Source organism: Panthera uncia (genome assembly GCF_023721935.1).
Source record: "Panthera uncia isolate 11264 chromosome C1 unlocalized genomic scaffold, Puncia_PCG_1.0 HiC_scaffold_4, whole genome shotgun sequence".
In the NCBI taxonomy this organism is placed as follows: Eukaryota; Metazoa; Chordata; class Mammalia; order Carnivora; family Felidae; genus Panthera; species Panthera uncia.
Window position 1 is genome coordinate 2,688,854 of NW_026057585.1, and position 64,796 is coordinate 2,753,649.

General features: G+C 45.1%; 5 protein-coding genes across 8 annotated transcripts; 4 read left to right on the forward strand and 1 right to left on the reverse strand.

The window, feature by feature from the left end:
- The first annotated feature begins 4,762 nt into the window (after window positions 1-4,762).
- On the forward strand, window positions 4,763-8,987 carry TXNIP (thioredoxin interacting protein). Of its 2 annotated transcripts, XM_049616438.1 has the most exons (8): window positions 4,763-5,304; window positions 5,826-5,898; window positions 6,029-6,176; window positions 6,387-6,489; window positions 6,632-6,888; window positions 6,985-7,141; window positions 7,254-7,405; window positions 7,557-8,987. In XM_049616438.1, the coding sequence occupies exons 1-8, from the start codon at window positions 5,055-5,057 to the stop codon at window positions 7,590-7,592; spliced, it is 1,176 nt and encodes a 391-aa protein (XP_049472395.1). In that variant the 5' UTR covers window positions 4,763-5,054; the 3' UTR covers window positions 7,593-8,987. The 2 variants fall into 2 exon arrangements, with proteins under 2 accessions (XP_049472395.1, XP_049472394.1); XM_049616437.1 differs by lacking the exon at window positions 7,557-8,987 and having other exon boundaries at window positions 7,254-7,538.
- A 10,691-nt stretch (window positions 8,988-19,678) lies between these two features.
- POLR3GL (RNA polymerase III subunit GL) lies at window positions 19,679-31,732 on the reverse strand. 2 transcript variants are annotated; one of them, XM_049616440.1, is made up of 10 exons: window positions 31,652-31,732; window positions 29,500-29,717; window positions 28,477-28,601; window positions 22,665-22,832; window positions 22,211-22,340; window positions 21,435-21,503; window positions 21,035-21,091; window positions 20,724-20,797; window positions 20,479-20,592; window positions 19,679-20,175 (listed from the first exon to the last, which is right to left on the reverse strand). In XM_049616440.1, the coding sequence occupies exons 4-10, from the start codon at window positions 22,788-22,790 to the stop codon at window positions 20,089-20,091; spliced, it is 657 nt and encodes a 218-aa protein (XP_049472397.1). In that variant the 5' UTR covers window positions 22,791-22,832; window positions 28,477-28,601; window positions 29,500-29,717; window positions 31,652-31,732; the 3' UTR covers window positions 19,679-20,088. The 2 variants fall into 2 exon arrangements, with proteins under 2 accessions (XP_049472397.1, XP_049472399.1); XM_049616442.1 differs by lacking the exon at window positions 21,435-21,503.
- On the forward strand, window positions 31,271-33,121 carry ANKRD34A (ankyrin repeat domain 34A). The gene has a single exon (XM_049616439.1). The coding sequence runs from the start codon at window positions 31,466-31,468 to the stop codon at window positions 32,984-32,986; it is 1,521 nt and encodes a 506-aa protein (XP_049472396.1). The 5' UTR covers window positions 31,271-31,465; the 3' UTR covers window positions 32,987-33,121.
- A 2,183-nt stretch (window positions 33,122-35,304) lies between these two features.
- Window positions 35,305-53,158, forward strand: LIX1L (limb and CNS expressed 1 like). The gene is made up of 6 exons (XM_049616443.1): window positions 35,305-35,680; window positions 45,126-45,289; window positions 47,782-47,922; window positions 51,984-52,079; window positions 52,377-52,454; window positions 52,793-53,158. The coding sequence occupies exons 1-6, from the start codon at window positions 35,389-35,391 to the stop codon at window positions 53,033-53,035; spliced, it is 1,014 nt and encodes a 337-aa protein (XP_049472400.1). The 5' UTR covers window positions 35,305-35,388; the 3' UTR covers window positions 53,036-53,158.
- A 4,990-nt stretch (window positions 53,159-58,148) lies between these two features.
- On the forward strand, window positions 58,149-59,862 carry RBM8A (RNA binding motif protein 8A). 2 transcript variants are annotated; one of them, XM_049616446.1, is made up of 6 exons: window positions 58,149-58,258; window positions 58,532-58,591; window positions 58,717-58,794; window positions 58,979-59,115; window positions 59,406-59,542; window positions 59,644-59,862. In XM_049616446.1, the coding sequence occupies exons 1-6, from the start codon at window positions 58,192-58,194 to the stop codon at window positions 59,687-59,689; spliced, it is 525 nt and encodes a 174-aa protein (XP_049472403.1). In that variant the 5' UTR covers window positions 58,149-58,191; the 3' UTR covers window positions 59,690-59,862. The 2 variants fall into 2 exon arrangements, with proteins under 2 accessions (XP_049472403.1, XP_049472404.1); XM_049616447.1 differs by having other exon boundaries at window positions 58,720-58,794.
- The last annotated feature ends 4,934 nt before the right edge of the window (window positions 59,863-64,796 follow it).

The following is a 64,796-nucleotide window of genomic DNA, read 5'->3' on the forward strand; positions in this document are numbered from 1 at the left end:
GAAACCTTGTTCATTGGGAAATGAGTATATAATGGTTCCATTAAAAGTATTAAAGGGAAGAACTGAATTTGAGCACAGCGGGGCAAGATGATGAATTCTACACTGGACAAGGTGAATTTGAGATGCCAGCTGCAACTCTGGAGACAAGCTAAAGGCATAGTATAAATTTGACACAAGTGATATACAGATGGGCAAATTGAAGAGCAAAATGTAAAGGAAGAAAAGGAGAGGGCCAAGGACAAGTCCTCAAGAAAAGCTTTCAGGGGGCAGAGAAAAAAGAAATTGCCAGAGGGGCGCCTGGGTGGCTCAGTCAGTTAAGGGTTTGACTTCGGCTCAGGTCACCATCTTACGGTTCGTGGGTTTGAGCCCCGTGTCGGGCTCTGTGCTGGCAGCTCAGAGCCTGGAGCCTGCTTCACATTCTGTGTCTTCCTCTATCTCTCTCTGCCCCACCCTTGCTCACACTCTGTCTCTGTCTCTCTCAAAAATAAATGAACATTAAAAAGAAATTTAAAAAAAAAAGTTGCCAGAAAAGGAGAAAGTCTAAAAGTCAAGATGAACTCTTAAAGTTTTAAAAGATGGCAGTTTTCAAATTATATAGGAGTCAAGGACAATAAGGCCAAAAAAAAACCACTCTGGAAACCTTGAAGAAAACGTTTTGTATTTTATTTATTTTATTTTATTTTATTTTATTTTATTTTTATTGTGAGAGAGAAGGAGACAGCAAGCATGAACAAGAGACGGGCAGAGCGAGAGGGAGAGAGAGAGAATCCCAAGCAGGTTCCATACTGTCAGTGCCCAGCCCAGTATGGGGCTTGATCCCATGAACCATGAGATTATGACCTGAACCAAAATCAAGAGTTGGATGCTTAACCGACTGGGCCACCCAGGTGCCCCCAGATCAGGAATTTTTAATAATTAAATCTAAACTAAAAAAAACAAGAACCCTCACCAAGCGTCGTAGAGACAAGAGCTCTACATTAAGTGTTTAGAATCCAGGGTTTAGAGAATGGCTCCACCAGTTATTAGCTTTATGTCCTCAGTCTTGTTTTTTGTTTTGTCACTGTTGTTTGTTTTTTAAAGACTGCTAGAGTCCCCTTTAACTCTAAAACGTTATGAGTCTTGCCCTGAATCCTTTACAGTAGGATTAAACAAGATACAAGATACAATGGGTTAAAGCACTGGGGCACCTGGGTGACTCAGTACCAAGCTTCTGACTCTTGGTTTCAGCTAGGGTCATGATCTCATGGCTCTTGAGTTTGAGCCCCACACTGGGCTCTGCGCTGGCAGTGTGGAGCCTGCTTGGGATTCTCTCTCTCCTGCTCTCTCTCTGCCCCTCCTGCCCCCCCCCCCCCCCCCCCCGCTCTCTCTGTCTCTCAAAATAAATAAGCTTAAAAAACCAAAAGAAACTACAACCAATGTGTTAAGGTACTGAGAGGCAGGAAAATTGAAAGAGTTCAATACTTTAGACCAGACAAACTTGGGTTCAAGATGTGGCTCTATTTACAAAATTTGTGACCTCAAGGCAAGTTACTTAACCCTCTGAGCCTGACTTAATCAACCCTGAGTCACAGAGTTATTGTGAGAATTCAATGAAATAATCTAACCTTAAGTCCTTTCTGGAACAAGATGACAGATGCACTTACAAATAAAATGTCATTGAAATAACTATGTTAGGGACTTGGTCCATGACAGGTGCTTGATAAATGACAAAACAAGGCACTCTGAACTCAAGACGCTGTACAATTATTAATATATTCTTATTCCTGACCCAGAGGCATGCTCCACAGTTGAGCAGTCTGGAATCCCACACTTCCTTTGGGCCTTTATTTGCCTCTAAACTAACATTGCCGAGGGAAAAACGTAGGAAAGCCTGATGGACACGGGTAAAGGCAAGTTCACAGAGTGGAGGTGACAAAGGGATTTGTCCTCCATTAGGAACTTTAGGGTTCTAAGTGTCTATCAGGCCAGAAGTTAAGGAAGAGAGCAATGCAGCCAGCACTTTGACCCTGGCTGGAACAGAGTAGGAAGAGCACTTCCCTCCCTGAGAGCTCTGGCTTTACTCAACTAACTACAGTAAAACAAACAACAATCACCATTGGGCTTTTTATTGGCACAAAGATTAAGAGGGTGGGGAAGGTGCAGGTAAAGATGATCTAACTTGCAAAACTCCTGGACTTAGCCCTACTTTGCTGTTCCTCCTGGACCTGCCCTCCCCTCCCCCACTGCGCCACCGCACCCCACAACTGTATGTCCCCTGCTTTCGGGACAGGAACTTACAAGATTTTTCTTTCTTTGATGCAGGAACTGAGAAATAAGACTCAGGGAGCAGATTTTAATCAGAATACCGGGTTATAAGGTGAAAGGTCGTAAACAACTCTGTCCAAGAGGGCTTCGTTTCAGAACACGCCTTGGCCAGGGGCCTGGCCAGCAGCTGCTTACTGCCAAGGCTAAATAGTTTTTTGGCCCAGAAGGGAACCCAAGCACAGCACAGCGCAAACAAGTGGTCTGTACTGAGTTCTGCAAACTGGGAAAGAAAGAAAAAAAACTGAGCCCAAGAGAGAAACTTAGAGCAAGAGAGAATTGCTTGATGATTTTTAAAAGCTCAAAAAATTCAGCCCTTCATCGATGTGCCCAAATAAATACCAGCATTCCCTTTTCTCTAACACGCCCTGAATCAACAACATCCTGGTCTATTTCTACCCACCTCTCCTCCTTGCCCCTCAGAATTTATGTAGCTACATACCACGCACTTGGCTCATGTATTTCTTCCTAAACATTTTGATGTTTCATATCTATGTACACTTTCATACCCATCAAACTAAAAGTTCTCCCAGAAGACACAGTTTTGAATTTTTAAAATTATTTTGGTGAGAGTCCTACCCTGCCTACTCCTGATAATTCAATCAATATTGTTGACAGCCTGGAAAACAAGTCGCTTGTTGATTAACTTTCTAAACCAGGGTGCCGCCTCAAACCCACACACCCCAAGGATCAACATGTTCCCTTTTTTGTTCCTGAGGGTTGATGGGGTGTGTGTGTGATTTCCAACAGAGTTTTGATGCCTGGGTGTTGAGCTTGCTTAATAGTGGTGCTGAGTTGTAACTTGTTAGCCTTAGGGTGTCAACCCAGTTATGGTGTATGAGGAAGGAAAGAAGGATCCTTAACAGCGATGAATAGCCTTCTTTTTGCTGACAATAGGATTTCTGTATATCCTAATGTTTCTCATTTACTTCCCCATCTCAGTCTTGGAAGCACTATCTTCCTCTTTCTAGCATTAAAAAAAAAAAAAAAAAAAAAAAATGAGGTCATAATCTCCTGATACCTCAACACAGACATGAGGGAGGCCCAGGAATCGAAGCAAAGGTGTGGGGAGAAATCCCTGTATTGCTGCAAGTCTTTCTGATTGCATTTTCGAGTACTTTCTCAGGAGTCAGCTCCTAAGTCATCTCATGGCCCAGTGGTGGGGTGGGGGGAAACCTATGTGGCAGCCAAAGGAGGACACAGAGTGAGGAGTCAGGGTCTCTTTTATCTTGAACATATAGTGTCCCGGTGACCCTTTTGTCTTGTTTCCTTACTGGGATTTCTGAAGGGCTTCGAAGAACATTTTTGAAAGGTAGGAACCCTCTGCCTTCAAGCAGGAAAACAGCCATCTCTCCACTGACGCTTTGGTTACAAACAAGAGAACTTTTAACTAGAAGGCTGTGAACAGTGTGAGCAACAGATCTAGGAACGTACCTTTGATTTAGTGAGTTTCAGAGGGGATGCAGACAAGAAGGAGCGCAAGGAATTCAGGAAGGCGAAGCAAGTGAAACGTTTTGTTTTTTTTTTTTTCCCCTCTTTCCTTTCCTGAGAAGTAGGGAGTGAGAGAGAATCAGAGCCCAGAGAGCACACCTTACTAAGGAGTAATAGGTAACCGGGGGGAACATAAACAAAATGTTCCTCAACTTTGCAGGCAGAAACTGAAGAGACGAGGGGATAAAGCCAACAGGATGTGAACACGCCCTGTTTCCACGTTCCAGAGAACACAGAGAACAGAATAGAGGGTACAGGGAGTGAGAACAGCGCAGGCACGCAGTTCCGGGGCTCCGAGGGGCTAGAGAGGGAGGAAGAAGGCCGAGCATACCGTTTGTCCACTGAGGACTGAAAGGGGGGTTACAACTTGTGGAAGTTCTCCTTTTCTTTCACAGTCGGTTGGGTGCTGACAGAGCCGCGGGGCAAGAGAAGGACAAAGGGTCTCTTCCTGAACAGTAACACCAGCGCTCCCTGCCTCCGCCCCAGATCTGAAGTATTCTTGGAGTGAAGGGATTGTTTTTCACAGGACTTGCGACTTGTGAGCCCGGAATAAACAGTCGCCCCTAAATTAATTGCGCTGGCTAAGGCTAGGCATGAAATCCCCACCTAAGCACATTTTCCTTTTGCCGCAAACGCCGCTCCCAGCCCAGAAGCATTTGCACCCACCCTCCGATGGCCACCAGCCCGCGATAAATTCTAGGGTCAGAGAGGCCCCGCTTCCTCTGGGCCGGAGGGCAGCCGCTCGCAGCCCCACCGCCCCCTCCTCCCGGCGAGGCGGCGGTGCACAACAACCATTTTCCCCGCCAGGAGCACACCGTGTCCACGCGCCGCTGCGACCTCGCCGATTGGTTGGGCTCCCGGTAAACAAGGACCGGGCAGCCAATGGGAGGGCTGTGCACGAGGGCAGCACGAGCCTCCGGGCCAGCGCTCGCGTGGCCCTGCGGTGCCTGACTACTATATAAAACAGTTTCCGGCTCACGCTAGCAACTGTACACTGCTCTCTTCGGTCCAGGTTCGTGAGTGGCTTTGCCGAGCTCCGGAGAGCTCCTCCAGCTGTTGGAGGAAAGGGGGGAAAAAAGCTGATTTTTCTCTGGAAATTCCTTGGCGTAACCCGCAGCTTACGTTTTCCTGACATCTCCATCAGATTTTAGTGGAGAGTTGGAGAGTGAGATAACCTTAATTTTCTGTAATTTTTGGATTTGGGACTTTTGCTGTTCTTTCTCTCCCCCGTTTTTTAACTGTTAAGCCAACCCAGTCCAATCATGGTGATGTTCAAGAAGATCAAATCTTTTGAGGTGGTCTTTAACGACCCTGAAAAGGTGTACGGCAGTGGGGAGAAGGTGGCTGGCCGGGTGGTAGTGGAGGTTTGTGAAGTCACTCGAGTCAAAGCTGTCAGGATCCTGGCTTGCGGAGTGGCGAAGGTCCTGTGGATGCAGGGATCCCAGCAGTGCAAACAGACCTCCGAGTACTTGCGCTACGAAGACACGCTTCTCTTGGAAGACGAGCCCACAGGTGAGTGGCCCCGTTGTCTGCCGGGAGGGTGGTGGAAGCTGATTCGGGAAGAGTTGAAACGGACAGTTGGAGCTTTTGCTAAATATTCCAAGTTGCTCGGGTTGAGCGGCTTGAATTTCGTGTTGCTTCCTTTTTTTTTTTTTTTTAAGTTTTGACTCGCAGACTCCTTAAAAAATGGTGATTTGTACAGTTTCCTACAGTGTTGTGATCTGAAGGTGATCCTGAGGGGTGTTGCCCTAGCTATTTAAAGATTTTTTTTTTTTTTTTTATGTATAAGTTGCTTATTCTTTGCTTCCTGTTTGAGGAATTCATCCTGTTTGAGATGATAGTAGCCTGTCATCACTGCAGGGCTTTGTAACTTTTTGCCCAACAAAATGCGTCAGAATCTCATTTAAGAACATACCGGATAAAAGTGGGGGAACTACAGTAGACTTGCTTGCTGCCCAGGAACTCCTTATCGCACAACTGCATTTTAAGTGTAACAAGAAACTTATGGGCTACTTGCTTTTCCTTCTTTTCAGGTGAGAATGAGATGGTGATCATGAGACCTGGAAACAAATACGAGTACAAGTTCGGCTTTGAGCTTCCTCAGGGGTAGGTGTCTGCTGAATGCATCTTTGGACTTTTTAATCTCTCACACTCTTCCCAGCCTTTGGTCACTTCCTGTTCTTGGAGAGCGTTTGTAGATTAACTGCTTCTTTCCCCCCCCCCTCCCCCCCGACAGGCCTTTGGGAACATCCTTCAAAGGAAAGTATGGGTGTGTAGACTACTGGGTGAAGGCTTTTCTTGATCGCCCCAGCCAGCCCACTCAAGAGACCAAGAAAATTTTCGAAGTGATGGATCTAGTGGATGTCAATACTCCTGATTTAATGGTGAGGTTCATTTTAAAATCCTATTCTCTTGGGTTTCGGGGATGATAAATTAAGTGTCTTAGGCATTAGATTGAAGCACTTCAGGGAATTCAGCCCTGAATTACCAAGGTGGGAAGGAAAGTTGCCTGTTCTAGGTAAGGAAGTGGAAAGGAAAAAAAAAAAGGATCTCTAGAAATTCTCAAAACCTCTTTTTACTCCTATTCAACATAGGCTCCTGTGTCTGCTAAAAAGGAGAAGAAAGTTTCCTGCATGTTCATTCCTGATGGGCGAGTGTCTGTCTCTGCCCGAATTGACAGAAAAGGATTCTGTGAAGGTAAAAACCTAGTACTTAAAATGGTAGACTGATAAAACAGGGACTGTGGTTTTGGGAGTGAGGGCAGGGGCTAGGGATAGGAGAAAAGTCACTAATTGCACCAAGCATCAGCTAATAAGTTTTCACCTTTCTCATTCTTTAGGTGATGAGATTTCTATCCATGCTGACTTTGAGAATACATGTTCCCGCATCGTGGTCCCCAAAGCTGCCATAGTAGCCCGCCACACTTACCTTGCCAATGGCCAAACCAAAGTGTTGACGCAGAAGCTGTCATCGGTCAGAGGCAATCATATCATCTCAGGAACCTGTGCATCGTGGCGTGGCAAGAGCCTTCGGGTGCAGAAGATTAGGCCTTCTATCCTGGGCTGCAACATCCTTCGAGTTGAATACTCCTTACTGGTGAGTGGGTGGAGTCAGAGAGAGATTATTCTTCTGTCAAAATAGCAGTGGTTTCTCCAGGCCTGTAATCTAACAAACTGTCCTTTTCCTTTCTAGATCTATGTCAGCGTCCCCGGCTCCAAGAAAGTCATCCTTGATCTGCCCCTCGTAATTGGTAGCCGGTCAGGTCTGAGCAGCCGGACATCCAGCATGGCCAGCCGAACCAGCTCTGAGATGAGTTGGGTAGATCTAAACATCCCCGATACCCCAGAAGGTGAGTCAGACCTAATAATGTCCATCCTTCCTCTTTGGCCTGCTTGGGTTTGTGAAATTGTGATGGTCAGGTGTTTCACAGCCAGACTTCTTATGCCTAAATTTTTTTCTAGCTCCTCCTTGCTATATGGATATCATTCCTGAAGATCACCGATTGGAGAGCCCCACCACTCCTCTGCTAGATGACACAGACAGTCCTCAAGACAGCCCTATTTTTATGTACGCTCCCGAATTCCAGTTCATGCCACCACCTACCTACACAGAGGTGAGAATTATCATTTTAGCACTACGTTTTGTCTTAAACCTTCCATAGGAGGTTGAGTTGGAGGTATTGCTAAACTGGGTGGTTCTGTCAGTTCTTACCCAAACTAAAATGGTCTTTTCTTTCTCTCCCTTGTTGCCTCCCCCACCCCCAGGTGGATCCCTGCATTCTCAACAACAATGTGCAGTGAACATGTGGAAGAAAAGAAGCAGCTGTACTTAACTTATTTCTTTCTGCCTCTCTTCCTGGACTCTTACTTTTTCAGAGACTCAACAGTCTCTCCATTGGGGTATGGGTCCACCCCAGCCTCTGACTCCCAGTGTAGGAGGTGATCAGTAGGCGACCTCCTGGGCCTTAAAATGGTGCACGCTCGTCCTCAGCCAGGGAGAGGTTGTGATAGGGAGTGTTTGCTGGATGGGTTTAAAAACACACTACAAAAATTCGGGCCCATCCTGTTTTCTCAGATCTTGAAAATTAAGGCATTTTTAGTAAGTTTGAGTAAGGGGTAGAAATGGCCTCCTGACATGGTCTTCCCCAGGGTTTTTGAAGGGGATTCTGTATCTTGAACTCTTGTGCCATGTGGAGCAGAGCCACTTTAGCAAATTAGGAAAAGGAAAAAAAAATCATGGCCAAAATTTTGGGACAAGAAGGTTCTTAAAATCAGTGTTGCCCTTTGTTTTACACTTATAGCAGAAAGAAAAGAAAAACCTTCCAGAACTGATGTGGTTTGAACTTCTGGAGAAGAGCTTCCCATGTGAACTAAAAAGAAGCTCTAAGGTTGTCTTTGCTTCGAATGTACTTTAATCTGGCTTAAAGCAGTTGTAACCATGCCCCACCAAAGGTCTTAAAAGCCATTTTTTGAGCCTATTGCACTGTATTCTCCTGTTGCAAACATTTTCATATGGGAGAATGTGTTTTTCTTTTCATGTGACTCCTTGGACTTGCTTCTGAGGTGATAATTCTTAGCACTTTAGTTCCTTTCGAAAAAATTTTTTTTCCCTATCTCAAATGTAAGCTAAAACTGGTCTACTACGTCTCTAAGGCTAAGCACAATGACAAAAAAAAAAAGTGTTATTCCTCACTTTTGAGGCTTTGTCCCAGTGTACAGAATTCTGTAATTCTAACAGCTCTTAATTATGTGAGAAGGGTTGCTGCTATCAGCGTCGCCCACTGTGACTTCTCCACACCCTCCGAGGAACTGTAGATCAAGATGCTGCCAACACTGATCAGAGCTTCCAGACATTGCCATGAGAACTGAGCAGGCCGCCTTCGCCACAGCCCCCAGGGCTCCCTGCACAGTGTTAGGAGACCCGGCATGTTGACAGTCCTCTCTAACTGCAGCCCTTGAGCACTTGGTCCGACCCCTCAGCCTTAGCACTTTGTTCATTGTCCTGTGTCAGAGCACTGAGCTCCACCTTCTGAGAAAGTATGTGGGCTGAAAGCGGTTTCGTTTTTTTTGTTTTGTAAATGTTTATCTTTTTGTATGATAAAAACTATATTTTGTACTTAACCAGATATATTTTCACCCCAAGTGGGGGATATTCTTTGTAAAAAATAAAAATAAAGTTTTTTAATGGCAAAAATGGTTTTCTTGTCTGTGAGGTGGTGTTTGAAGTTTACTGGAAAGTGTGCCTGAAGGAGCTTTACCCCTACTTAGTGATTCCCGTTTTGGGAAATCCTGTGGAGAAAAGCTTCCCTATTGACCCTAATCATTGTAGTCCGGGGGTGGGGTTTGGGGTGCAAAAGGAAGGAATTTTAGCTACATTTAGTCTTTTTTCCAGTTAACTAAAAACTGTAGTGGGATATTCTGGTGGTCTAGGCTAGTTTTCTGCACCCGTAGATAACTCAGAATGAAATTCCTTGGATTTTGGAGTGCATGCACTTTTTTTTTTTTTTTTTTTTTAATAAGCTCTTCAGGGGCACCTGGGTGGCTCAGTTGGTGGAGGGTGATCTGGGATCATGAGCTCATGTCCCATGTTGGGACTTACTTGAAGATACTTAAAGATTTTTTTTAAATGTTTTTTAATGAGCTTTTGGGGCACCTGGCTGGTTCAATTGGCAGAGTATAAGGCTCAGGGTTGTGAGTTTGAGTCCCACATTGGGTGTAGAAATTAACATCTTTTAAAAAATAAAATTAGCTCTCAAAATACACAGAAATAAGATCGGTGAGAGAACCTGAAAGGAAAGGGTTATGGTTCCCTATTTTATAATTTGGTCTCGTGCTGAAGTTTCTTCTCAGCTAAACCTGGTTCATATACAGTAAGTTATAAGATGATAATCATTCAGGACTTAAGGATCTAGACTTCTGAGAATTGGTTGAAGGCAGCTACCATCTTTTATCTCTGCTGTTCCTAGCACAGTTCCTATAGAAGAAACACATAATCATAACTCAGATGTTTGCTGAGTATTTAACCCCTCCCTCATCCCTTAGGACATGCTTCTGCAGTTCCTATTTCTTACTTACAGAAGATAGATACCACAAGTCCGCCTCTAATTGAAATGATTTTTATTCTTAAAGGGGTGACGGGTATGAGAACCCTGAAACCTCAGAAGTCAACGTACTTGCCTGGTTTCTGGCTTAAACCTTTGCAGACAGATCTGGTCCTTATCTAGGAATTTGGGGGGTGACTTTTCTGCCGACTTCCACATGCTAATTACAGACCTCAGACTCCTGGAAGTTAATGAAATCAGTGTGAATTGAAAAAGACTGAAAAGATTCCTTCCCACTTCAATCTTCCTTCATCAGTCTTTTATTTTCAGGAGCTCTTCTCTCTTCTGGCTGTTCCTCTTTCCCAAGGTGTCAGCCTCTGACTCCCTGTTGCCATGGTGACTCTCTCCTTCACTCTTACCTGGGCTGCCTCCTTTTCTCACCTGTTCAAGAGTTTGGCGTCTCCTCCCTTATTCCCTGAATTTGACCAGGAAACTAGGTCAAAGTTGATGGAAGTTTTTCATGCAGCTTGTTTTCCAGGGACTGGTGGGGTGGAGCAAGGACAAGAGCTGGCCAGAGGGCAGGAGGGAGAGATGGAGAGAAAGCCTGGCTGTTTGTGTAAACAGCATGGCTAATGGGACAAGAAATGAGAAGGGGAGAGCCCGGAGAGGGTAGATAACTGACACCTGAGGTCTGTTAGAGATCTGATTCTCAAACAACCAGAACCTATGCATCTTCTCCTAATGCTTCAAATTCAAACGGCCCAATAGAACTTTTCTGTGATGATGGAAATGTTCTATATGCCCACTAAAATGGTAACCATTAGCCACACATGGCAACTGAGCTCTGAAATGTGGTGGTGTGACTGATGAGCTGAATTTTTATTTTTGTTTAATTAATTTAAATGTAATTAGCTCCGTGTGACTAGTGACAACCGTATGGAACAGCGCAGCAAAATATGAGGAAGGAAGGCAGCTAGCTGTTCACTCACAGGAAACTCATCCTTCCCTTAGAGCACAAAAGGCTGCACTCCGACTTTCTTTTTGCCTTTTACACACATTTTCTACCTTACCTCAGGACATTTTCTGCATGTAGGCTCCTTTAAGTACACTTCCTTGGGTACTGGCTCAGCTGCTTCTCCACTTAACTGGGTAGATTTGGGGTCTTCCTTGCCCGTGCTCTTCTCATGTGCCTTTTAATTTTTAAAGAGCTATAACGTACATGTGCAGTCATTAGAGGAGATCCAGTTCTTGGTATCATTTATTCATTAGGTCCAATCTGGTATATGAAGGTCTGAGAGAAGACAGCAAGAAAACGATCTAGAGGGAGAAAAGAGCTAGAAAAAGTAAAATTAACAAGGAAGGGGCAAGTATTCCATAACCAGGGTCCTTGGCTAGCTTGATACCTCTTAACAGACCAGAAACACAAGGTTGAACTTGGGTTGAGCCATTGGGAGGGAGAAGTTTAGACAGATCTGTCCGAGCACCTGGTGAACAATCACATAGGAACTGGAGGGTATGGAGTGGGGTGAAGGAGTGTCTTTTGCCCAGTTCTTTCAACAGCCTACAGACTCCTTGCATTCTTTCCTTGGACTATCTCTAGGCGATGGAATACAAAAGGTAGATAAGGAAAATCTTTTACTGACCCTCCAATGGTCACAACCCCTGTCCCAAGCACCGTGATCTCAACAGTCCTGGACTAGAAGAGCAGAAATTTGTGTCTCGTTCTTTGTTCTTACCCTTCATCTACCACCATTTCCTGAGTTGAAAAACACTCTGCAGAGAGGCTGCAACTCCAGGGCTACAGGTCCTGGCCCAATATGCGAGTCTTGAGCCTTGAAAAAGTACGGGGATCAACCTTCCTGGAGAAATAATATAGAGTGGAGTTGAACTATCTCAATTCCAATCTTAATTCCACCATTCAACAAGCTGTACAAGATTGGGCAACTTGGTTAAGCTTTCTGAGCTACAGTTTGTTTACCTGTGAAGTGGGAAATAATAATAGTACCTACCTCGGAAGATTATGGTGAGGATTTTAAAAATATACATGAAGTGGGGTGCCTGGGTGGCTCGGTGGGCTGAGCGGCTGACTTCAGCTCAGATCACGATCTCGTGGTTTATGAGTTTGAGCCCCGCGTCGGACTCTATGCTGACAGCTTGGAGCCTGGAACCTGCTTCTGATTCTGTGTCTCCCTCTCTCTCTGCCCCTCCCCCGCTCACACTCTTTTCTCTCAAAGATGAATAAATGCTAAAAAAAATTTTTTTTTAAATACGTGCAGTGTTAGAACAGGCAAACAAGTGCTTGTTATCTAAAATAAAAGAGGAGCCACGTCCACCACAATTGATTAGTCTTGATTAGTTCACTCCCAGGCATGTCTCCAAAATCGTTCTTCCTCTGTGACCTAGCAGAAATAAGGCCCGTTCTCTCTTTGCTCCCCTTGATTCCTCCTTCCTGTATTAAGGGAACAAAACAGTCTGAGAAGTCTCTGTATAGAAGCTGACTCAGCCTAGAGTTAATTGTGGTAGGGGAGAGGTTGGGACTCCCACCTCCAGGCCAGACCAGGTCCTCTGCACACCCTGCATCTCATATAGCTCAGGGAGCACTAGAGTTTTCTCTCTCATACACCCAGAGTGCTTCACAGGCCTCTGGATTAACTCTGTAACCTTCTGGAAATTAATTGAGCTTTCTTAACTTTTCACTACACAACTTCAGGGGAAATCTTCCCACCGTTGAGAGACAGAAACCGAGGAACATACAATGGGCATACAATGCGACACTGCAGAGAACTCTCAGACTCCTTATTCAAAGGTAATGCATCTCATTTGATTTTTTTTCCCTGAGGTGGACCAGACCAAGTGGCACAAAAGCTAGTGGAGGTGAGCCCTCTGTTGAGGCCCAATTTAGCCTATTTGGGCTATTTCCATCCTGTCTTGAGGTTTCCCTTGGCTTGACCCTGCTGTATTCTTTCCTGGGTCCATTCTGTAAGGAAAAAAGAAGGAACAGACTCTGAAGGCTGGGATTTTTCTGACGCCAAGTTGACTGGCCATCTCCAGGCAATGGGAGTGATGATGGGAGAAGAGACCAGACAGAGCATAGGTGCAGGATTGTGGGTCTCACATGCCTTGAGCATTTGGATGCCAAGCAAGATCTATTCTCATTGTTGGGGCAATGGAGCTGCTACCTCTCCAAATCAATCAAATCGTCGGTAAACAGGTTCTTGGAAATGTCCTGGCTGGGCTGGGTGCCTAGCTTGGATATTTTTAACTTTCTGGACAGATAGAGGAAGGATTTCAGTTGCTGGGAAGGGAGGTGGGGGGTTCAGGGGCGTGAGAACTGTGCTTCCCTTATATGATTCTGTGGCTGAAGACCCTCTCCACTTCACCTGTCTAAATTCTGACTTCCTCCTTCACCTGTCCAGATTGACAGCAAATCTTTCCTTTGTCTCCTCTTCTCCCATTTCACTCTACTCCTGCTTTTTCACCCTTCTCTTACCTTCCAACTCTGAGGAAACTTGGCTTTCTGTTCACGACCCCAAGATGTTTTTAGCTCCATATCCCCGTAGATCAAGGAAAGGATGCTCAGGCCGGGGCCAATGGTTCCTTTGCTTTTCTTAGAGAAAGGAGTAGCCTGCCAGGGACACCCAGAGGCTTCTCTTCAGTCCTACCTCTTCAAGCTCTCCTGCGGGACAGCTGCAAACTCCCTGCAGCCTCATACACCTCACTGCCCTGAACTCTTGAGAACAGAATCTGAGATCCTGGAAGCCCAGATGAGCCTTGTATATCTTTGGAAAGTAGAAGAAATATTGGTTGAGGCCAGGAGCAGCAAACCAGGGGGCCACTGGTGGAATCAGCCTGCAGCCATTTAGAAACCTATACAGTTTCATCCTAAACATTTGAATTGGCGGTAAACAATTAACCAGATTTTACCAAAATCTGTTCTGGCTTCTCTTAAAAAGCATTATAAATGGATAAAGAAGATGTGGTATATATAGACAATGGAGTATTACTTGGCAATCAAAAAGAATGAAATCTTGGGGCACCTGGGTGGCTCAGTTGGTTGGGCGTCCAACTTCAGCTCAGATCATGATCTCACTGCTCGTGAGTTCGAGTGCCGTGTTGGGCTCTGTGCTGACAGCTCGGAGCCTGGAGACTGCTTTGGATTCTGCCTCCATCTCTCTGCCCCTCCCCCGCTCACACGCTCTCTCTCAAATATAAAAAATAAAACATAAAAAAAAAGAATGAAATTTTTCCATTTGCAACAACGTGGATGGAACTGGAGGGTACGCTAAATGAAATTAGTCAGTCAGAGAAAGACAAATATCATATGACTTCACTCATATAAGGACTTTAAGAGACAAAACAGATGAACATAAGGGAAGGGAAGCAAAAATAATGTAAGAGCAGGGAGGGGGACAAAGCATAAGAGACTCTTAAATATGGAGAACAAACAGAGGGTTCCTGGAGGGGTTTTGGGAGGGGGGATGGGCTGAATGGGTAAGGGGCATTAAGGAATCTACTCCTGAAATCACTGTGGCACTATATGCTAAGTAACTTGGATGTAAATTAAAAAAATAAATTAAAAAAAAAGCAATTATATTTGGTAACAACCAGTCCACATTCCTTCATGGTGTCAACCTGTTAGAACTGAAGGGACCAGGCAGGCTCTCTAGCACCACGCTCTATCATATTACACTCACCTGCTTCACTCCTTTGTCCCTGTCTGACTCCGGACTGGTGTTGGGGCTTAAAGTTGTTACCTCTACGTAGAGCTTCTCAAATATTTCCTCTGAGGGACCGCTAAAATTAGGGAGAATGAACCCTTTTCCCCAGGGCTTCTGGGACTCTCCAAAGGAGCCTGTCGGAAGCTAAAAATGTTGTTGGCCAAAAAAAGTACCTATTTTATGTTGAAAAAGCGCAAATTTTGATTTATACTGCACCATATATTTGTGTAGTTTTAGCATAACAATAATTTTACCTTCCTCTACCAAATCTTAAAAGTAATATGGACCCTCTAGAAGACGTACCGTGTGTATTCTGCAATTCCAATATTCCTCGCTACATCACCCAGAAGTAACCCAAGTTGGTCATCACAACGCTAAAGACATGAGGCAAAGACAGACATGGAGAGAAGTCAACAAGAGGAAAAGAATATCAAAGACAATTAGTCTGAGTGATAAGCTCTTTCTGGCCCCAAGTCACACCTCCTGACCTGGCCCAGTCCAGCTCCTGGGAAGTTTGTAGACATCCCTGATATCTCTGGACAGGTGTTAGAGTGGTGGCTCAGGGTGAAGAGCAAGTCTCAAAACAGGAGCCAGGCCAAGTAAGGGAGAGGTGAGGGGCCAGGAGCAGCCAACTATGGTTAGACAGGAAAGACTGCAGGAAAGACTGTCTAGGGGTCAGGAGAGACGCTTGGGGCCAGGAAGCGGAAGGCTAAGAAAAGGGCTGGTCAGCATTTGCCCTTTCTTCCACTGAGCCCATCTTTGTTTCACTTCCTCTTACCACTCATGCCTCAGAAAAATGAAGTAAAAGAGTTACCTTGACCTCTTTAGATGAAGGAATCTCCTTTCCAGAATAGCTGCATCTGCTGCCATAGCTGAGCAGAAGGAGGATGAGTACCAGGGCGTCTTTCAAACCCGTCCAAATGGGATTCCATCTGTTCTCTCCCCATGATGGGAAATACCCCAGATCTGTGTCCCTGACTTAGGTGAGTTTGTTCCCCCCATCATTTTTTTAAAACCTTTTTTAAACGTTTATTTATTTTTTTTTTAATTTTTTAATGTTTATTTTTGAGACAGAGAGAGACAGAGCATGAGCAGGGAAGGGGCAGAGAGAGAGGGAAACACAGAATGTGAAGCAGGCTCCAGGCTCTGAGCTGTCAGCACAGAGCCCGACGCGGGGCTTGAACTCACGGACTGTGAGATCATGACCTGAGCCAAAGTCGGACGCTTAACCGACTGAGCCACCCAGGTGCCCCTAAACATTTATTTATTTTTGAGAGAGAGAGTGTGAACAGGGGAGGGACAGAGAGAGAGAGAGAGAGGCACCCACAGAATCTGAAGCAGAATCTGAAGCAGGCTCCAGGCTCTGAGCTGTCAGCACAGAGCCTGAGGCGGGGCTCAAACTCACAAAGTGCAAGATCATGACCTGAGTTGAAGTCGGATGCTCAACCAACTGAGCCACCCAGGCGCCCCTGTCCCCCGCCCCCATCTGTTTTAGCAAAGCAAAGACAGGTCTAACTAATCTCCCACCTATTCTAGTACTGTCGATGCTGCCCTGAATGTAACAAAGAATGGCAAAGACAGAATTTGGATATTTTTCTATTGATCATTATACACCAGGGGAAATGGAGTCACAGGTTGGGGAAGATTCAGAGAGATGTAGGGTCCCGGTTTGGGGAAGCCCAGCTTAGAGCTGGGGATCCAGGGAGGAGGAGGTGTTTGAGAATGGAGAATGGAGACCTCCAGACTCAGAGGTCTTGGAGGCATAGTATCTCCCCGTGTTGGTCAGGCCTGGGTCTGAGGAATCCTTGGACCTTCAAAAGGTCTTAAAAGCCTTGGGCCTTACTTGGCCTTTCAGGTCCTGCAGTTAAAACTGGAGCTTTGTCTTCCCACTGAGTCCCATTATGGTGACCGGGGAAACATCCCTTCTCGTTAGGATACAAAATACCAAATTAAGTTCTGTTGGGGGTAAAGCAAAGATCTTTCTGAGGTGATACTAGGAAACTAGAACTTCTTATTTTTTGGCTTTCTGGTTCCAAATGACCTTGAGGAAATAGGCTCTGTAGGAGAAAGTTCAATGGAGAGGGGGTCACCACTGGTCTGGACAGATTAGCTAACTGAAGCTATTCCTGTCTAGCTCATTCCTCCTCTCTTTCCTCCAGCCAGACATAATGATATGATGGGAGATGAAGACCTGCTCAACCAGCCCCTTCCTCTGTCAGAAGCTTCTCGGTTGAACAGCTTCATTTGACTCCTGGCTTGCAGATTGTGACCTTGAACTCTGCTGTAGGGGTTGTCACCTCCCTCGATAGTTGATAGAATTGCTGATGCTTCTACCACTGGGGCTGAGGCAGTTTCTTGGAAAGGACTGGCTGGATGCCTGAGGTATCTTTAGCTTGCCCAGGCTGAAAATAGGTGGGGGAATTCTGAGGATGGAATGAGTTCAGCAACAGCTGGACACGCCCTGACCTTTGTTCTCAAAACCATTTGGATTCGTGCAGGTGGGTCAACACCAGCTTGAAGGATTCCTGGCGGCTCTCTAATCCGAATTCTGTCTCATGCATGAGGAAACTGAGGTTTGCAGGCTTGTCATGACTTTCCCAAGGGCACAAGGCTATGGAGTGGTGAAATTCCATAAACTGTAACTCCATAAACACATGACCATAACCAGTGCTTTGCTCAGTTGAGTCAGCAGCCTATCCCCTGGACTTAGTTCTCAGCCAGCCTACGCCTGCAGGCCACCCTTCCCTCCTTTCAAAGTCCAAACAGCAATAAAAATGAATTGAGGGAAGTCATTGGATTTTCCTCGCCAAACCATGGGTGCCCTGTCCCCCTGACATCTGATCTTCCAATTCCCTTGGGTCTCCACCCCCATCTTCTAAACTACACATTGCATCCAGTTTCCCATCCAGCCCTCCCTCAAACCACCTGAGTCCCTGTGAAGTTTGGAGACTCAGCTCTTAAGCTTCCGGCCTAAGGTGGGAGGGGACCAGAAGCTAGGGATGGAACATAGGGTAGGGGAGGATAGGATTCTTGCCAGAGAACCCACTCTGCCTGGGGCCAGCACAGGCCTGGCTGTGTGGGGGGAGCCATGTGTTCAACATAAGCAGGCCCTGGCAGGCAGGTAGCACAGCGCTGAGCAAGCACTGTGTGGGCCCTCTCTAAATGTTTGCAATCGGAGCCTCAATCTCTAGCTTCTCAGGTGGTCCTGCAGAGAAAGAGCAGTCCTGACTGGTGACTAGACCTCAGGCTTCAGCCTCAGCCTGCCCGTATGGAAAGTAGGGGAGAGGTCAATGGAAACAGTCAAATTCTGCCTGGAACGGCTCTGGAATCTGGGGAAGCTGCTAGATCCCGTGTCTCTGGCTTTGTTCATTTGTTCAGCAAGGTCACCTGCCAGGAGTGGCAGGATGCCAGCTAGGAAAGAATCCAAGAATGGTCTGATCTTTCTGACTTTGTTTGTGAGTCAGTACAACTGAGCCCAAGTGGTCACTCCAACCTTTGTCCTCCTTTCTCCCGGGAAATGGGAAAAAATGTATTGTACATAGAGGTGGGGGCAGGAGTGCGCTCCAATCCTCCTCTACTGTCTTTTTTCTAGACTCTTTCAGAGTCCTAAGCTGGCATTAGGTGGGATTTGAGGGGATGGCTGTGCCCCCAACATAGACACAGATATAGCTGATCAGATAGGACTGGTATATGTGGTGGGGCGGCTGCAGGGGCGGGAGAGTAAAGGAGATTTTTCAGTGTCTTTTATGTTTGTTTCTTGCTGATTTCTCCCCACCAACAATCACAGGCTAAAGTGTGACTATGGGAAACCCCAGTGACAGGTCCCCTGGCCCCTCCCCCACACATTCCACTCACCCAGCACCTTGGAGAGCTAGAAAAAGAAACACAACAATCACCACAAATTGCTCAATAACTGTGGAATGTTCTCTTTCAATTCCTGTTTCCTTTTCTGTTCTCTTGGCTGCCTCTACCTTAACACCTATTACGGAACCCCAGCCTGACTTTCAAGGTGCTTTCCCTCAATAGATTCACAGTTCCTGCTTAGTTTTTACAATGGGGGTAAGAAATACCTTACATGAGATTGCCAGTCTCTATCACTTGATGCTGTATGGAATTCAGTCGGCCTGCCTGGATATGGTTAGACAATTTCTTGAAGGCTTTCCCACATCCCCTCTTTATGACTTTCAAATGTTTAGTAGGGTCGCTATGACAGCATCCCAGCTATCTGTGCCTGCCTCCTTATTCAGTTCCTATTCTGGACACGCAGCTCGCCCGTGACTGTTGCATGGACCAACTGGCTGGAACCAATCAGCTCACTGAGGGCTTCCTAAGAAGCCAATCAGAGCCTAGGGAAGTGACCTCACCCCAGGGAGAGCCGAGTGGGTGAGGAAGCATCTCTCAGAGCTGAGCTGTGAGTGTCCCTAAGTCACTCCCCTCCACCCCACCCTCCTTACTTCCTGTAAAGCAATACCGCCTACCCCCTCCACCCCAAGAAGGGAGTGAGAAAGACTAACTACCTTCCACAAAGAAGAACCAAAAGAGATACTGCAACTCAGCCACAAAGCAGCTTCAGGAAGTGGAGAATGGTGGCTCTGTCTGCACAGACACATCTTTCAAAGTGGGATCCCTCGGGTCTGGAAGAAGGTGTGCGCTGGGGAGGAATCAGCACCTCCTCCCCACTCCCTCCCTGCACCTGGCTTTCTCGACTCTCTCTCACAAAAATAGCTGTAATCTTTCCTTGTAAACAAGGACAAGATCAAGGTCAAGTGTGGGAAAGAGAGGGCCTGTGTCCCTGTTGAACACACGTGACAAGAGACGATCATGTCCCGTGACCTGAGGACCAGAGGCTCAGAAGCCGGCTGGTCTTACAGGGCGTGGGCCGTTCTTCTCTACTACTCACTCCGCACAGCCTCATAGATGAGTTCCTGAATGTTCCTTGGCAGGGCTAGATTGGGAGTATGTGTCCCGCCATGGGAGTGGGACGGAAGGGGTAAAGGACAGGAAGGCTGCAATGCCAGTGTGTCACACTGGACTCTGACAGGCAAGGGAAAAATGCCCCAACTAGGCCATTCCCTTCTTTTCGCCAGGCTTCTCCCATCAGGCCTCACCCTGGAAAGACAGACAGACAGACAGCTAAAAACATTTTATTTAAAAATATAAAACTGGCCTTACTCCTCCTAACTGCATGCACCCCCAATTATCTTCCACTACAAAAAAGTGCGGGGAGTGGCATGTGTACAGCTGTCTCAGCTCTAAAAGCCCAGTTCTTCTCTGACCCTTCCTTCTTTCGTACAATTAAGACATTGGTCCTTTGCCCTTTCCCCCCAAGCTATCAGAGGTGACACAAGGGTAGAAGGAGGGGAAGGGTGGAAAAGAGAACTATCTGTCATCATTCTCCATTCCTATCTCCAGGGCCAGTTTATCTGGACTCTAAGCAAATGATTCGCTTGTCCACAAAACCAAGTAATAGCGACAGTTACTTCTGTATCTTCAATCAAGAACGATGTGAAGGTCTGAGATATTGTTCAGGGTCCTTCTTCAGTATATAGCCTCATCCATATTGTCATCACTGTCACCCCCAAAGTCCTCTCCATTGTCAAAATATGACATGATGTAATCAGTTTCCTGAAACACAACAAAAAGAAATCAAAGTAGGCACGTTTTCAGCATTCTCCTTCCTCCCGGTGTATCAGCAGCCGCCCCCCTCCTCCTACCCTTAAACCATTCCAGGCCTGGGAAGTCCCTTGGGGCTGCCACTTGCTCTTGAGAAGAGCCTGGGGGCACATGAAGTGGAGGGCGCTCTCCTCTGGGGGGACATCTCCTTTGGCTCTCCAACCCTCTGGAGAACAACCCTGGTGGATGGAACTGAGACTCCCAGAGCTTATGAGAAAGAGAGGGGAACTGAGGGTGGAAGGAGAGCCCTCTCACCTCTTCATGTTCTTCTTCGTCGTACTCCTCTTCTTCTTCCTCTTCCTTCTCTTCTTCTTCTTCTTTCTCTTCATCTTCCTCTGAAGTCACTTCCTCCTCCTTCTTCTCCAGGGTCTGATGTAAAGATGAACAGAAGGAGAAACTCGGACTCAGCTCAGAGAAGGGAAAGAATGAGGCACAGATGGGCCAAAGGACAGGGAATGGGGCTGGGACCCAGGTGGTCTCTATGCACATTTCCTCCTCACCTCCAGTTTCTGTATTGTTTCTTCCTTATCTTCTGTGTTCTTGGGGGGCCTCTTGGGGATTAGGATGGGGGTCCCTGGTCAGGGAATCAAAAGGTGAATCATCTGAGAGCAAACTTCCTTGTTAGCGGTCCACCCCACCCTCTTGCAGAGACCATGTCACTCTGCTGCCCTCATGTGGCCACATGGCACCCAGCTACCATACTGGGTGGAATGGGCAGGAACTGGGACGGCAGGCAAGACCACCAACAGCCTTGGCCCTCCAGCTGGTGAAGGAAATCTCTCTTCTGCCTCCTTTTCCCAGATATACTCACGTTCCTTTTGTAGCTTCCTTACTCGGATCTTTAACTCACGGGGTAAACGTCGCCAATCTGGGAACAGTGGGAACATAAAAGTCAGTAAGACCCTGCCTGGGGTCTCCTGTGAATAACCAGTTTTAAAGGAGAAGTAAGAGTCAGGATAATGGTGAGGAAGGAAGGGATTGGGTCAAAGTTACTTGGAACAAAACTGTGGCTTGGGTGCCTCCAGGGAAACGGGGGCTATTTGATAGGTTTTCAGGTAGAGTCTGAGAGTGTTTGGGAGGACATCTAGGGCTCCCGTGTGTAAATAATGTATAGAGGGGAGGAGGGGACAGAGAAAGGTGGATGGGCTGGTGGCTTGTGGCATCTCAAGGATTTTAAGAAAGGGCAGGCAACGAAAGGGCCCATCACCTACCAGGGTTCCAATCGATGGCATTGTCAATCGGCCCTGACATCTGATATTTGTCTGAGTAACGCTCCACATCTGAGGGGTCAGAGGCCAAGGGTCAAAGTTTTATCCTTTCAGAGCCCTAGAACAGGGTTGTTTCTGAGGACCCAGCCCTCTCAATACTCAGGCACTGTCTGTTCCCCAAGCTCAGAGCCCAGGGGATCAGCTTTAACAAGGACCTTCAACACTCATCCATGTTGTCCCTTTGCCACCCCAAATTACAATGTTTTGTTATCTCCCTTAACCCAAAGGCATGGCTATATTGAGAGGTAGTGTGATACGGTAGAAGTACACTAGAGAGCAAGAGACTAGGGTTTCAGTCTTCCCTTTACTCCTTGTTAATGGGGCTACCAGGCAGGCCTTTCATGCCTCTGAGCTTCAGCTCCTAAGGCTTTAATCAGAAAGCACTGTTTGTCAATATACTCCAACACTGCACTTCCACACCTGTTGGTAAATATCCAGTATCCCAAGCCTCCCAGTGACTCCCCTTCTCCAGTCCCTCCTGGCCTCCCTGACCTCTTTGTAATCTTGTTAAGCTTAGGAGGGCTTCTCAGAGACCCGTGTGTGAGACTCAGAACAAACCATGGATAATGCATTTCAAATGCAGGGGTAATTGTTATGATCTCCCCAGTTAGACAGCGAGCTTCCTGTGCTGCTTCTGGCCTCTCTGGCCCGCAGAGTGCTGTGTACAGGGCACTGCTCATGAAAGGCACTCAGAACACGATGCTAGCATTCTAACTGACCTCTCTTGGGGAAAGCTGGCCGGATGAAGTAGGGGAGCTGCCTCATGGCCCCTCGTAGCTCCTGCTTCAGTGCCAGAACATATTCCCCTTCCTCTCCTGAGGGCAGAGGCACTGGGCGGAACTCCAAGGGCTAAGGAAGAAGGGGCAGTGGTCAGTTCAGGGAAAAAACACTAGAGAAAAAATCTAGAAGGGTCTCTCTCCCCACCCCCCCAGTTCAATCCAATGCTCCCACTGAACAGAGGGCCAAGAAAAATGTGGGGAACAATACAGTATTTTGAAAGCTGGGGAGCTGAGAGTATGAGAAACTAGCTTGCCTGGGAAAATCCCATGTGAGTTGGAAGCATAGAGACAGAAAGGGGCAAGATGAGTTTTATGATGGCCCACAAGGAATCCTGGATCATATATAGTCAGCCAGGGGCACACGGGAGTCTCAGGAAGGGGGGCAGATACTCACAGGGAAGAGTGGAGAAGGCTGCAGGGTGGGTGGGGGAAGAGCATCCCCCTTCCCAATGCCCACAGCCTCCATGTTGAAGGTCAGCTGGCCCCGGCCACGACCCCGGCCCCCACCCCGACTGGCCATGGTGGAGGGGGCCTGGGTATTCAGAGATCCAGTGAGAAAAACCTGATAAAGACAAAAACAAAGAGAAAAGTATGGTAGAATGATAGGCAGCCAGGGAGGTGCAAGACACTCAGTCTTTTCCCCTAGGGCCCCCAAAAACCAGTGTAATTCAACAAATGTTGATAGGAAAGGCATTGTACCAGGCAGCGTATTTCTGGAAATACAGACATGGATGAGACATAGTCCCAACAGGACAGATAACTGCAAAGTAGTGTAACTCTAGCACAAAAGGGAAAGTGATTAGACCTCTGGATAAAACTTCCCTCCATCCCTAAGGTAATTTGATATTTGTCACCATCTGCATATCACCATCTAATCTTTGAATTCTTTCTCTCCCTGGCTTTCCACACCCAACCAGGCCCCAATTCAATCCAATGCAGTGAATTTCAGCAAAATATGTATTAAGCATCTACTATGGGGGATAAGGATAAGTCATCAGTCTCACGGTCAGTGGTGGGAGGTGGGAGAACCATTACAATCAATTTATTTTTTTGTAATACCACTTAGGAGCACTTAGAATCTTAGAGTTGGAAGGACCAGTAGAGGTATCTAGTCCAAAAGCTCTCCCAACCCAGTACTCCACTTTGTAAGTTGTTAATCATTTCACTTCAGTGGCATTTTCTTTTTTTTTTTTTAATTTTTTTAATGTTTATTTATTTTTGAGAGAGAGCAAGACACAGAGTGCAAGTGGGGGAGGGACAGAGAGAGAGGGAGACATAGAATCTGAAGCAGGCTCCAGGTTCTGAGCCTGATGAGGGGCTCAAACTCACAAACCGGGAGATCATGACACCCAAACCGAAGTCGGATGCTTAACTGACTGAGCCACCCAGGCACCCACAGTGGCATTTTCTTAAAGAGAGCGTGTCTGTTCTCCCCCAAGGCAGCCCACCCCACAGTGATAAACTCTGATGAATCGAAAGTTCCTTCTGTTACTAGAAGTAGCAGAACTCTGCCTGTTGTCATCAATCTTAAGGGACCAGTCAGAGGAAGGTAGGATGGGGGGTAAAGTTACCAAATGAAAATGAAATTTGTAAGAAATGATATCCCAGTGACAAAGAGCACACCTAGCACCCAGATCTTGGTTTCTAAGACCATTTTCCAACAAAAAAAGACCCAGGGCTTCTTGGAGAAATGGCTGATTCTAAGGGCTGAGGCAGGAAATACCCAAGGCGAGCCTGAACCATCTTCTAGTGCCAGGAAGTAAAGAAGCACTCAAAACAACAAAATACAGACATTGGCAGGCTATGTCAAAGGGGCATAAGAGTCTACTGGAAGAGATCCCAATGGCCAAAGAAGAATTTGAGCAATAAAGTAGTATTAAGTTATAACCCCAAAGTATAAAATAAATATCATGAGTCCACACTGATAGAAATGATTAAATAAGTTAATACATGGGGGAGAAAAGACAAACCTCTTGTGTAGAATTCCAAATAAATTATGTAGATTCCACCCTGAAGAGGGGGAGTAGAACTTCCCACTTCTTAAGGGTGGACTATATATAGGGAATTTTGTCCAATTCAGCTTTGGAAAGGTGGGGAGCGGTATAACTCTACAGTGGAGAAAGTGGACAAACACTACTTCAGTCAGGTGACCAAGTTCAACATCAACAATATTAAATGACACTGCTAGTATGTGCCCTTAATATGATGGGATAAGGGAGAAATCTAGGGGGACTGGGATAATGAGGGGAGGCTTGATGAATCACAAGATCTCAAGTTAGGAAGAGCCCTCAGAAATCACGTATTCATTCATTCAACAAATTTTTATTGAGCATTTACTATATGCCAGACACAATGCTGGACAATGGGGATCATAGTGAATCTTCTACTCTAGACATGCATCCTTCCTCGGATAAACCATATTTAGTAAATTGTTATCTAGTTTCTATTTAAACATCTTTAGTAAGAGGAATCCCTGGCTCACTTTGCAAGTCTTCAATTAATAATATTTGTTCTTCAATTAATATCCAAAAAACACTCTAAACAAGAAATATATAGTTAAACAAAATGCACTCAACAAAAGATTAGCTGGTGAAAAAAAGATTTAGAAATGTGTATAAAGAAATCTATTTTGTCAAACACACACATACATACTTTCTTCATGTATGATGAAAAAAAAAGTTGTTTTTGAAGGCTATACGCTGAAAATTAATATTGGTTAATTTGAGGTGATGGGTGTTTGCTTTTTGAGGGGTTATGTGTATTTTAACGTTTGTTTTCTATACTGAAAGGTATTTCTTTTGTAATAAGAGAAAAATAATCATTAAAAAATTTTAAAATATACCAACAGAGTAGTAGGTGAGATTAACAATACGTAGCAGGAAGGAGAGGGTGAAAAAATGTGTGTCTGAGGAATTTGGAAAGTTTTAGGTCCAACAAAAAATGTGAGGAAAAAATAAGAAGTTAGCTAATAGGTTAAATTCTGATCTGATTGAAAGGACTTATTAGGAGAGAAAAGATGTCTCATGGACACTAGAGAAGAAGTAAGAATTTGTAAGCATGTCTTCAGGCCCTTTCAGGGGAAAGGACACTAACCAGCTGGTTTAGGTATAATTCCACTTGACAGACCCAGTTCTGGCAGTGGGGACAGGAGCTGTTTTTATTGCAAAGCAGTAAGGAGTCAAGAAAAAGCTGTGAGCTTTGAGGTTAGACACATTGAATTCCATTTCCACATATAACCAAGTGGCCTCCAAGGATGTGGGGTTAAAAGAAAAAAAAAAGAGAGAGAGGAAAAAAAGAAAAAACTTTATTTCATTGAGGCAATAAACTGGTGGTTGGTTGGGAAACTGAACCATCCATCTCAACCCCCTCAGGTCAGGAATGTACCATGAGTTTCTTCTCTTTAAGATTGTGATTGAATCTAAAGTCTTGAGGATATTTAGGGTCTTCCATAATCTGGTCCCAAATTGCTTTTTCTTATCGTCAACCCTCCCTAGAGTTCACCTGTGCACTCTCCTTCCCCCAAACAACAACATCTCATATACATGACACTCATTCCCATTTATGCCTAACTGTATTGTGGTAGAAGTTACTAAGAAGCAGATTTCAACAAAATACAGAAAAACCATGACATCAAATTTAAGAAAGGCAGTATGTGTAGTGGTTAAGAACATGGATTTGAATTCCAGTTCTGCCATTTCCTAGCTATACAACCTACAGCAATTTATTTAATATCTCTAAACCTGTTTCCTCATCTGTAAAGTGGGAATAATAATAATAATAATAATACCATCTTAATTCATTCAACAAATATCTACTGAGTGCTTGTTATATGCCAAGCACTGTTCCAAGTGCTAGGGACATAGCAGTGAGCAAAACAAACAAAAACTGCTATACCAATGGAGTTTAAATTGGTGGAGTTGTCAGTATACAAATATTTCAAGCCATGAGACTGGGTGGGATCCCTAAAGGAGTGGATGTGAACAGAGAAAAGAAGAGATCCAGAGATTGAGGCCTAGGGCACTCTAATATTTAGGGTTTCCTATATTTGTGACAAATAAAACAAGGAGTTAATACTCTTATTATATAAGAACTCATGGACATGCAAATGAAAAAAATCATACCAATAGAATAAATGTGCAAAGGACATGAATAGGCAATTGATAAAATAATGATCGACAAAACCATTCTTCACCTACCAAATTGACAAACACTTAAAGAATAATCAGGTTGCCACAGTTTTTTTGAGATGGGACACTCTCATACCTCATTGGAAGGATTGTCTTTATACACAGTATTTCAGGGGAGCAACAGCCTTTTAAATGTTCATATCCTTAATCCAGTAATCCTACTTTAAAAAATGTACCCTTAAAGATGTCCTCATATATATAGTCAGACATGTAAACATGTCTGGTCATCAAAGAGCCATCCATGGTAGCAAAACTTCTGAAATAACTTAAATGGCTCAACAAAAAAATGAATGGTTAAAAAAAAATCAAATATCCATTTTCGGCTATCATGTAGAAAGAAAAATGACTTCAAATAATACTTAAAGGCAAAAAAAATGTTCACTATGTACAGTGGAGGGAAACAGGATAAAAATTATATTTGTGGTATAGCCTGATTTATGTAACACACACATGTATACGTGCAGAAAAGAAATTGATAATAATAATATTATAATAATGGTTATCCCTAGATCATGGTCATGAAATAATAGACATTTTCATCTACACCTTTATGTGTTTCCCAATTTTTTAGAATAAATGTATATTACTTTTTAAATCAGAAACCAAAGGGAGGGTACCTGGGTGGCTCAGTCAGTTAAGGGACTGACTTTGGCTCAGGTCATGATCTCACAGTCCGTTGAGTTTGAGCCCTATGTCAGGCTCTGTGCTGATAGGTCAGAGCCTGGAGCCTGCTTCAGATTCTGTGTCTCCTGCTCTCTCTGTCCCTCTCTGCTCGTACTCTGTCTTTCTCTCTGTCTCTCTCAAAAATAAATAAACATTAAAAAAAAAGAAAGAAAGAAACCAAAGGGGATGGTTTTTCTTTATTTTTAAGAATGCTACCACCAGGACAGTGCTCCTTCTTTTACAATGGAGGTGAGGAAGGCATTTCGTTGAGCTACATATTTGTTTAGAATATTTGTTGGATATTAACTGAAGAACAAATATCCAAAAATGGGATGACCTGCAAAGTGAGCTAGGGAGTGTTCTTACGAGTGATGTTTAAGTAGAAGATGGGTAACAATTTACTAAATATGGTTTATCAGAGGAAGGACGCATGTCTAAAGTAGAGGATTCACTATGATCCCCATTGTCTAGCATTGTGTCTGGCATATAGTAGATGCTCAATAAATATTTGTTGAATGAATGAATGAATGGATGGATGAATGAATACATGACTTCTGAGGGCTCTTCCAAACTTGAGACCTGGTGATTCATCAAGCCTCCCTTCACCATCCCAGTCCTCCTAGCTTTCTCCCTTCTCTGGACTGTGGGAGCAATTGCATTACAAACCACTAACTTAAGAGATCTTAATTAGATACTGTATTGTATTTTATTTCATCTTTTATTAATTGTTCCCTAATTATGCTAGGAGTTTAAAGTCGGCCTTCGCAATCAATTCCATTCAAGTAACCTTTATTGGGCACTTTGTATTGAGTACAAGAACCTGCCTACAAAACCTTATATTCTCAGAAGAACAGAGAAATATTAGAGACCACACACTAAGTGCTCTAATAGAGGTACGCATAAAACGTTACCTTCAGACTGGGGAACAATTAATTACGAAGAAAAAAAAAAAAGGAAGAAGAGGTGGTCCAAGAAAGCTACAGGTAGGAGACAATATTTCAGCTGATTCTTAATAGATAACAGGAGTTTGTCAGACTCTTAGACAAGGGAATAATGATAAAATATTCGGGGGAAGCTGATGCCGTAACAAAAAGTCAGAGATACAAGAGTGAATCTTTCTCACTTTGTGCTTTAATCTGTCTCCCCTATGCACGAAAGAAAACTGCAGTTCTCTGTATAATCGGTACAGCAATGGGAGCCCTGAAGAGAAAGGGAAAGAAGAGTAGGAAACCAGAGGGGGCTGATCCAACAGGCTGCCAGAATGCGTTGTCTATCTATCTCGCAGCGTGGCCCTGGCGAACTAGTTCCGGAGGTGTGGGACAGAACCAGGTCAGCGCTACCGGGACGGAGCCTTACCTGCTGCCCCTCCCCCACGCGGAGCCCACGTCGCAGCCAACTTGAAATTTGCAGGTCTTCCTCTAGCTTCTGGCGCCCTAGCTCCGCCTCCCAGGGCTTCCCATTGGTCAATTCTCCCGGCCAATCTAGGAGAAGACCAGGAGGGAGATCCGCCCACTTGAAGCCGAGGAGAAGGAAGGAGGGGGAGAGTCAGCCAGAACCCAGGCTTGGGAAGCCCGGCGTGGTGCGGAGAGAGGGTTGCAGAATCAACCAGGGCTTGATTATTTCCGACCTCATCTCAGATGGCGGAGCTCTTGGCTAGCGAGAGTTCACACTTAGAACTCACCGAGGGACACTGTTGAGAAAGCTCCCACAGAGAAATGAAAGGGTTGTTCCTTAGGGATCACTCTTTTTGTGACTGGGGCTTCACAGCTGGGTCTCCCCTCCATCACTCCTGCCTTCCCCTCCAGTCCTACACGGCTTCCCTCCAGCACCACCACTGAATACTTATTTTCTATTATTTTTTCCCCCTGTGGGTTGCTGCCATGTCTGTGAGAAGATGAGCGGAAAGTTTGGGGAAGGAAGGATTAGGAATTAGAGAACCAGAGTTGGGGAGGCAGGGAAGGAGCCCAGTGTTTCCTACATCTTCTATTGCCTTCCAGCTCCTCCTAGCCCTTGCTGAAGGGGGGCATGGTTGGTGGGAGGGAGGCGGAGAGGAGCCCTATTTTCATTCACACACACACACACACACACACACACAAACAGGGAAGGAATTCAGAGTGGACATAAAATCTAGGAGTTAGTCAAGAAGACTATCCCAGATGTCAGAGAAAATGGGCCTGGGAGTGAAGCCTCTTGACTTGGGAGGCTGTAGATCCAGTGGGAAGTGCCCCGTCTTTGGAATAGGACAGAAACAGAGCTGTGAGGCTTTGAAGAACTTGCTTAACTTAGGTATCAGTTTCTTCACCTATAACAAGGAGATAAAAAGGAGATTCCTACCTTATAGCATTGTTGTGAATATTGGAAATAATATATGTGAAGTACCTGGCACATAGTTGGTGTCCCGTAAATGGTGGCTAGTAAAAATGGGTAGCTTCCCAGCAATATTTCTCTTCCTCCTTCTCCAGGAACATTATTTTTAGTATCTTGTGTCTGGTGGTCGCCAGTATGAATGATCTCAGGTGAGTTTTCCAAATCCTTGGGATTTTTTTTCCCTCATCTTCCACTTCCCTGATGCCTTCCAGCTGGACACAAACTCATTCCTAAAATATGCAGATGGAAGCTATGGTAACCATGGAGACAGGGCAGGTGGCAAGGAGAGGCAGAGACAGACAGCAGAGAGAGACGGGTTACAATTGTGACAGATAGGCAGAGAGAAGACATCAGGAGTCATTGGACAGAGACCTTCAGGCAAGATGGAAAAATAATGACAGTCTAAGCAAGATTGATTGTAAAGAGATGCAGTGAGAAAGGATGTGTTACAAGGGTCGCTCTTCTCTCTTCCCCTTTTCTCTCTCCCTCTCCCCCTTCCAAGAATGTGGGGAGGAAGGCATCTGGGAATGCCCCCTGGTGTACCTAAAAATGACCCCGTATATCCATCCACTCTCCTCACACTTATCTGAGGTCTGTACCAGGGAACTGAGGTTCAAGTTTATCTGTGCTGTGTGTTCCGTTTAGGAGGAGGTGGAGTGAGGATGTACCGCTGTCTGGCTCCAGCTCCCCCTCACATGTAAACTACAAGGAGGCAACCAGATCTCTTGCTTCTCTCTGTGCAGTATGGACTCCGGCTGTGGATTCCAATCGCCTCTCTCCACCTCTCTGCACAATGTGCCATGTGCTGTGGGTAGCAGGTCAGATCGGGCGTACAGGCGCGCATAAACACATCAAACGCGGAAAATGGGGCTCTGCTCAAGGAAGAATTGGGATGGTCCCAGTCTGGATCGCGGAGGAATCTCCTGAGGAACATTTAGGTTTGTTGGGGCTGAGGGGAGGTCGACTCAGCAAGAGAAGTCAGGATTGGAGCCTCTAGGTTTTGAGGATTTTTGTGTGCATGGGTGGGGGAACGGTTTGGTGCCCGACGCCCCCACCGGCAGAGACCAGGCTATAAATAGCAAGGCAGAGCTCCCCCCCCCCCCCCCCCCAGCTTCTCTCCTCCCGAGCCGGCGCCGTGCCCGGGGCGCACCGGGAGGAGGGACCAGGATCCGGTGCCCGGGCGCAGATACTGACACCAAGGGAATCCAGGTGCCCCTCCCCACGCCATGTGGGCCCCCGGGAACCCGGTTCCGCCACCCCGGCTGCCCCAGGGCCCTGGCCTCAGTCCTGGCCTCTTGGAGATCCTGCGGACATTCAGGTATCTATTTGGGCGCACAGCCTGGGAGGGAAAGAGCAAGGAGTGATGGGGAACATAGCAGGGGCAAAAGAAACCCCCAATTCTCCCCCCACCCGTTTTAGGTCCCAAATGCAAGCTGCTTCCCTCCCCCCACTCAATTTTTGGGGCTGTGGCAACCTAAAAGAGGTTAGGAATGGGAATTATGTGTGTGAATGTATGGGTGCATGTGTGTGGGTGGGCGGCGTTCAGCATCCTAGGAAGGGGTATTCCAAGTGCGGATAAGAAAAGGGGGATGCTGGAAAGGTCTGATAAGCCGTGGGGTGAGGGTGGGGGTGCGGTATCCCTGCGCGTGCACGTACGCATTTGCACGCGCGCTCGTCCTTTAATGCGGGTGCACCCTTCCCACCTCCTCAGGCATGCGCTGGGGGGAGGGGGCGGCTCAAAGGCATGAGTTAGAGGAAGGACTGTGTGCCGTGCCGTAGAGATCTCCCCACGCCGTACCTTTCCACCGGTGCCTCAGTTTCCCTGCCTGAATCCGTCAATAAGATCTCTCTCTTTCTCGCAGGGATTGGCTTCGCCACTGAGCCCTCAGGCTTCCGCCAGCCACCACCCCCACGCCCCTAGACACCCTCGGCGGGCCCCCGTCCCGGCTTCATTGGTGCTTTCGCCCCAGCCGCAGCTATGCTGCACACCGAGGGCCACGCTCTTCTTCGGGCCGTGGGTCAGGGTAAGCTACGCTTGGCCCGTTTGCTTCTGGAGGGAGGCGCCTACGTGAATGAGGGTGATGCCCAGGGTGAGACTGCGCTAATGGCGGCCTGTCGGGCCCGTTACGACGACCCCCAGAACAAGGCACGCATGGTACGCTACCTCCTGGAGCAAGGCGCTGACCCCAACATCGCAGACCGCCTGGGGCGCACCGCGCTCATGCACGCTTGCGCCGGGGGTGGGGGCGCCGCCGTGGCTTCGCTGCTCCTTGCCCACGGTGCAGACCCCTCAGTGAGAGATCACGCGGGAGCCTCGGCGCTTGTCCACGCCCTGGACCGCGGGGACCGTGAGACCCTTGCCACGCTGCTGGACGCCTGTAAGGCCAAGGGCACGGAGGTCATCATCATCACCACCGACACCTCTCCCTCGGGAACCAAGAAGACACGGCAGTATCTCAATTCCCCACCGTCCCCGGGGGTGGAGGACCCGGCTCCCGCTCCTCCTAGCCCGGGGGTCTGCACTTCGCCTTCGGAAATCCAACTGCAGGCTGCAGGAGGAGGAGGAGGAGGAGGTGGAGGAGGAGGAGGAGGAGGACGGGGGTTGCTGTCCCCTCGCGCTCAGGAAGAAGAGGAGAAGCGGGACGTATTCGAATTCCCTCTTCCTAAACCCCCCGATGACCCCTCCCCTTCTGAGCCGCTCCCCAAACCACCCCGTCACCCTCCAAAACCACTCAAAAGGCTCAACTCCGAGCCCTGGGGCCTAGTGGCCCCTCCTCAACCTGTCCCGCCCGCGGAAGGGAGGCCGGGGATCGAGCGCCTGACCGCCGAATTCAACGGCCTGACCCTGACCGGTCGACCCCGTCTTTCCAGACGTCACAGCACTGAAGGCCCGGAGGACCCGCCTCCGTGGGCGGAGAAAGTGACGGGTGGGGGTCCTCTCTCTCGCCGAAACACTGCGCCAGAAGCTCAGGAGTCCGGTCCCCCTGCGGGGCTGAGGCAGAAACTGAGCCGCATGGAGCCGGTGGAGCTCGATACTCCCGGGAATATTTGCCCCGACTCGCCGGAGTGCAGCCGTTTGTCCCTGGAGCGCCGCCGATACAGCGCCTCCCCGCTGACTCTCCCTCCAGCCGGCTCGGCGCCCTCGCCGCGCCAGTCCCAGGAGAGTCTGCCTGGGGCAGTCTCTCCCCTGAGCGGACGGAGGCGGAGTCCCGGGCTGCTGGAGCGGAGGGGCTCGGGGACGTTGCTCCTGGACCACATCGCGCAAACGCGGCCTGGTTTCCTGCCTCCGCTCAACGTCAGCCCCCACCCTCCCATCCCCGACATTCGCCCCCAACCCGGAGGTCGGGCGCCTTCGCTGCCCGCCCCTCCCCAGGCGGGGGCGCCAGGCTCTCCTAGGACCAAGCGCAAGTTGGTGAGGCGCCACTCGATGCAGACTGAGCAGATCCGCCTGCTAGGGGGCTTCCAGAGTCTAGGCGGGCCAGGGGAGCCAGGGCGCTGAGACGAGTGAGAGGAGTCAAGGAGGGTGGGGATCAGGACCTTGATGGGACAGGTGGGAGAACCAGCTCACACACACACCACGGACATGGGGGTCTCTTGCATGTGCTCACGGGCACGGTGCACGCACACATGGGTAAGAAAGTGTCCACAAGCACAGTACTCTTATTCACAGAGAAGGGTAAGTACTCTATTTACTGGGCATATAGACACATGCATTCATGTGCTGGTCACTTCACATGCATATGGGAATTACTTGTGTACCCATCCATAGGAATGGCACACACAGGGCCACTTGTGCTAGGGCCCCAAGTGGGTCCCAAACTCACCTGCATTTGTTCAGAAGCAGTAGGGAACCCCTACTTATGGGTAGTATCCAATCTGTTTGCCCTCCTGCAGAAGCAGTCCCCTGCTTTCCATGTATGTCCTGCAACACAGCTCGTTCATGACTTTGCACACTCTGCCCTCTTCCTGAATATCCCACTCCCTTGTGTAGGTCTTGCTTCTCTCTCCAGGCCTGGCTCCTTTCACACCCTGCTTCCAGCCCTAACCACTTTTCAGGATATCTTCTTCACTTTCCTTAGGGGTTTCCTGCAGCAATCCCCAGCCTCAGTTCTGCTGCTGCCCTTCTTGCTCTCAGCTTTACTTCTCAACTTCCTGCCTTTTATTCCCATCTAGCTCCCCTAACCAATCAACAGGTTGTCTCATTTTCCCAGGGAGTGGGTCATGGGCTCTACGCTGCAATCTGTCCGTCTGAGCTTATGAACACCCCCACAGGTAGAAGTGGGGAGTAGCCCTAAATCACTCCTCTCTCCACTTGACATATCAAATAAATGTGTTCAGAAGTCTCTGTTTTGTCACTTCTGCCTGAGGGTGTGGGATGTGGGGAATGAGGAACGGGGATGGAGGGTGATGCTAAGCATATCTATAATGATCTAGGGGATACTTAGAGGTTACAGCCACCTTCTTTGCAGGAGACCAACAGACCAACTGTGGTTGCAGAAGAAATAGTGTCCCATGTCCTGAAGGTTTTAAGGCATTTGGCAGACTTTCACTTGCCCAGTCTCCCCTATGTCCATCTTCAAATTCTTTAACTTAAGATTTCTGCAAAAGTATATCTTACAAAAAGTACTTCCCTCCACTATCAACACATATATCCCAGTAGATTAACTGCCCCTCTTTCAAGCTTCTTATTTTGTGACTATTCCCAGTTATTCCTTGGGGGTCTAATTTTCATCTCACCGGTGCGTTTCATCCATTTTTTTTTTTTTCTACTTCTGACTTTCATTTCCCCATCCTGAGCCACTGCAGGGGGGTGGATGGAGAGAAGTATAGCTTCACCTAGGTAAAAATGGCATGATGGTCTACTGACAAAGGATGTGTAGTGTGTGTGTGTGTGTGTGTGTGTGTGTGTGTGTGTGTGTGTGTAAGAGTAATCAGAGGAACCCAGCCTGACAGGTCATGAACAAGGGTAATTGTCTTAATCTGTCCCCTTAGACTTCTCGGTTTTCTGATTTCTGCATATCTTCCAGTTCTTCCTCGCTCTAATGGGAGGTTAAGGGAGCGGCCCATTCCACTCTTCCTTACTGTTTCTCCCAACTTAGAATAGGTGAAGTCAGAAAATTACCTAACGATGTGTGGTATAACTAAAAGATCAAAGTATTGGGAATCAGAAGACCGATGTTTGAATCCCTCTTTGCCATCTCCTAGCTTTAATTTTGGGCAATGTATCTAGCCTTTCTGAGTGTCCGTTGCCTTATCTGTAAAATAATAAACTCTAGTTAGTCATTGTGATTGAGTAAGACACTGCACTTAAAGTACATTGCATGGTGTCTGACGTAGAGTAAGTGTATGCTCATTAAATGTCCTTCCTTGTTTTAGCTCCCCAACCCATTGTATGTGATCTTGGAAAAGTAGAAGTGGGGAGTAACTCCTGAGTCTTGTTTCCTCATCTACATCTATGAAATGAAATCGTTGGACAAACGATCCCTAAGAATCCTCTCACTCTGTCTACGTACAATTCTCCTCAGCCTGGCATCCGGGCCTTCCCGGCACCCAAGCCTCGCCCCCGGGGTCTGACTTGCTTTCCAGGACTCCCCACAGGATTCCCAACGAAGCGCCCAGGATAAGCTTCTCCCTTAAAAAGAGTATCGCTTTGTCTCTTTGCAATTGGTTGCTCAGAACCTCCGCCCTCCTCCCTAATTTGCCTATGGCGGAGTGGAGCCCTCCAGCTCCCGCCCAGTCTCTGCTGATTCGTAGAGGACCTGGCTCGTCCCCGCCCCCGCTTGACTGACGGCGGGGCTGCGGCACCGCCTCAGTCCCTGGGCTCTCGCTGGCGGGGGGTGGCTGGGACCTTTAGCTCGCCAGGCTGGCAGGGTCGGGGCCGCTGCTCCACCGGCGGACGGGATGGAGACCATGCGAGCACAGCGGCTGCAGCCCGGAGTGGGCACCAGCGGGAGGGGCACTCTGCGAGCGCTTCGGCCCGGAGTGACTGGGGCCGCGGCTGCCACCGCCACACCCCCGGCAGGCCCCCCGCCCGCACCGCCGCCCCCCGCGCCGCCCCCGCCGCCCCTGCTCCTGTCCGGTGCCCCGGGGCTGCCGCTGCCCCCGGGCTCCGCCGGCAGCCCCGCAGTGCTGCGGGAGGCCGTGGAGGCCGTGGTGAGGAGCTTCGCCAAGCACACGCAGGGCTATGGCCGAGGTGAGTCTGCGGCTCTGGCCTCCTGCGGGACACCCTCTGTAGAGGAGCCTTGCTCCCATAGTCCTCTGGATCGCTTTTCCTGGCGCAGAGCCCTCACATGCATTTCCTTTTGGGGAGTTTCCTTCTGGGCTACACACACACACACACACACACACACACTCTCTCTCTCTCTCTCTCTCTCTCTCACTTATACACACCTCTCCCCGCCTCCTCTTTATTGAGGTACTACTATATTCTCCACGGACCCCTTTTTACAAATAACAACCCTCTTTTCTTCCCAACCTTTTCTCCTTCAGAAATGGAATTCTTCCTGTAGCTTAATACCTTAACATCTCTTTGCCTTTGAGGACCCGTCCCCATTGTGTAGGATCCTATCTTTTATCTCAGATCCAAGGCATTTCTCACCCTCTCAACATTTCTTCTGTGATCTCAGCAATTCCTGCCCCCCCCCCGCCATTAATTTATCCCACCTACTTAATCTTTCTTTTTAAAGATTTTTATTTTTTAAATCATCTCTATACCCAGCATGGAGCTGGAACTCACAACCCCCAGATCAAGAGTCACATGCTCCAATGACTGAACCAGCCAGGTGCCCCTCCATCTATCTCCTTAACCTTGACTTTTGAATAATTTTCTTACTTACCCCTCACCCTGAAATTTCCAGTGCAGCTTCAGAATTGCTGGGGGAATTAGGTAGTGCCTTCACAAGTCACTTAAAATTGTGCTTTTAAATCTGGAACCATACCATTGAGCCCATACCAGCCTCCTGTGACTTAGTACCTCACTTTGGTGTCTTTTTAAGTACGGAGCCTCACAACTCTGGCCTCTCTGTCTGTCTGGCTCTGTTTTCCTGGCCCTTTCCCAGAAACTGAGGATAAATCCCAGGCTTTGGCTCTCTCAATGTTAAATTCTGTGGAAATGAGCCAGGCAGAAACCCTATTTCCATTAGAAATCTTCATCTTACAGATGCCTAATTTCTAGGGTTTCTGAGAAAGGGACTGTGAGGATTTTCTTTGTTGTTTTTGTTTAATCAGTGCAGAATTTCCTGAGTTTGAGCTCCAGATTTATAGTGTAACAAGTAACACAATATAGTGAGGGGTGTGGGATACAGAATTTAGGTCTGGAGTTTCTGAGACATCATTTTTTTCTGCTTGGTTAAATCCTGCCTCAGCTGAAAGTGACTATATCTCTAACCTTCTAGTTGAACAATAATGCAAAGAAAGGTTGCAGGGCTTTCTTTGTAGACTGTAATGCCTTTTTTCCACCTCCCTATGAAAGTGTAGTGAAAAGAGCTTACGCGGGTTTCAGAGGCAGACAAGTGTGGGTTAAATCCCAAACTAAATCTCTGTCACTTGCCAGTTATGTTTTGGGGGAAGTGACTTAACCTCACCAAACTGCAGTTTCCTCAAGGGTTATTAGGGGGTTAAATGAGATATTGCACCTGACACACGATGGGAGTATTACCTCAAATTTATTGGTTCATATACCCTTGAAAGAACACATCTCATTTTCTCCCATTCTTAGATTCTGTCAGTGTAGATCCAAAGATTCTACAGTGTAGATCCAAAGAAATCAGATTTTTAGATCCATTTTGCTCTATGTGCCTAGTGATACGTTTACCATCAGTTTCCTTTAGTTCTTCAACATTTTGAACTCCTACCCTGGGGCTGGCACTCTGCTAGGTGCTGGGAATGTAAATGCATGTGCTTCTGAAATTCATCATGATGGGAGATAGTTGTTTGTCTAGTTTAATTCCGAGATTTAACAGGGCCTCGTGATGGAACTGCCATCAGCTATTGTCCTGCTGCTGCTTCCAGTCTCTTTGAGACCAAGGGGAGGTCTTTGCCTCTGGGCATAGGGGCAATCACCCTAAAATGAACCCTTCTTCTTGGAAACCTACAGGCATTTATTAGAATTGTAGAGGAGTGTGCCCTCTTTCTTGTTGGTGTTACCTGGAAAGCCTCTGGTTTGGCATCTAAACTGAGAGTACTGTAAAAACTTTTCATTTCCTTAGACAGGATGAAGAAGCAAGGGGATTTTACTGACAAAGAGCAATCAGTCAGGCTTCAGACTCCTTCTTCCAACCTCCCTACCTCCCACCACACTCCTCATTATTCCCGAGTTTCTCATTTCCAGTCTGGGTGTCCAGCCAGTACTTTGGGAGAGTTTGGCAGATAATTCAGCTTTAGGCAAGCCAACTCTCTGCCGATTTGGCTCAGAAGTCCTTCACCACATGGAATCACTTATTCTGCTTCGATTAATAGGCAAAAAAAAAAAAAAAAAAAAAATAGGGTATGTACCCACATACCCTTGTGACTAATGGCCCAGTATTTGGGGGCTGGCCCTATTCCCCTGAATATAATTCACCTTGATCTTTGCCCAGGCCATTATCTGATCCAGCAATGCTTTACTGTATCATCTTCAATTCATATCCTTCACCTTCTTCTCGACTGCTCCCAGATCACCTTTTCTAGTCACAGTCTTTAGATTTACCAGCATGCATGTGGGACCACAGCATTTGTTTTAAAAACACAAAAACCAAAACAAAACTCTTCTGTTATTTCACCCATCTGTCCTATACCTCTCCCCTCGCCTCCACCCTCAATCCCCACCCAAGATACACACATAACTCAGTATGCTGTAGGATTTTAATCAGCTTGTGGTGCACAGGGTTTGGAATCAGAGAACCTGGCCCTGTCAAACAGTGGCTGTGTGATCTTAGATAAATTGCTTAATCTCCCTAGGCCTCATCTGTTCCATTCATTGGACAAATATTTATTGACCACCAGATGCTGTGGTGAACAAGACAGATACTGAGTCCCTATCTTCATGGAGCTCACAGTCCACTTCACAGAGTATGTGTGAAGGTTAATGGTACAATAAGGCAGGATAGTGCACCAGAAAGAGGGTTAGCTGTGAGGCAAACATTGGTTCTAAATCCTGGTTCTGCCACTGTGGCCTGTTCCTTAACGTGTTCACTTTTTTTTTTTTTTTTAATGTTTTTCTTTTATCAAAGTTTATTTATTTATTTTGAGAGAGAGCACAAGCGGGGGAGGGGCAGAGAGAGGGAGAGAGAGAGAGAGAGAGAGAGAGAGAGAGAATCCCAAGCAGGCTTCCCACTGTCAGTGCAGAGCTGGAAGGATGCGGGACACAAACCCACTAACTGTGAGAGCAGATCGTGACCTGAGCCAAAATCAAGCGTCAGATGCTCAACAGACTGAGCCACCCAGGCGCCCCTCAAGATCTGATTTTTTAAATAAACTCTACACCCAATGTGGGGCTCAAACTAACAACCCCAAGATCAAGAATTGCTTGCCCTTCTGACTGAGCCAGCCAGGTGCCCCAGCTTGTTCACTGTTTGAAAAATGGGTATTATAACACTTACCTTGATAGTTTTGTGCGGATTAAATGAGGTAATGAGCATAAACCACACAGCACGCAGTTAGGATTCAATGGTGGTTGCTATTATTATGCATTTGGAAACCCTTTGAAAACTGCAGATGATGGGTATTGGTAGCATTACCATTGCCTTTGCCCCTTTTTACTCATGGCATGTACTCCCCTTCTGATGTGGACAGCTGGCAGTCTCTAAAACTGGCATGATAGACTGAATGACCAAGTCACTTTGCTTACTCTGTAACTTCTGGATTGCCCTCTTCAAACCTGTATCTTTGAAATTGTTGCTCTCCCTTGATATCACAGTATGGTTACGTGATTGGACGTTCTGCCCAGCTACTTACTCCACTAGGTTGAACGAATGAATCTTGTGTGGTATTTTCTGTTTGGTCGTCATTCCTTTTCCTCAGAACCACAGCTTTTTCGCTGATAAGTGACTATGGAGTTAAAAGGCTGGATATTTCCAATTTGGGGGATGTTGGATTAGACCTGTGTTGATTTCCTGTAGCTGTTCTAAACAAATTATTTCACATCTGGGGGATTAACACAACAGGAATGTATTCTGTCACAGTTCTGGAGGTGAGAAGTCCAAAATCGGTGTCAGTGGACCAAAATCAAGGTGTCAGCAGGTCTGTGCTCCCCTATCCCCACCAAAGGCTCTAGGGAAGAAACTGTGACCTTGCCTCTTCCAGCTTCCGGGGGCTGCCAGCATCCTTGGCTTGTGACAGCATCACTCTGATGTCTGCCTCTGTGTTCACACTGCCCTCTCTTCTTCTGTGCTTCATCAGTTCTCCTTCCCGAAGGACCCTTGTCATTGCATTTAGGGTCCACCCAGATGATCTGGGTTAATCACCCCATCTCAAGTCCTTAATCACATCTATAAAGTTTTTGCCACCTGAGGTGACATTCACAGGTTCTAAGGATCACAGCATGGACATCTTAGCAGGGGGCATTTTTCAGCCTATCATAGTCCTCTCCTAAAGTCACTGTCATCTTGCAATCCCTTCCTTCCAAGGAGTTTATGCACTATCGGCTATTCAGGGGCATGTTCTACAAGTTGAAAATAGGAAGCATCAGATGGAATATTGTTAACTAGCTTCCCTATCTTCAAAATAATGTGAATTAAGCTGGGCCAGCCTAGTCTCACCATCCTGTATGACCAGGGAGAATCTTCTCATTCATCTCTCAATTGTATTAGCTATTAAAAAAATGTTTATTTATTTTTGAGAGAGAGAGAGAGAGAGAGAGAGAGAGAGAGAGAGAGAGAATGTGTCCGTGCACGTGCAGGAGAGGCAAAAAGAGAGGGAGACAGATGATCCAAAGTGGGCTTGGCACCGACAGCAGAGAGCCGGATGTGGGCTCAAACTCACTAACCTTGAGATCATGACTGAGCTGAAGTTGATCGCTTAACCAAATGAGCCACCCAGGCACCCCTCCATTAGCTATTTATTCGTGCTCTCTCACCACAACATTGTATTTATTTTTATGATATAAATTTTTTAATGTAATTTCATGTGTTGTTTTAATGGTTTCACTCTGGTTTAATGATTTCACTGTATGACAGTTGTACAATCTGTACCTCTCATCCCATTTCAACATTAATATTTTATCTCCTAAGGACCAAAACCAAAATTAGTCTTTTTGTTATTGTTCAACATCATGGTACAAACACTTAAATATACCTCACTATTGGGGTGCCTGGGTGGCTCAGTCGGTTTTGCGTCCGACTTCAGCTCAGGTCATGATCTCCTGGGTTTGTGAGTTTGAGCCCCATGTCACGCTCTGTGCTGACAGCTCAGAGCCTGGAGCCTGCTTCGGATTCTGTGTCTCCCTCTCTCTGCCCCTCCCCCACTCATGCTCACTCGCTCTCTCTCTCTCTCTCTCTCTCTCTCAAAAAATGAATAAATATTAAAAAAAAATTTTTTTTAATGTACCTATCTTGGTCTTTCTTGTCTCTTTTAGTCCAGCATCCTCCAGTGACTCCTAAAAAGCAATTGTAGGTGTCAGATGTGTACGTCTTGGTCATTGCTAACCCTCGCACCTCACAGTTCTTTAAGCATCCTCATGTAAACCATTAGATGCATGGTTCCTCACTGGAAATCTGATAAAACCTATGGGCGCCCTCTCCCCCACCACATACTCTACACACACACACATGACTTCATTGTGGGTTTTAGGGGGCTTGTGAATTCCCATGAGGCTCAACCATGGACCAGGTCTTGGACCAAATTGGCATCAGGATGTCTTACACATTCAGTCTCTAGCTCTGTCACAGGTGTGTGACCTCAAGCAGGTCACTTCCCCTTCTGTGGCCTGAATTGGACTAGATGGTCTCTGAAGTCCCTGTCAGCTCTAAAAATCAAAGAGCCTGTGAGGTATTTCAAATGCAGATCACAGCTCATTGCTTTTCTCCCGATCGTTTAATTCTGCCCAATTTCCCATTTCATCCATTTCTGACATAAGACTCCCTATCTCCTTTGGCTTTGAATAATTGTTAAAAACTAGTCCTGCACTGTGTACCAAGAGAGATTTAACTGGATATCAGAATGGACATATGCTTTTTCATAGGATCTTCCCGTTTACAATGGTTTCCTCCCCTTTCTCTTTATTTCAATATTCTCCCTGTTGTTTGCATGTCAGGAGAGCTGTCACCCAACGCATTGTGCTAAATTGTCTCAAAGAGGGAACTGGGGCTGAAAAGATCTCAATGGAAAGAACAAAGATGGCTAAGCTTTCTGGGCAGCAGTGACCTCTGAAGAGCCCCTGCCAAAACTAAGGGTGGGAAAGACAGAGTTTCCTTTTAATGCTGCCTTTTAATGGAAGAATGAACATTCTAAAAAGTCAGTTAAATATAGGGTGTTAGGAAAGAGCTTGCGCGGCTTTCAAGCTCTGGCTGGTGCAGGGAGTGCTTGCTTCAGTTGCAGAGCAGGGAAATACCAGTTATTTCTGGCCACTAGGTTTGGGACACCTCGCTGGCTGGGGATTTGTATTATTCACCTTTGCGTCCCTAATACTTAGAATAGAGAGCTATGTACATATTAAGTGCTCACACTTTCTGCCTAATGTGTGTGTGGCAGCCATGAAAATGTGCTATTCATATCTCCTGCTGCAGGGGCATAACTGACTGGCAGCCTTAAGCTGCTGTCCTCTCTGTGTCCATCACCTCATGTGCACCGAGGCCACACATCCTGCAGGCTGCCCTCAGTCAGCGACCGAGCCCAGCAGGGGCACTAACTGAGGCACATGTTGGTACAATGTGGGATTTCTCCGGCTTGGGGACTTCCCTCTGGCCTGGCCACACCTTTCTTGGAAATGCACTGCCAGCTGCGTCTCTCATATCCAGACCTTCTTTCCCACCCCCCTTCCATAGGTGTCAGACCTTCAATCTGGGTCTGAAGCCTCTCCCTTCTCCTACTTCCTTTCCAATAAATCTCTTGCATGTTTATCCCATCTTGGTGTCTTCTCCTTGGCAGACCTAAACTAACACAATATAAAAGAATGAATGAGTCCTTGTAACTGAGAGTAGAGAGTGGTCATGTTGGAAGATAATGAAGAAGGCATTTGATCATTTATTATTATGAGGCTTTTGTTAAAGCCACTTGAAATGTCTGGAACCCTGAAGTCAAAGTGATTCTTTCCAAAGGAAAACTGATCTCATCCTTCCTTCTGTCTTAAGCCCTTCAGTGGCTTCCCACTGCTGTTAAGATAAAGCCATTACTCTAGTGTGGCCTGCAAGGTCCACTTTGGTCTGGTTCCTGCTTCCTTTTGCAATCTTATCTTGCACGACCCTTTCCCTTGCTCTCACTTTTTGAACCACACTGGTCCCTTTATTTTCTGTCTTTTCTGCTGCTACAGACCCTTTGTGTGTGTTATTCCTTCTGTTCAGAACTCTTTCTCTTACCTTTTTGCCTAGTGAATTCATACTCATATCTGCACTTAAATATCACCTTGGCTAGGTAGCTTTCTTTGGCCTTCTCCATGAGGTCAGAAGTCCCTATGACCTTTCCCATCTACCAGACTCCTTTATAGCACTGATCACAGTTGCGATTTTTCATTTGCTTGAGATATCTGGTTAATCTCTTTCTCTCCCTGGTTTTTTTTTTTTTTAACGTTTATTTATTATTGAGACACAGAGAGAGACAGAGCATGAGCATGGGAGGGGCAGAGAGAGGAGGAGACACGGAATACGAAGCAGGCTCCAGGCTCTGAGCTGTCAGCACAGAACCCAACACGGGGCTTGAACTCACAAACCACGAGATCATGACCTGAGCCGAAGTCAGACGCTTAACTGACTGAGCCACCCAGGCACCCCTCTCCCTCTTTGTTTTATTATTATTTTTAATGGACGGGGTTTTTAATTTTTTTTAAGTTTACTTATTTATTTTAAGAGAGAGAGCATGCGCATGTGCAAGCAAGCACACAAGCAGGGGAGGTGGGGAGGGGCAGAGAGAGGATCCCAATCAGGCTCCACACTGTCAGGAGCCTGATGTGGGGCTGGATCCCATGAATCATGAGACCGTGACCTGAGCCGAAATCAAGAGTTGGATGCTTAACTGACTGAGCGACCCAGGCACCCCTCTCACTTCTTCTTTAGGTTGTAAACTGCATAAGGAAGAGGAACAGGTATGGTTTTGTTCACTATTGTAGCCTAGCATCCAGCACATAGTCTAACACAGAGTAGGTACTCCATACATATTTGTGCAATGATTTTGCCCAAGTATGGGGGGATGAGGGGAACTATTCTGGAACACAGTCTTGAGTCTGGGGTTTGATTTTACCCTAATACATTAGCTGGCTACTGTTTGCTAGAAGTGGCAGAAGTCAGGAGACTTCTGGGTCAGAGACAAAGGACTTTATTGCTCATAATACAACAGGTAGCATAAGCATCAGATTTGTTTGCATCAGTTCCCCTTGCCTCCCAAGTCTGACGTGAAGGGCTCAGGTGGATGCTTGCACAGGCCATAGGTCACATTACAGAAGAAGAATGCTGAGCTGGAGGAACCTGCCATGTCATTGTAGGCAGTAAGCAGGCTTGTTCTTTGTCCCAGAGGGAGACGTTACCTCATCCCTTGGGTTTCTTGCTGCAAACACAATCCTGAGAAATGGCCCAAGTAAAGAGCAGCCAAGTCCTTGAAATCTTGGCATACCCAGCAAGCTGGAAAGGACCACAAGAGACCTGTGAAGGAGAGTCTCCCAATATACAGTTCCTCCAAAAACCACTTAAATCTAGGGAAATCCTCAGAAGAGAAATTCATGCTCAAACACACACACACACACACACACACACACACACACACACACACTGTGTGTGTGTGTGTGTGTGTGTGTGTGTGTGTATCATATAAAATTCCAAGATGGAAAAGGAATCTGGCTATGGGTTTGCTCACCAGAAGCACAGGTTTGAGAATGGCTAGAAGGACCACATTTCCTTGAGTGGCAGTATCACATGAGGTTTAGGAACATTGACTCTGGAACCAAGACAGCGTGGGTTTGAATTCTTGCTCTGCTACTTTCTCGCTATTATATCCTTGGGCAAGTCATTTAACTTCTCTATGTCTCATTTCACTCATCTGTAAAATGGGGATAATAAAAGTACCTGCCTCATAAGGTTTTTGTGATTAAATAGGTAAAGCACTTAAGGCAGTGCATGACACACAGGAAGCGTTCAGTAAACGCACTTCTCGTGCTGGTGTTTATTACGCTAGGCCACCTGACCAATTGTGGAATGATTACTTGCACTTCATCAGGTGGGGATAATGGTCTGCTGACCTGGAAACTCTGCCTCCAATATTTAAGTTATTCTACTTTGGTGTTAGGACTAACCAAAATGTGAACTAGAGAGGTGGTGTAGGAGGCCAGGCATCCTCTGGTCTTCCTGTGCAAATGCTTTAATCAGAGTCTAGGTTTATAAGTTTAAATGCTTTTAAGCGGTAAGGAGCTAGGGCAGGTCAGACCCTTCATGTCAGTATAGGATACAGATACTGTATGGAAGCACAGAACTACTTTTGAGGTGTTCTCATTGCTGAACTTAACTGCTTCTCTTTTGCAGTGAATGTGGTGGAGGCACTTCAGGAATTCTGGCAGATGAAGCAGTCCCGTGGGGCAGACTTGAAGAACGGGGCTCTGGTGGTTTATGAAATGGTTCCCTCCAACAGCCCTCCTTATGTCTGCTACGTCACTCTGCCCGGGGGAAGTTGCTTTGGGAGCTTCCAGGTAAGAGTTCCAAGGTGGCAGTAGCAAGGAGAAATGCTTAGGTGCTAGCGGTGGTTTTCTCCATCACTTTGGCCATTAAATCTCTGTCAGAAATCACATATTTGAGGACCTGAAACCAATTCTGGGCAGATCATTCTGATCAGCATCTGAGGCTCATTTAACCACAAAAGAACCTCAGTGGCTTTTCTTTCAGCCTACAAAAACTCACACCCACTTTGAATTTGAGCAGTTATGAATACGCCCTTAGTATATCCAGACTACCAGCACCTGCCCCATGTTCTAATCTGTCCAACTTCCTGCCATCTCTTTTTGAGAACACAGAGTAATATTCCTTATCCCCAGTACTTTTTCATAGGCAAATTACTCAAGAAAGCAATGTTTGTGTTCTTTAAGAGGCCAAAGTGGAGGGACTATGTATGGTGTAAATAGTATTCATCTAAGAATTAGAAGATCCAAATTCTCATCCCCCCTGCCCCCCCCCCACCCCCCGCCGCCAGCAGGCAAGTCAGGTAAATTATCTGGGCCTCAGTTTCCCCATCTATAAGATGAAGGAGATAGGTTAGATTATTTCTAAAGTCTTTCTAGTGCTAGCATTCTACAATTATACGAAAGAGCTGTGATATATGATGATGGAGACTGGTTGTTATTATAGGGTAAGAAGAAATTTGACTAGTGTGAATGTTATCATCAAAGATGGATTTTTTACATCGACCATAGGAAGGTAGCCTTCTGAGATGTCAATATAGAGTCTGAATAGGAATTTAGAGAAGATAATAGACATTTTGTTCTGTTTCTAAGGCTTGTATAACCCTTAGACAAAGGTATAACCCCTGCTATGTGCCACCTTGAACTTCCCTTATCATGTTACTTATCATGACATATCATAATTATTTCACCTAGTGGATTATGCTCCATGGAGGTAGAGATTATGTCTGTCTTCTTTCTCAGTCAGTTTTAGATCTTTACCACCCACTCAGCACACAGCAAAGAGTAGACATTTAATAAATCTGTGGCATGAAACAGGGCCATTGCAGTTCAGTTCCTGCCTCAAACAGAAAAGTCCTGAAGAGGCTTCATTTCAAATAAGGTGACTAATTTTTTTCCCCTCAGAACCCCAACAATTTCAGAGAAATAAATATATGCTCAGGACGACTAATGTTTCTTCTTTCTCTCCTAGAGAATAAGATCTCCCCTTCCTTCTCTCACCTCATCTTATTGTTGAATAAAGATTTGATAATTTTATGGTGATGCCCATAATTGGATCATTATAGTCATTTGATTTCTGTTATTTCCCCCCAAAGAACAGTACTATCTATCTTGGCCTTTTTTAGCTTGTGTCTTCTGTACCCACTTTGGCAGGTGAAATTTCTCCTGGTGGTTTTCTTCATGGATGGATGACCTTTCAGGAACAATACCATACTATAGAATGAGCAGCAGCCTAGTGAACAGAGAAGTAGGAATGGAGAAATTGCAGAAGACAACTCAGGGTTAATGTACCAAGCTCCATATTCTGTCTCAGAGACACCTGTCAGCTAAAGAAAATCGGGAGTTATTGATATTAAGGTGGTTAAGTAGTGAACATATCCTGGTCTACTTTTAAAAGCCATAACATTACTTTCTTCCTTTCCTCTGACCCTAATCATAAATGATAGGAGACACAGGCCTTTGAGGCAGCCAGTGATGATGAATTATATAAACAAATACTATGGGGATTTGAGGTTGAGTGATTTAAGACTTCTGAAAATCAGGCTTGGTCTATGATATCTATGTTGGAGACAATGTAAAAAACATGAATTAACTTTTAATATTTTCTTGCTTTGTTCAGGTCAGCTTTCCTTCTCCTTGCTACCCCTCTCCTCCTTGCTTCCCCTGGGGGGAAAAAGACTACACATTCCTTCTTCAGACCTTGGGCTCTGCTCAGGGATAGCTCATTGACTCACTGCATTAGTGGGGGAACTGCCTGCTCACAGCGAAAAGTGAAGTCCAAGAATCCTGGATGGGCGCTTCTGGTAGAGACTAGAGGCCTCCTCTGCAGAAGCAACCTAGAGAAGACCTATTCTACTCCTAGCTTATCTAGAGGGATGAAAAGAAATCTTGCCTGTGCATGGAACAGGAGAGCAAGATACAAATTTCTAACAGGCTGGCCAGATTCTGGCTTTTGAGTAATTAATTCTGTTGACAGTTGAAACGGGCGTATTTTTTATATCCAGTGGTTACATGCTGACTTCAGCAGCCTTCCTCATTCTGCATTCAATTTGGTATGAGCTATAGCCGTCTCCAGTTCCTTAATGACTTCAGGATGTTGAATCAAAATTATGTTTCCAAATGCCTCAACCATTTTACAAAACAAACTTTGGAGGGTATACTGTACAAACTGATTTTTCCAAAGACTACCCAAGTGTCTTCTATCCTAATGTTTCCCTCCCACTGTTCCTTCCTTTCTCTCTCAGACACACATATATACATATTTTCTCTCTCTCTGTCCTGCCTAGTTTTGCCCCACAAAAGCTGAGGCCCGGCGGAGTGCTGCAAAGATTGCACTGATGAATTCTGTGTTTAATGAACACCCTTCCCGAAGAATCACTGATGAGTTCATTGAGAAGAGTGTCTCTGAGGCCCTGGCATCTTTCAATGTAAGTTACAGGGAGTTCAAAGAAAAGAAAGTGGGGGATGGGAGAACTGGCTGGCTGGGAAGTCTTGTAAATCACTGGGAATCAGAGTGGGATTTCTTGTTTTCTTTCCTGTATAGACAGGAATTTATTTTCTGTCGATCTTGCATATTACATGCTCCCTATGTCTCAATCACTGATTCTATGTGTATGTTTATGTTTTTGTTGGTATTTTGCCTCTTTCATTGTATCTCTTTGGTATCTAGAAACCTTTAATTCAAGATTTGTGGAATTTTAGAGATATTTCAAAATAAAACCTGAGCTTGAATTTTGCTTTTCCCAATTTTGGTTTAAGACCTTACTCCCTTCTTACTTCACTGTTCTTTTTTTTTTTTTTTTTTAATTTTTATGACTTTTCTTATTGCCATTCATCTCTGTGACCTCTCCTATTAATAAAGAACACTTTATAATACAGTGTCTTAGTTTTTATTTTTTTCCTTTCCATGAATGGGGTGGGTAATTTTTTTACTCTCTTTCAAAAGAATGTTCCTTCAAATGATGATGATGATGATGATGATAATGATGATGATAATCACAGCTAATCCTAATTGAGTATTTACTTTGTGTCAGGGACTGTTCCAGGGGATTTATGTGTATTTTATGTCATTTGATCATCACCATAATGCTCTGAGATATAAGAACTATTAGTACCCCTGTTTTACAGATAAGGAAACTAAAAACATAGAAGTGAAATTTTGCCTGAAGGGATGTAGCTAGAAAGTGGTAGAGCCAAGACTGGAACCCAAGTCGACTCAGAATTTTCTAGCTTAGGGGTGCATCCTGGAAATGAACACTGCCTTCTCTCTTCCTTCCTGCAAGTTCACTGATAGGGTGATAGGGTGAAAGTCTGACCAATTTTCTGTTTCTGTTCTCTTTGAAGTTAAGATGTAATTACATATACTAAACCACTTCAGTTATCTGTTTGTGTATTTATTAGTGTTGAACACTTTAGATAATAAGTTGGCTTCCCTCTGTTACCCATCTGATTTCCTCCCATTTCTCTTTGCCCTGGTCAGAAGTATCTACAAGGAATAAAAACAATTTTTTATATTGATCAAAGCCAATTAAATTAAGAAAGTACATTTATCACTCTTAAGTCACCTAATATATTATAAAGTGAAACACTGGTTTGGATTATAGAAAGCAATGCTTATAAGCATGGACTCTGAGTTCATCGTTTTGAAATTATGGTTCTACTAGCTATGTGGCTTTGAGCAAGTTACTTAATCTAAGTCTCAATTTCCTCATCTGTAACAATTATACCTGTAGGATTACTGGATAGAAGAGAATATATTTAAGCACTGAGCACGTGTTACCTGTTTTGATGCCTTTGGATGCAAATAATAGAAAAATCTTACTTCAAACTGACTTAAGGAATACACCAAGAAAGGAAATTTACTCTCTAACATGACAGGAAGTCCAGAAGTAGAGAAGATTTCAGGGCTGGTTGATTCCATGGCAAGAATGTCATCATCTACTAGCCAAATTCTTTCCATCTCTCCATTCAGCCATCCTCTAGATACTGTCTTTGTCCTTGGCTGGCTCCCTTCAGATGCAAGGGTGCAAGATGACTACAGAATTTCACATTATTAAATACAGATATAACCATATTCAAAGACAGAAAGACACCATCTTTCTTTCTTTCTTTCTTAAGTAGGTAGGCTCCACACCCAATGTGGGGCTTGAACTCAAGACCCTGAGATTGAGTTGCATGCTCTACCAACTGAGCCAGTCAGGTGCCCTGAGACCTTCTTTTAGTACCTCTTTAGTAGTAAGGAATCTTCTCCCAGAAACCCGCCAGTAGACCTTCCTTCTACTTCCTAATGGCCAGAATTCCCACCTTAAAACCAATTACGAGCAAAATGGGTTAGGATTTACCCACTGAAATTAGAGGATAAAATCACTCTTCCCTGAGGGAGATACATGGGAGATGGTAGGTAGTAGAACAAGATTAAGGTTCTATAGTAAAGGAAGAAGGAAACAGATGTCGGCTAGGTCACCAGCAGTGTCTACTACAAAGTGTTTAGGAAACATATTGTTTTTATTCTCTGCCAATATTTCTATTTGCCTAACCCCTCAAAACTGAGAATTTAATAGATTGCTCATTAATTTCCCAATGGAATCGCCATACTCCAAATCACATTGATTTCAGGGCACCTGGGTGGCTCAGTCAGTTGGGGGTCTGACTTCGGCTCAGGTCATGATCTCATGGCTTGTGAGTTCAAGCCCCGCCTCGGGCTCCGTGCTGACAGTTCAGAGCCTGGAGCCTGCTTCAGATTCTGTGTCTCCCTCTCTTTCTCTGTCCGTCCGCTGCTCATGCTCTGTCCCGGAGCAAGGACTGGGATAGATGGGCTCCTCTGCCCGCAGCTTCTTCTGTATACCCCAGTTGGCTGTACAGAGATAATCATTACTTTCTATGTACTATATCATGGAAAACTCTGGAGGTACTGAATAAGGTACCATATTGAATGATTATAGGCAACCATGAAACAGGTTAATTGCTTCAGGGCCCTAAATGCTAATAGTGAAGGTTACCTTTTTCCTTCCTCTCTGTAGCTTTTCTTTTTTAAATCCAAATTTTGTGTTCTTTGCTTCACCATGAAGATTAACTACTGGTTGGCATGTTGCTTCTCATAAGCCACAAAATAATATGGGTTGATCTTGTGTGACTTCTTGTTGATTCTAGCAGAGTGAAAACAAATAAGCCAGCACATAATGATATACTTACTAAGCGCATGGAATTATTATAATACATATACAGTACAGCCCCATGGAGAAGTGCCCCATAATAAACTGAATTTGGATATAACTTGATTGGCTCCTCACTTCTACCTAGTCCCCTTTCTCAAAGAGAGCAGAATCTTGGGAGGCGTGGAGCAGGGATGGTGGTGCAGAATGGGCTAGAAAGATCAGGCAACTTGTCAGGAAGCAGAAGGAGAAAGTTGGGTCCCTGTGTTCCCAGAAGTCTCCTGGTTTTATTTTCCTAAAGCAGCTGCCCTTATTTTGGAAGTCCCAGCCAGCCCCAGGGTCTGGAATTATCCCCAGTAATATTAAACCGCCATCAAGTACCACTAAACCAAAGCCAGTACCAGAATGGATTTGGATTGTGTAACTGGATACCAAGTCTAGTATAATAATGTACCACATTTTATATAATTGGAGTTTTAAAACCACATTTATCCCTTTTTAAATAATTTCTTATTTAATTCTCAAAACAATCTTTAGGAGATAGATCTGTGATCATTCCCATTTTACAGATGAGGAAACAGGAACAGAGAGGTTAAATGACTTCCCCAAGGCCTCAAGATTAGTAGGAGATCCAGTCTATACCGTATTGTTTGCACAGGCAATGAATCTTAGTTCTATCCCCACAGGGTCATGTAACCACTAGAACACACAAGCCAAATGTCTAAGAGGCCAAACTGCTACCCAGAATTTACTATGCTTTATGGCTCCTACTGTTTCCCTTGAAAATGCATTTGCCCAATTATCCTCTAGGCTAGTCCAATCCTGTGTGTTGGACTCACTCTGTTATTTTGGCTAAATCGGGGTTCTTCTCTATGTTTCAGTGTTCCCTCTTTGTAAGATAGGGAAAATCAGATTGACCTCTGTCACTTGAGTTAATATGTGTGATGACTTTGGAGTCTTCTAGGTCTATGCTGACCAGCAGAATAGCCACCAGCCACATGTAGCTGTTAAACACCTGATATGTGGCTAGTATGAATCGAGATGTGCTGTAAATGTGGAAGAGACTTCAGATTTTGAAACCCTGGTATAAGAAAAAGAGTGTAAATATTTCATGAAAAATTTTTATGCTAAGTATAGCTAAATTATATTTTGAATATATTAGCTTAAATAAAACATGCTATTTACATTAATTTTACCTGTTTATTTTTACTTTAACGTGGCAACTAGAAAATGTTACATTAGATTGGGGGCTTGTGTTATATTTCTACAGGACAGTGCTGCTTGAGGTGATAATCCTGATTGAAAATCTATTTGTCTTTTCCTTTCCTCTGTTACAGGGCAACAGGGAGGAAGCTGACAACCCAAACACAGGGATTGGTGCCTTCCGATTCATGCTGGAATCCAACAAGGGCAAGTCAATGTTGGAGTTCCAGGTACTATGGCTCTCATAACATGGATCAACCTGCATTTATATTATATTATATTATATTATATTATATTATATTATATTTCCTTCTAATCCCTAACTCATTGATCATCAGTTGGAAGGGAAGGGAGAGAAAGTTAGAATATTTTTCAATATATAAATACCTTCCTTCCCCAAAGGGCACATCAGAGTTGGTATAAGAGATGCTTACGTAAATACATTCTGTAAAAGGTCCCCCATGTAATTGTGATGCAAACCCTCAATATAAATCACTGTTCTGGCACTTCATATCTTCTTCCTCCAGGAACTAATGACAGTTTTTCAGCTGCTGCACTGGAATGGCAGCCTTAAGGCCATGAGGGAGAGACAGTGCTCTCGGCAGGTAAGAGACCCTGTCTGTGAGAGGAGTCTTGCAGAAGGACTATTTCGAGGTGGCTGTTATGTTAGACATAAGCAGGCCTATAGTTACCAGGTTGTGAATCCTGAAAGCCTCAAAGTACCCTCTTCATTCCTAACATCTTTCCTATTTAGATCTTAACTGTAGCTCTTTTGCCTGCCTCGCTTCCCCCACGGGGAGTTTCCCTTAAGAGTTATCTCCTTAAAGGACTTACGTGCTGACTTCAGTTAGGACTCCAAGGCTAAGAGTTCCTCATCCCATTGGGTCCATTTGGTATGAACCTTGACTTTGTCAGTAACCTTCATTTTCCTTTCCCCTTGCAGGAAGTGTTGGCTCATTATTCACACCGGGCCCTGGATGATGATATTCGCCATCAAATGGCATTGGACTGGGTGAGCCGGGAGCAGAGTGTGCCAGGGGCACTGTCTAGAGAGCTGGCCTCTACTGAGCGGGAGCTGGACGAAGCTCGGCTGGCAGGCAAGGAGCTGCGCTTCCACAAGGAGAAGAAAGATATTCTCCTGCTGGCCGCTGGGCAGTTGGGCAATATGCATTCCTCCAACTGCTAGGCGTCCATGCACATACTCCCCATCCTCTCCAGGCTCTTTTTGATAATGTCTTTTCTAAGACTTAGTATGATTTCTGTACATACTTTCTCAATTTTATACTTTAAAATATAGATATATATATGTATATGTATAAATTCTACACTCAGATCCCAATTTGTTGAGAGATCCCTTTTCTTCTAGTTTTTGGATGTAGTTTCCTTTGAAACATCCCCATTCCACTTTGTAAAAAGAGCAGGCTGTCTTCAGAGCTTTGTTGGTGCTTATACTCCCAGCTCTGTGTAGTCATTTCAATAGCACAAAATGATTGACAAAGTGTTCTTATAATCTAACAGGGAGTTTGAATAAGGTCTGTGTGCCCCACCTTCACCCTCAACCTCATTCCTGCTTTCTCTTGGACTCCAAACAGGGTACGAGTATGAAGGCTTTGGCTTGAGTTTATCTTGAGTTAGGCCTACTTAGTACTGAGCTGTTCCTCCAGTGACTAGACATTTCCTTGCCTAGACTCCCCACCGACCGCTTCCCGCCACTCCCTTACTCCTCCTCTGCCTCCAAGCGGTACTTCATTTTGAGACTTCCTTTATTAATTTGGAAGGAAGTAGACAGCTGCTTTCTCATTGTTCAAATTATTCCTGAGAAACTTCCCAGGAAGAAGAGAGGAATTATAAACACAAAACTAGGTGTTTATCACCTAAGTTGCTTCTGGGGCATAGATACCATACCAGCTTCCCGGGTGTGTTCTTGCTCCAGAAGGGATCAGCATTGAAGCCTCTTCCAATATTCCCTCTTCACTCCTCTCTGCTCACCCAGCTTCACTGAGCCCTGTGTTTAAACCTTCCTGTCTGCAGAAATGGGTAGGAGGGAAAACATATTTCCCAACTCTGTCTCTTCCCTTCATGTTGCTCTTTGGAAACATTATTTGTCCTCTTTGGTGAGGGCCGTGTTCCTCTCTCTCCCACAAAGTTGCTGCTGTTTGCTACCTTTGGTGTCCATAGATTCACAGTTGTTTTCTCTCTTTTCTTTCCTCTTCTTCCACGTTGGTTATTAGAGCAAGAGTTGATCAAGAAAGTTAGTTGCGACTGGCATTATGGCACTTCCTAACTGGAACCCTGGGGAGACTGCAGGAGGGAAAAGAGACTACATGATCAACTGTGTTTTTAAGACCCTCTGCCTCCCACCCCCAATCTCTCTCCTGGGTGAAATAGGGGAGAAATATCTGGAGTACAGCTAAAGCATTCCTCTTTGGGAGAATTTTTTATAGGTCTCTCAAAGATGTGTTTTCCCTTTGTTTCTATAAACTCCTTTATACTATATTATAGTTCAGTGCACTTTCTAAAATGTGCTTGGGATGTTTCCTGTTTCTGCAAAATTGGACTTTCCATTCTATGATTATACACTTTGTTTTTAGAAATAGGTTAGGAAATAGGCCACAATTTGCTCTTTTGGATCAGACAGGGATAAGATGAAAATTAGCTTTTTTGCTTCTGAAATCATCTTGGTGATCAGTACATATGGGATCAGTGGTAAGGAATCTAGCAACTGTTTTAGTGCTTCAAAGGGACCTCCTGGAATTCTCCAAGTCCCATCTCTGTACACGACGAAGCACATGTAGGGTAGGAGTAGAGGCTCCTATGTTAAATAACAGGTATGTCTACCCAGTTTTTATTGATATTTATAATCCAGACATCATAAACCCTCATTTCTCCTATGCTCCTTTCTCTGAGAAGTGTGAAGGGGTGTGAGTTGTGGGAAGAACTTCTCCTTTGCACCTCCTGGATTATTTTTCTCAAGTAACAACCAGTTAAGATCCCAAAGAACTAGAGAAAAATTGTTCCCTGATCTGTCCACTTTCATTGTTAAAGATTTTACTTATCTTTTTACTACTTTCTATGTATTTTATATGTATAATTTTATACAATTAAAAATAGATTTTTGTCTAGCGAGCCAGATTGACTCTTTCTTAAGACATATGTATCAGAGGAGCTCTAAAACGACCCTTTCTTTTATAAACAGACTAAAAGATAATTTTGATTAGTATTTTTTGGGTGGCAGAAATAAGATTGTACTGTTGGGGGAAGGCATTCTGCTTCCCCTTCAGACATTTGAGGAACCTGGATTTTGTCACTGACCCTTTCTCTTCAAGCTCTACCCATTTCCACTAGCGAACTCACTCACCATGGTGACTTCAACTCTATCTTATATACCATTCTCAATCTCTTTCACCCTTTTGAGCTTTTACATCTATATTTCCATGACATCACCAACTGAATTTATCTTATTTTTAAAAATGTTTAAATGTTTATTTATTTTTGTTTTTTTTTGTTTGTTTGTTTGTTTGTTTTTTAATTTTTTTTTTTATTTTTAGGACAGAGAGAGACAGAGCATGAACGGGGGAGGGACAGAGAGAGAGGGAGACACAGAATCGGAAGCAGGCTCCAGGCTCCGAGCCATCAGCCCAGAGCCTGACGCGGGGCTCGAACTCACGGACCGCGAGATCGTGACCTGGCTGAAGTCGGACGCTTAACCGACTGCGCCACCCAGGCGCCCTGTTTATTTATTTTTGAAAGAGAGAGAGAGCAAGCAGGGGAGGGGCAGAGAGAGAGGGAGACGCAGAATCCGAAGCAGGCTCCAGGCTCTGAGCTGTCAGCACAGAGCTGCATGTGGAGCTTGAACTCACAAGCAGTGAGATCATGACCTAAGCTGAAGTCGGTTGCTCAACCGACTGAGCCACCCAGGTGCCCCTCACCACCTGAATTTATGACACAAGCTCTCTGAAGTCACATATTCAAAATAAAAGCCATTTCATACATGCTCTTCTTTGACTCCCCAAATCTGTTATTAGGATTATTATCTACCCAGTTACTTAAATTAGAACCTTAGGTCCATTCCTTACCATGATCTAATCAGTCACTTACTGTTGAGTTTATCTCCTATATAAACTTCCTAATCTGTCTTGTCTATATCCACTGCCTTAGTTCAGTCCTTTATCATCTCTGGGCTGGACCACTGCAATAGCTTCCTTACCAGCCTCTGCCTTCATTCTTAACATCCTCTCAACTACTGTCAGATTTTTTTCTAAAATACTTAGGAGTGCACCACTACCTTGCTTAAACCATCACTTAGCTATCCTTGTCCTTAACAGCATTCCCCGAAGTTTTATATGGGAACCCTTGGTATTACCTGAGATGATTTTAGGTGGTAGAGGGGCAAACATTTTTCATTTTTACTTATTTTATATTTTAATCTGAAACTGTAGTAGAAAAAAATACAGATTTTACATTTATGGCAGTGATATTTAAATTTAGCGCAAATTTGTTTAATTAAAAAGTCAGTCTACATAAGGAGAAACACTAATCAAGAAACAGCATGGGGGCTATTTACAGTTGTGAAAAATCATGAATACTCAAATACTTGAAGTACAGAAATTCTTGCCTACGGGATAAAATTTCAATATCCTTAGCATGGCATACATTTTGGCCCTAACCTGTACTTCTAGCTTTATTTCCTAGCCACACAGCATCAGGCAAACAATTTCTTGCCATTCTGATATTTGTTCATTCAATAAGCATGTATCAAATGTCTACTGTGAGCTAGACATTGGTCTAAACTTTGGGGATATCGTTGTAATTAAGGGTCTCTGCCATAAGGATTACACTCTAATGGGAATTCAGACAATAAACGAGTCAGAAAGTAAACAAGGTAGTAAGCTAGTTCCGTGAAGGACATAAACAAGAGTGAAGGACAGGAAAGTAGAGAAAGTAGTATTTTAGGGAGACCTAAAGGATGAAGTTGAATGAGCCATGTGAAGAGCTGGAATAAGAGCATCAGGAACAGAAAGTTGCAAAAGTCCTGAGGTGGGAAAGAGACAGCACAATTGAGGGAAAATGTAGGGAGAGCTTAATAAGAAGGCAGAATGGTAATGGAGGTCGTTGTAAATAGGCAGAGTAGGCGGTTCAAATTTTATTCCCAAGTGAAAAAGTCAAGGAAGGGTTTTGTTAGGGATATGACCAGCTGATTTTTTCAAGGATCACACTACCTACTGTGGAGAATGGATTAGTGTCTCCTGTTCTCAGTACAGCTGCGTGGCCTGGAAAACTACCCAGCCTTAAAGGCCCAGTTCAAATGCAAGCCCTTCTTACTCCCAGTCCTATTAGAAACTTTCTTTGTACTGCCATTGCACTTTGTCGTAGCAATTATCACTTTCATAATGTAGTTATAAAGTGATTGTTGATAATGAGATTATTTTGCCTTGTATTGCCCACACTTTCTCTAATATTAAAGTCACATAACGGCTTGATTAAAAAATTAATAAATAAATGAATCTGCAGTCCACTATTGTTAAAGGTTTACATCAGGATTCCAGAATTTGGGGGCAATATGGGTTTTGCCTCAACTCCTAGGTTTGTTTTTTCAACGCCTAGGTTTTTAAACATGAAATACACGCACCATTCCCAAAGAGGTTAAAGCCCCCATTTTGTTGAAAGCCATGATTTTGTTTTGTTTTTTAATCCCCAGAGGTGGTGGGAAGAGTTTGAGAGTTTATCTTTAAAAAATTATAACAACAAAAAAATTTTTAAGAAGTTGACACCCGTGTCACCAATGCTAGTTCCCGGACAACCAGGTCTGTTAGTGTTAAGAGAAATTCGGTGCTGCAGTACGAGCCAGAAACAGCTTCAGTACCCAGCATTATGGACTGAACTATTTTTAAAATGTTTCCATCACAGATCCAGCTGCTCTTCAGAGCAGGATACAGGTCTAGAAGTTTTGAGAGAAAAAACGTTCTTCAAACTTCCATTTGGTACGGAGTCCAAGGAGACGGTACACAATCCTCTAATAAAGAAATTCGGCTGTGCTTCGCTGGCAGTAGTATTTCTCCTCGGCTGCCCTACTTAATAGGGCACTGCCTGCAGCCACCCGTTAGCTTGCCCCTTACAGTGCCACTCTGTTCAGCTGACCACTTACTCAAGATGGCTACAGGAACACTTCCGGCATCTTCCCGAACAAGGCCCGCCTCCATTGCGTATTTTCGCTGCGCCGGGGGCGGGACTTAGGCTTAGCTTTTGATTGGTCAACTTGACTAGCGACCTTTCCCCTCCGCGACAGTTTCCCGAGGTGCCTAGTGCCTGAGCGGCACGGACTGGAGTAAGAAGGGAGGCAAGATGGCGGACGTGCTGGATCTTCATGAGGCCGGGGGCGAGGATTTCGCCATGGATGAGGATGGGGACGGTGAGGACAGTGGAGGCTGCTGCGGGAAGCGGGGAAGGTGCGAGAGAAGGATTTAATAGGAAAACAATTTCTGCCCGGCAGGGATGGGAGTCGGGGAACCAGGTTTCGGTTGGATTAGAGACTGCGCCCCCTTCGGGAGGAATAGGGGAGGGACCGGGAAGGGAATGGGACTGGAGGTGGTGGGACTGCCTTCAGATGATGTTTTCGGAGACAGACTATTGTTATAAGTAACTGTTATCTTTGTTATTCATTCTTTCACTTCTGGGGCTCCAGAGAGCATCCACAAACTGAAAGAAAAGGCGAAGAAACGGAAGGGCCGCGGCTTTGGCTCCGGTGAGTGTTGTGTCGGGAAAATGGGTTTAGAGTGGCGACAGCTACGAGTTTCGGGGTCCCCATTCGGACTCATGGGGAACAGTGGGAGAAGAGATTTCCGGTGATCTCCTGTATGTTCCTTATAGAAGAAGGGTCTCGAGCGCGGATGCGTGAGGATTATGACAGCGTGGAGCAGGATGGTGATGAACCCGGACCACAGCGCTGTAAGTGAAATGTAGCCTGTAGGGCTCTGTGTTTGTAGTGAATTATGGACCAGTGAAATAAAACCAAGTAGGAATGGAGTCAGAGATAGCTTAACCAATCTCTGAAATCCGCACTCACTCCACTATTGTGGTCTTGCTTGAAGTTTTTCTCTGGTGTGCTCACTCTCCATCCCTTCCCCAACAGCTGTTGAAGGCTGGATTCTGTTTGTCACTGGAGTACACGAGGAAGCCACTGAAGAAGACATCCATGACAAATTTGCAGAGTATGGAGAAATAAAAAACATCCACCTCAACTTGGACCGGCGTACAGGATACCTGAAGGTATCCTAAATAACAATCTGTTGTTCTCTTCCCCCATAACCTCTGACAGCATTGGTAGTTGTCCATTGTGATTGGCCAAGAAATAAAATGAGGTTGGCAATTGATTTTGTTAGACACAGAAAAGAGACAGACAGAAACAGACATTTTGTACAGTATAGTTATATGGTGTACATTCATTGTTTAAAGTTTATATATTTTTCTATTTGAGTATGAGCCTAGATTTGAGGAATAAAATAGTGGTATTTGGTGGAATATGAAGGCTTTGATCTCTGTTTTTTCACTTGTCCTAGGGGTATACTCTAGTTGAGTATGAAACATACAAGGAGGCCCAGGCTGCTATGGAGGGACTCAATGGCCAGGATCTGATGGGACAGCCGATCAGTGTGGACTGGTGTTTTGTTCGGGGTCCACCCAAGGGCAAGAGGAGGTAAAGTGGAGAGGGCAAACTATCTTGGTGAAGGGAACATGAGCAAAACAGAGTAAGGACATAGAATTATGTTCCTCTGATGGACTCTTCCTTTTCCCTAGAGGTGGCCGAAGACGCAGCAGGAGTCCAGACCGGAGGCGGCGCTGACTGGTCCTCTCTTGTCCAGATGTTCTCTCCAGAGATTCCTTGTGACCATACAGCCTTGGAGAAGTAGGGTTGGGGTGGAACTCCCCGTGTTTATATTTAACTCTCACTCTACTTGCTTAGTGGGTTGTGGGTTTTTTTTGAGTTATGAATAAATGTCCCATTTTTGTTTTGTACATTTAAAATTACTTTTCTGTTCTAACATTGCAAGCTCTGAAGCACTATTTACGGTAAGGCAGTATGGGTCACTGTGGAGATACTTCTAGGGACTCGATTCTGTGTGATTTTTTACATTAGATATAGTCTTCAAGTTTCAGCTAGGGTCAGAGTAGAGAACACTGCTTGGTATTTCTTTTTCTTGGAAGCTAAGAGAGCACGGGCAGAAGTGAGGTGTTCTTGTGATATTAAAGAATAATTGTTCTGTTTCTGTATATTCTGTCCTGGGCAGATGGATGTTACAGGAATGTCTCTTTTGTTTCTTCTGTCCTTGCTGCCACATTTGTTTGTACTTCCAGCTGTCTAAGGGCTTGAATCTCCTGTTGGGGCATTCTCTCAGAGCCTTTTTCCCTGGAGGAGTCTCTACTGTGTTCTTGGTGCCTTCAGCAGCCAAGGGTAAAGGCTCCATAGAGGTGAGGATCCAGAGGAACACTGAAGAGGCCAAAAAGGAAAAGGATGTGGCTGAGGCTGGGAGGGACTTCAGTTAGCATGTTGGGGGAGAACCAGTACCACAGTTCTAGCAGGTAATAAGGTGTCCCAACAGAGGACAAACGTCAGCAAGACAACTAGGGCCAGTCCCAGGGCCTGCAGACGAACATGGGAACAATTGTCTAAGGAGCAGCGGAGGGCAAATTCACTGGCAGGGGTTGGGAATTTAGAAAATATATGCAATTTCAGAACCCCTCAGCTTCTGAGTTGAGTGTAGGGTGAATGGATGAGTGGCAGAGATCGTGAGCTAGAGCTCTCCCAATACAAGGAAGAAAATATGGCAAATAGGTAATGCTGTAAACCCTCTTCCCTTCCCAAACTGGGACTATATGCTTCCCTCCTGTCCCCCCACCCCAAGGATTATGACAGACATGCTGAAGAAAAGGTTTTGATTGAGGTGCTGTGTTACATGAAGCTACTAAATCTTCTTGAAGACTTGATGGTATCCAAGACTAAAGGAGAATACTGATCATCTTTCTCCTTACTCCGTACCCAGCTGACTCAACCCCAGAGGATAGCTAGAAGGTTGTTAGAGTTGAAGGCATTTGGCAAATACTTGCAGCATCAGGTGCTAGAGATATGGTTATGAAGTTACTTTTGGTGGTCACAGCTATCAGATCAGTAAGTGAGGCTAGAGGCCATAGTTTTAAGGTATGGATTAGGGCCCGGGGATTGGAGTCTCACCGTGGTCCCCCTTCCTCGTCGGGGAACTGGACCCACTGAGGACGGTGCAGGTATAGCAGACAGTCATGGCAGTCCATGGCAGCAGAAAGAGGCAACAGAAGGTGAAGAGGTTATTGGTGGTCTCTTGCCATCGAGCCTTGAAACTGCCTTTGGTGACACACTGGATATAGGAGACTGGGCCAGCTTGGCGGACGGTGTGGAACAGGAACAGCTGGAGTGGAGTTTGAGGACTATTAGAACTGGTCCTCCTTCCCCCTTCCCACCACCAGTCACACTGTCTTCCCAGCATCCTTCGTTCTATGCAGAGCTGTGCAGTGCTGAGTACTGGTTCATCTGTAGTGCCATATTTAAAAGGTTAGAATCTTGAAAATATCATTCCTTTCAGCTGTGGAGCTAATCAGTCAGTTCGTTAAATCCTGGGACTTAAAGAATCTTGCCTTCTCGAGTACTATCCTAATGTTGCACTTTGTAAAAGGGTATTTCTACCACATCAACATTTTTAGCTGAAATGATTTTTCTGATGTGTCTAATCAATTCTGTGGAAAAAGAAATTTTGTATAAAATGGGTGCTGCTAAAATTTCAGGCCATTTTGCAGCCACTAGGTGAAATGACCTTCAGTAATAGTATTATGTACAATAACTATTAACAGTGAAACAATGCTAAGTAATAAAATGTAACATTCTTCCAAATGCTATTGGCTGCCCTTCCCCCTTTTTGATAAATTGCTGAGGTTTTTATTTTAATCCATAAAGAGTATTTTTCAGTTTAGAGCTTCAGGATTAGTACCTTGGTTCAGGTAAGGCAGATTGAGTCACTGTTTGATAAAGCAAGCTCAGTGGGTGTCAGATTCCTGGGTCTAAGGCATTTGGGAAAGTGATTTCAGCAGGCATGAGGGACTTTTAGGAAAGATGAATAGTATCAGCCATAGACAATTTTATGAATGGCTTTAGGTTTTGATCAGCTCCTCCGAGCTAGTTAGGGGAGTGGTCTTTCCTCTTTCCCTGTCTTGAGTCCATATATTTCTGGGGTTTTTTTGTTTGCTTGGTTTGTTTTGTTTTGTACCATGCCTAGCAAATTGTGAAAAGGGGTTTAAAAATAGGTAAGCCTCCTGTACGGAGTTTGGTCCATAGCCCTAGGTCTGCCTTTCCTTTCCCGTATTTTATATGCAATTTACCACCTACTATAGAAACTTTCCTTTCAACTTGTGGAAACTTGAGCCTACAAAGATAATTTCTAACTACTCCAGTACTCCCTTGACCCACTTTTTTTTTTTTTTTACTTTATTTTTTACAGACATATTAGTCCTTGAAGGCAGGACTGATATTTTGAATACAACATATAGGGGAGGGGGGGCACCTCGGTGGCTCAGTTGGTTGAGCGTCGATTTCGGCTCAGGTCATGATCACACGGTTCGTGGGTTTGAGCCCCATGTTAGGCTCCATCCTGACAGCTCAGAGCCTGGAGCCTGCTTCAGATTCTGTTCTTCTGCTCTGTGCCCCTCCCCCACTCACACTCTGTCTCTTTCTCTCTCAAAACTAAATAAACATTAAAAAGAAAAAAACCCTACTTTTAAATAAATACAACATGTGGGCAATGCAGAATTTATACAAGAGGATACTAACTTGGAACCAAAAATACCACCTTTTGCACATGTATCATAATGTTAATCAGTTTGCCGTTGAACCAAATGGGGACTGCAGTTGTCAGAATGTCTGTTACAAAGGATGAAACTCCTATGTAATATCTTGTGGCCCATTGGTTTCAAGTGATTTAGCCAAAGTGACATAGCTAGTAGTAGAGCCTACACTCAGAAGAAACAAAACAATGCAATTAAAAAAAAAAAAAAAAACCAGGCTTCTAGGGGTGCCTGGGAGGCTCAGTTGGTTAAGCATCTGACTCTTGGTTTCGGCTCAGGTCATGATCTCATGGTTCCTAGGATTGAGCCCTGCATCTGACTCTGCCCAGACAATGCAGAGCCTGCTTGGGATTTTCTCTTTCCCTCTCTCTCTGCCCGTTCCCTGCTTGTGCTGTCTTTATCTCTCAAATAAACCTTAAAAAAAAAACAAAAACAAAAAAACAGGCTTCTAACTCCCAGTCCACATCTAAAATTTGTTTCATATAAAAAACTAACAATTTTTACACTGAGGCAACAATGCTGCTTTTTAAAGCTCTGGGTAGCAGAGGTCCTGTTGCAACATATTGTTGGAAGCAATATTTTTTATCTTAGAACTATAGTCAGTCTAACTTTTGGTAGTTACTTTTCTAATATTTGAGGATTTAGGGATCAGATTTTAAATCTTATTCTATAATACATTATCATTCCACAGCCCTTCCACATATAATCCTAATCCTGGTCTCCAAAATGCTGCTCTACTCCTTCCCCTCAGAGGGGGTCTTAAAGGTTTTGGTCTTAAAGGAATTGCTTCATATTTCATTTTTTTCCCCTAGATTTCTAGTTCATTGTCAATATTTGAGATTTGATAACTGTATCCAAGTTCACATGCTCTGTTTTCTTTCTAGTGTTCTTTGCAGTTTTTACAATAAAGCTAGAATAAAAAATATAAATCTGATTATTTCACTCTCCACATTTTACCTTAGTGCCTCTCCACTCAGGATAAAGTACAAGCTTAGTATTTGTAATTGAGCTTTCCTTCCCATCCAGGCTCATTACTCACCCATTTTCTAGCCCTCAACTTTAGCAGCAACCACTTTGAATTCCTTTGCCTTCCACCTCCCCACCATTCCCTGCTTTATTTAACTTGTTTAACACCTCTCTTAACAAGTCAAAAACAATCAGTTTTAATGTCTTTGAGAAGCTTTCCCTGACTGTCCAGAAGTGGTTTCGGACACCCTCATTGTTCTTTAGCTTCTCCATATGCTTACCTTTAGCATGATGCTTGACTGCATACTGTACTACAATTGCATACTAATTTGTTTTCTGCACTAGTCTAAGTTTCTTGAAGGCAGGACTCTGCTGCTCAATCCTTGATAGAGCATTTGAGTGTACCTAGGAGTAATGCACATAATTTTTTAAATGGATGAGTAAATGTACTACAGAGTTTTACCCAAAGCCCCTGGCTTCACTGTCTTCTTTTAATTTTTTTTTTGTTAATGTTTGTTTATTTTTGAGAGAGAGATTGAGAGAGTACAAGCGGGTAAGGGTGGAGAGAGAGTGAGACCCAGAATCTGAAACAGGCTCCAGGCTCTGAGCTGTCAGCACAGAACCCAATGTAGGGCTCTATCCCATGGACTGAGAGAGCATGACCTAAGCCGTAGTCGGATGCCCAACCGAGCTACCCAGGCGCCCCCACTGTCTTCTTTATAGACCCCCACATGTGTTTCAATCCCTAGAGTTTTCTGCAATAATCTCCTAAAGAAGGTGAAGCTGGGGAGATGCAAAAAGGTGGGAGCCAAGCATAGCAAAACAAAGCTGAAGAAGGAGTCATAGATACAGGTACTGCTTTTAAGAAGTAGGCTCGGGGCGCCTGGGTGGCGCAGTCGGTTAAGCGTCCGACTTCAGCCAGGTCACGATCTCACGGTCCGTGAGTTCGAGCCCCGCGTCGGGCTCTGGGCTGATGGCTCGGAGCCTGGAGCCTGTTTCCGATTCTGTGTCTCCCTCTCTCTCTGCCCCTCCCCAGTTCATGCTCTGTCTCTCTCTGTCCCAAAAATAAATAAAAAACATTGAAAAAAAAAAATTAAAAAAAAAAAAAAAAAAAAGAA

Coding starts and splice junctions, on each gene's coding strand:
- RBM8A (XM_049616446.1), top strand. CDS start 58,192: ATGGCGGACGTGCTGGATCTTCATGAGGCCGGGGGCGAGGATTTCGCC. Junction 58,592..58,716: donor GGGCCGCGGCTTTGGCTCCG/GTGAGTGTTGTG, acceptor TGTTCCTTATAG/AAGAAGGGTCTCGAGCGCGG. Junction 58,795..58,978: donor TGAACCCGGACCACAGCGCT/GTAAGTGAAATG, acceptor CTTCCCCAACAG/CTGTTGAAGGCTGGATTCTG.
- POLR3GL (XM_049616440.1), bottom strand. CDS start 22,790: ATGGCCAGTCGGGGTGGGGGCCGGGGTCGTGGCCGGGGCCAGCTGACC. Junction 20,798..21,034: donor AAGGAAGCTACAAAAGGAAC/GTGAGTATATCT, acceptor TTCCCTGACCAG/GGACCCCCATCCTAATCCCC. Junction 20,176..20,478: donor ACGAAGAAGAACATGAAGAG/GTGAGAGGGCTC, acceptor GTTGTGTTTCAG/GAAACTGATTACATCATGTC.
- TXNIP (XM_049616437.1), top strand. CDS start 5,055: ATGGTGATGTTCAAGAAGATCAAATCTTTTGAGGTGGTCTTTAACGAC. Junction 5,899..6,028: donor GGCTTTGAGCTTCCTCAGGG/GTAGGTGTCTGC, acceptor CCCCCCCGACAG/GCCTTTGGGAACATCCTTCA. Junction 6,490..6,631: donor CAGAAAAGGATTCTGTGAAG/GTAAAAACCTAG, acceptor CTCATTCTTTAG/GTGATGAGATTTCTATCCAT.
- ANKRD34A (XM_049616439.1), top strand. CDS start 31,466: ATGCTGCACACCGAGGGCCACGCTCTTCTTCGGGCCGTGGGTCAGGGT.
- LIX1L (XM_049616443.1), top strand. CDS start 35,389: ATGGAGACCATGCGAGCACAGCGGCTGCAGCCCGGAGTGGGCACCAGC. Junction 47,923..51,983: donor AGGCCCTGGCATCTTTCAAT/GTAAGTTACAGG, acceptor CCTCTGTTACAG/GGCAACAGGGAGGAAGCTGA. Junction 52,455..52,792: donor AGAGACAGTGCTCTCGGCAG/GTAAGAGACCCT, acceptor TTCCCCTTGCAG/GAAGTGTTGGCTCATTATTC.